The sequence below is a fragment of the Lactuca serriola genome, chromosome 9 (assembly GCF_051521515.1).
Source record: "Lactuca serriola cultivar US96UC23 chromosome 9, Lser_US96UC23_V15, whole genome shotgun sequence".
Taxonomy (NCBI): Eukaryota; Viridiplantae; Streptophyta; class Magnoliopsida; order Asterales; family Asteraceae; genus Lactuca; species Lactuca serriola.
Genome location: NC_136416.1, coordinates 169676904 through 169745218, shown reverse-complemented (window position 1 = coordinate 169745218; position 68315 = coordinate 169676904). Strand labels below are relative to the sequence as shown.

Here is a 68315-nt window from a genome sequence, read left to right as displayed (position 1 = left end):
ATCTCAGTCTCTGTGACTATAAAGCCTCGGCATCACAAAAGTTCAATGCATGTAAGGTTGGAATTGAATTACATTTTAGATAGTGACAAGAATTTGGAATTGTTAAATGAGCATCATTGGAATAATGTTCAGTCGATCTGTTCACAAAGGAATGACCATAGAGAGGCATATGCATGTTTATAACATGGCATGAATGAGGTTTAATTCAAGTGGTTAGTTGATTACTTGAAACATTATGCATTGAATAAAGTTGTAATTATTATGGTGATTAAATAATAGAAACTATTTATATTCAATAGGTTTGAGACCATAGTTAATTAGTTTATTAATGTGTTTCACTTTGTATATTTTACTTTCTGAATAATTTCGTTATTCAAACTCCATAGTCGCTCATACTTTTGGAAGTAAGTAGTGAATTAAGGCTGTCATGAATTGAATTGTAGATTGTTTATTGAGATAATACATTGCAGTGGTTGCAACGATGCTCATGAGTCACAGAGACTGAGATTATAGAATGTTCCATTGGATCTTTGTTACTAAAAACAATTCCATGGTGAAGGTTCAAATTCGAGGTACTCTTTTAACACTTCTCTTGCATTAAAGTTTCCAACTCACATGTAGATTTAATAATCAACACCCATTATGGAAACATTTCCATATTCCCAAATGAACATCAATTCCGATCAAGAATCATCTCAATTTAAAACATGTCACTATGGTCCGTCTAAATCAATATCATATTCCTAACTGTCCACAAGCAACCAGTCTTTTGGTATAACCTTAGAATGTTCTTAACAGTTGTTTAACAATTTTAGTCACACAAAAATTCTAATCCTTTTACTCTCAATGCTCAAGGCATATGGAAAAATCAGTATAATTGAATATATATATATATATATATATATATATATATATATATATATATATATATATATATATATATAGCATATATAATCGATCCTATATCTGAAGCATATGTGATTAGACTCATTATGTCTCACATAAGGATTTAATATACATTCAGTCTATTGATGTAATATTTTTGTAAATTGAATTTCCTATGTTGAACCATTTCAACATGATATTCACATATGTTTATGAGTAAGTTCTATTAAACTATACGATCTAATCCTTTAGATTAAAAGTGAAGTATGAGGGCCCTCTTCCTTAAGCCTACTATAGCGAAAGAAATTCTCAAACTTGCAATTTGCAATTTGGTGAGTAAAAGATACAAGAACACGAGTCAAATTTTATTTGTTCCTTTTGCCTTAATGGGAAAAGCGATATATTTGGGCCGCTCAATGATTTGATGTCAACATCTGAAGTGCTTGCACGAGCCTAGACTGAATTGATGTGTTCAATTAGTAGTTTGTTTTCAATCTTCAGAACTTAGGAAATCAGGAAACAAAATTTTGGACAATGAGATCTCCACACGATATCTTGTAGAACGAAGGAATATTTGATCACTTATCTTAGGACTATTGTCTAATTCGATCAGAGTCTAGAGTTGCTTTGGGAAGCATCCTTTGTTGTTTAATTTAAATGTTATACATGTAATTTAGTTTAAGACTTATCCAAGTGGGAGACTGTTGGATTAGGTGTATAAGACAATAATTAAATTAGTATGATATTGAATTATTAGCAAAGTATTTTCAGGTTGCCCTCAAACCTAGTAATCGAATAGGATGACTTTTAGAGAGAGAGAGAGAGAGAGTGAGAGAGAGAGAGAAAGAGATAGAGAGAGAGTGTGTGTGTGTGTGTGTGTGTGTGATAGATTTATTGATTTATTATATAATTAGTAAATAGCAATAAATGATTTTTTAATATATTATGAGAATAATATATTATCTAGAAATGATATATTTTAATTAAGAATTAACCAGAAAATAATTAGAATTAAATTTGGGATTAATTGGATTAAATAAAAGTAGGAGGACTGAAGGTGACAATGCTCAAAAGTTGAACATTGACCAATTCTAAAACCTCCTATAGAGGGGGGCGAATTCTAGATGGTTATTGGAGGTATTCTTATGCTCTAAGGAAGCCTAGATGCCTTAAGGAGGAAGCAAGAGGATTAAGGTTATCTAAAAGGAACCTGCCTTATCCACTACCTTTCTATCACCAATATAAACCCTTCTTCGGTTTGATTTTTGTTCTTCACTTTATTCCAAGAAGAGAAATCTGAAAATTCTTCTTCTACTACTCTTCCCCTCTTTCTCTTCAAGTCTCCTTGGTTGCTAGGGTTCGGCTGTGAACCATCAGACACACGACACTTGTGGCGCTAGGTTCCAAATCAAGGATGAAAGGATTCTTGATTGTTTACTACAACAATTAAAAGGTATGTAATGATGGGTTTTGATCATTAAATCAATCCTATGGTGCACATGCAAACCCTAAAACTTTGGATCTAGATTTTATCTAATTGTACATGCATATTATCCAACGTTTGCAAACCCTACTTCTAGCATACAATAAAACGAAAATTACATCTAATAAACAAGTTAGAATGTTACTTTTGATTGTATCTTGATAGCTTGAGATTTTGAGAACCTATCACCTCAAATGTGATGCCTCTAATAAATCACAAACACCAAAGCAATTGGAGAAGACAAGAGAGAGAGGGGAAAGGCTAAAATCGGCTCTAGGAAACCTTTTAGGGTTGTAGTAGCCGAAATTAGGGTGCATGGGGTTCCTTATATATCTGCAGAGTTAGAGTTTTAGTCAAATACCTAATTTGGTTGCTTAATCCCTAAGCAGCCCATTAGATTCTTCTAGAATCCCTAGCTTGGACGAAATCTAGTGGGTTTCCACAAGGATTTCGTCCATCCCTTTCCTAAGGGATCCACAACACATATTGCAACTATCATATAATTACAATATCAGCCCCCCAAGTTTAATTAATAGCTTTTGACCTTAACATTATTTCTAAATCAATTCTTGATCAGTATTAATTAAAAAATATGATTTCTCTTTTAATATATTATTCACATAATAAATTAATAAGCCACATTTATCCTCTTTCTCTATTATTCATCCAGTCAAGTTGCTTTGGTGAAGGCAACCCAAAAGGACCATGCTACAACCGGGTCAAGTACATACCATATATAGTTATGGGCTTAGACACCTAATCCAATAGTCTCCCACTTGGATAAGTCTAATAACGATAAATGCAAGTACAACTTCAGAATCCGATTAGCAATCGTAGCTCTCAAAAGCCGTTGTCAACTCTGATCTTATCAGCAACGCGTCCTTTAGATAAGGGATCATATATTGCTCCTTTCTAGATATCATATGAACTGAGACATGAATTATAACCATTCTCTATGTTCATGTGTTGTTTCCCGATTTCCGATTTATGACGACTAACAATCAGACTACAATTGAACACATCAACTTAGTCCAGTCTTGACCAAGCGCTTTAGGATGTCATCACCAAATCATCGAGGGGCCCATAAATATCACTTTTATCCCACATTGGGTAAAAGGAATGGATAAACTTTGACACATATGCTTGCTCTATTTATGCATCAAATCACACACAAGAATATGTTTTATAACACCAAGTTAATGGTGCTTTTACATATTATCAATGAGAAACCGACTCGTAAACTGCAACTATATATCTTCGTTTCAAGAATATAAGATATTATCGTCTCACAGTCACTCGTGATAAAATCCATGAAGTCATTCACGTAAGCATGGGTTTAATCCAATACTCAAATCTTATTTCAGGAGCACTCATGAATACTACAACAAACTTGTGCTATGTCTAAACACATAGAAAATTTACACTTGGATTCATGATTGTATTACCTCATTACCTACTTCCAAAGTATGATTGACTATGGATGTTTTAATAATCTTATTATTCGGGAAGTCAAAACATGCGAAGTGAAACACAAGAATAATTGAATCTAATATGGCCTCAACACTTTGAGTATAAATAAAACACCTTTTATTTAATCACCATATTAATTACACATTATTTATTGTATACTGTTTCGGATAACCAAATTAACACTTCAATTGAAAATATAGTCATCCCATACTCCAAGCATGCACACTATGTTTACCTATGGTCCTTACTTTGTGAAATAGATCAACTGAACTCATTTCCAATAATGCCCATTTCACAATTCCCAATCCTTATCACAAGTGTAATAATACTAAATTCTTGCTATGTGTTAGATTCTAACATTTTAACATTTTACGCAATGATCCTTTTGTAATGTCATAGCACCGAAGTCACAAAGACTTTGCCAATGATATTACCAAGCGCTCTATTGGAGATTGTTATAAGACAATTCCATTAACATGAATTCTCAAATTCAAAGTACATTCCTTTGAACATCCTTCTTGAATAAAATTTTCTAACCTACACATAGATTCTAATTATCCAACTCTTATTACGGAAACATTTCCATATTTGCCATATGACAACACATTCCAAATAGAATCCTATGTATTCATAATAATGTCAATATGGTCCATCCATTACTATACTTCCAACTACCCATAAGTGACCAATCCTTGGCGAACCTTATATTGTACTTGACAGTTGTTTAACTTACTTTAGTCATATCCTATTCTTTTCCTTTTCCCTCTTAACGCCCTAAGCATTTGGAATAGGCAGAACGGTCGAATCTTACAACATATGCAATTGATCATATACCCGAAGCGTATGGGATACGATTCATAATGTATTACATAAAGACATGATATTGTATCAGTCTCCTGCTATAATATTTCCATATATAAAATTTCTTTATGTTGAGTCTTTTCAACATAACATTCATATATGTCCTTTGACTAAATTTGGTTAAAATTTCTTGATCTAAGCTATTAGATTTGAAATGGAGTATAAATTTCTCTCCCTTAATTATAGCAAAACAACTTTTCAACCTCTGCAACTTTGTGACTTGAAACTTTTTGTTTTCTATATATTATATTGCTAACTCGCAACACTTAACATAATAATCATGCTCCCACTAACATGATAATTATGTCTTTGCCAAAATAACACTTATGCTCCCACTAGCTTTGACATGTATTCAGAAATCAGCTGGACTTCTAGAAATCAACGCTTATTGAATTTCTTAACCAAAGTTCATATTTATGATATGAGATGCTTCGATAAGACTTTACCTAAGCTTCTCAACCTCACACATCTTTCTTTAGATAACTCATATGTGTGTCTAAACAATTCTAGAACTTATAGCAATAAGTCCCAAATGTTCAGACCCTTTTGCCATTTCTCACAATTCGAACTATGAAGAGGGATGTTGTAATCATAATTGAATTCGAGAATGCAAATTACATAATGATATCTCCTTAAAATCTTCTTAGTGAAAGCGTTTCTTCTCAATCATTTTCATGAAGCGGAGAGAAACCTTGTCACTTAGATTTTATGGTGTATGTGTTCCTATCCATGTGAATTCGTCATAACCATCATCACAAGACAATTTTTGTGACAAAATCAAACTCATATGGACTGAACTGGTTTAATTTTAATTTCATGCCACTTGGCAGCACGAGGGCCTACCATGTCTTCCAAGTTGTTGAGTAGATCACCCTTCCTGATCAATGAACTTTCATTGATCAAGGTCCTTTTCCTTATGCATTCAAATGAGAACTCGTAGAACTCACATGTATAGTTAACTTGTCCCGAATGGGCACATAAATAAGAATATGTCAACATGATAGGTCACGAACCTCAAGTCGTGTGCTAGTTATAGAAGGTTTACTCTTGATTAGTTCTTGAAACCTTTCAAGATCATTAAGACTTCCAATGACCTCTTGACATATAAGATTCTCTTGTCAAGGAAAATTCCTTGAAAAACAAATATTCATGCGTTTGTGCGGATTCTTATCAAGACAAAATCATAACATACAATTGGTCTTAGTTGATATTTGTCTTATCCAAAAGATCACAACTTACCAATTTCAAATAAACAAGAGTAAGAACCTTTTCTACTCCACATTTGATAATGTATCATAAACTTACTGAAGACATTTCACTCAATACACAATTTTCGAGTACGACTCTAAGACTTGATTTTGGAATGAAGTATGTCTCATCTTCTTGATTTAACCATTTCAACAATTCCCGATTCATCTTCTTAGCCATACTATTGCACTAAGATGTCCTTAGAGGATTAATTGTGATATGGTTTTGTAATCACTAAGACAATCATAAGACATGATACTACAATACTCTCCCTTCTTTTCAGATTAGAGAAACTTTTATCTTTCTGCCTAATTGATTCTTCTTATTCGTTATGCTATTCATTAAAACTTTTCCATGATTTAGAATCACACTTAAACTTTTAAGGATAACCATATTTACTAAAATTTTAGTAAATCATAACGAATAGTCTTAATGCTCTTTGTGGTGGACCTGATTAGTGCACAACAATGTGTACTAGATCCTTAGTCCTTTACTTGACTCATATTCATATGTGAACAAGGAATTAGTCTCAATTTCCCAAAGATGAAGGTTCTCATTCATCATACGATGCAAGTCACATGATTCCAAGTTTCTATCCAATTGAAAGTTGGGTGATGAGAATATTTCCTTATTTGGTAAATTTCCAACACTACCACAAATAACATAACTAATAATCACATCCATTTCAATATTGCTAACAATAGAAATATACAAACATCAATTTTCACAAAAGTCATTGCAAGGATATATATATATATATATATATATATATATATATATATATACAAAATCAAAATTTATTTAATTTATAAAACATATAAAAACTTGTCCTTACAATGTAATATTAAATGAAAACTAAGTTACTAAATATTCCTAAGCAATCTATCCAAACTCTTAAACAACAGCTTGAAAATCCGATCATCGAACCATGAGATTGAAATCCATTTCTTCGCGATCAGACTCAGCTCACTCTTCTTTAAGCTTCCTTTCTTTTCTTCGATCCTACAAAACATCAAAATGCAATCTTATCACATCATGTATTAAGAATCTACAAATAGGAACTTAAGAGAGTTAGATAGTGAATTTACCTGAAGCAAAGTCATACATCTTGACTCTCCAATCCTTGCGATCTTTCAGGTAGATATGGCAGCTTCGCAACCAATGCCCCATCTCTTGGCAGTAGAAACATTTGGACTCTTTTAGAACGACACATGGGACAATCTCAGATCCAGCCTTTCTTTTTACCATCCGGTCAAACGGTTTGACATTGGCCGATCCCTTTCTATTGGGAAGAGAAGACTTTACTGGACTTCTAATGTTTCCATTGTCAATGTCCACGGAAGTTTGGGATCTTGATCTAGCAGTCAACTTTGCTTTACCAGTGCGCCAAATCATTGCTGATTCAGCAGCAATAAGCAAATAGGTAAGATCAATGAGGGTCACATCGTGGTCCTTCATATAGTGATCTTTAATGAACTCACTATATAATTCGGTAAGTGATTGAAGAACCAAGTCAACAACCAGCTTCTTTGAAACATCGACACCCAACATTCCAGCCTATCAATATGTAACTTTATCTCCAAGACGTGAGCACATATAGACTTTCCATCTTCGTGTTTGCTTGACAATAGGGCTTGAGTGACCTTGAACTTTTCAAGTCTTGGAACATGTGGGTTAGGGAGAGTTATTGGAGGAGGTAGAGGAAGTGAAAAATGATTTCTAATTCCACGATCCAATCATGGAACATCACCTTGAGTTGGAAAGCTTTTTCCAAAAGGTTTGGGTACACCATAGTTGTTAGAATTTGACATCTACAAAACGGGAGAAATTCAAGTTTAGTTGATTCAATCCTTAATATAACACCCAAATGAAATATTAAGGCTAGGACCCAACACAATATTCTACAATTCGGAAGAGGGATGCCATAATCCAATTGAAAAATATTTGAAGGTAGGTAAATCACGATTTACCAATTTCCACCATGAAAAACGAAAATGAAAATTAGGTTTTAAATGAATTGAAACTCCTATATCTTTTGAGATTCATTGACCTTTTCAATGGCATGTTTAATCTTGATTGTGCCCTTCATGTTTGTGACTGGGATACCGATGATCACAAACAAGGTATGAATAACCATGCAAATTAGCTTGGTACTCTCAAAGACGTTTCTAACCTAATCAATGTTCTAGTTAACCACACACACTCCATTGATCTATGATAATCTACAAGTTACCCATCGCCATCCTTCATTGGTCCCATATTAGTGTGCCGATTAACCACATACGCTCCACTAACTACCAACAAGGTGTAATGTTCAATTTCATGGATTAGCACCAAATTCACATTTTTGCTAAAGTAACTAAGATTTGGGAATTTATAGAAGTGTTTTGTTACTTTGTACTTCATTATACTTATAATTGAAGGTTGTGTCCTATCCTACCTATTTGGCTAACGACCCTCAACTAGTTAAGGGTGTGGTGGGTAAGAGTGGATACCCAATGACAAACATTTTACAGGTCGCTTCCTTAAACACCCCTTATAGACCAGCTTCTTGAATGATGACTACTAACGGTAAGACTCAGCTTTTACTTATACATATATAATATATTAGACCTTTAATTTTATATAGTATAAGGGTGTATTTTACAATTTTAAAATACTCGGTGGTTTAAACTATTAACAAATTAAACTCTTAATTTGATTAAACTTAAACCATATAATTATGGATTTATGAACTATCTCTTATAATTAAACTCTTAATCAATTTAATAAAACCAAAAGGGTGTAATTTGAACTATTCAAATACTAGGGTTTTAGAATTTAATATTTTAAAGTTAAAACTTTTAATCAAAATTTTAAATTCCAAAACTTGGGGGAAGCTTTGAAACTTTTCAAAACCATTAGATCAAATTTGAAAAATAATTAACTAATCATATTATTAATATTTATCACATAATTTGACCTAATCTATTTTCTTGATAAGATAATTCAAATAAAAAATACAAATAATTAATATTATCATATAAACTTGTAATTATCTTATTTATGACAATTATCTCCTATTTGGATTAGGATAATCATAGAAATATAATAAAACTTAGATTTTATTAGACAAAAACATTTTTGGTAATTATCCCAATCCAAAATAGGTCAAAATCCCGAAAAATCTACCATCTGACTCGCTGAGTCACAGACTGGACTCGTCGAGTTCATCTGGTGACTTGACGAGTTCATCAGTCAGGGGCAAGAATTTTCGACGTTTCAAGCAATGAATGATCAAACAAGGCATCAAATACAATAGAAAATAGCCTAGGCTCTGATACCACTGATGGGTTTTGAGCATTATATCAATCCTATGGTGGACATGCAAACCCTTAAACTTTAGATCTAGGTTTCTCTAATTGTACATGCATATTATCCAAAGCTTGCAAACCCTACTTCTAGCATACAATAAAACGAAAATTACATCTAATAAACATGTTAGAATGTTACATTTTATAAGAACCCGTTATTTCAAATCAGTGTATTAGTATAGATTAACTTGTAACTAGCTCTTTTTAAAGTAATAAAGAGAATTTTTTAAATACTATGTACATTTACATAATCGACCCTCAAAAATAAAATGTTAAATAAACTTTTCTGGGATGAATAAAGTGATAGAAATCATATCAAGGATTCCAAAAATATAAAGAACTTCCAAATCCAAGTTATAATGAAGGAGTTATGACCACTCGAAAATCTGCGACAAAATCGGCAAAACACTATAAGCGTAAAAATTATGTTTTCAATAACATATTTTCTAGCCTTAACTATCTAAATGAAATTTGTAGTGTACGTTAAACCGTGAATGTCTTTAAAAAGAACGTCCAAATCTGACTTCGTATGAAGAAGTTATGAGTTTTCTAAGAATCGACATAGCAGTACACAGCTAGAAATTCGAAATAAAAATCGAATAATATTTAGCCGACACAACCTAAACAAGAATCAAAGGTCTTGTCAATAGTAGTACAACGGTAAAAAGACAGACGAAAACAGACTTCGGATGAAGAAGTTATGAATTTTTAACGGATTTTCCTGCCCCAGTCTATTAAAAATAATAATATTAAAAATAAAATCAAAATTAGCTGACGAAGTCTAAACGAGAATTGTAGATTATATTCTCACCTACGTGTTCATATAAATAACGTCAAAAATGGAGATCGTATGCGTATGTTATGAATTTCAGAAGATTTAGGCACAAAAACCGAAAAATCCTAGAAAACCCGGAAATTTCACATGGTGTACAGCCGGCCACGTGACCTCGCATGCGAGACTGCCACGTGTCGCCTTGTATCCGCTTGCTGATTCGACCGAAGGCGTGGCCCACTCCTGTTCCGACGCGTGGCATCGTGCTGGCTTCTTCCGAGCTCGGCCTCGTGGCCCCCTGCGAGCCGAGACACGCGTCCCTTCTCCCCCCTCCCTTCGGATCCGAGGCTTCAACCATATATATATATATATATATATATATATATATATATATATATATATATATATATATATATATATATATATATATATACACACACACACACACACACACATATGCGAGATTTCTCGGTTCCCTCTCCACTTTTAGATCATTTTCACATCTATTTCAATATTTTCAACTCCACAAACCCACTTACAACCCCCCCCCCCCACCCCAAAGCCCCAGTATCATATCCAACAATCAAATAGCACCCCGCGACGCCAAAAGTCTGCCAAAATAGAGTCTTTTTGGTTTCTAAATCTGAACCCTCTCAAGACCCAGTTTTCAGAAATAAAACTTTTCTAGCAATGAAGTGCTACTCTTTTCTTCACTACTATCAAGTGAGTTTATACCCCTGTATTTTCACTATTTTTATAATGTTTTAAGGGGGAAAATACAGGTAAAATACAAAGACTTCTCGTATCAATAACAAAATTTGATTATCTAGTTTATGATTATTATAAACAAACTATTTTACCGGTTCAGATCTTATTATAACAACAAACATATATGTTATAATAGGTATAATTTATGGTTCATGCATATTTATCAATACACTTTATGGAACTACATATGTTTTCTAGATATTCAGAGTAACTATGAAAATAAACATATAAATTATAATAAGTATAATTTATGGTTCATGCATATTTATCAATACACTTTATGGAACTACATATGCTTGTTAGATATTCAGAGTAACTATGAAAATAACTATATAAATTATATTTAATATAATTTATGAGATATTTACAATATATCTACTTCAAAGATATTTATCATTACTTTACACATAACTATCAATATAGCTTTTGTGAGACACGCTTCAAGTACTTATTTAAGTGCTAAAACAAAAGTCCTGAAAGTTATAATCTGAGTCTCCTGGAGGGAGAGCGTGACACTTGTGTATAGATCTATACGGGACTGAAAATCCCACATCACGACTTTTAGCTACAGTCAAGTCGATAGGCTTGGGATGACAATTGTTGTACCATATTACAATGCCTAAAGAACGTTGTGTTTCAGGCGAGGCTTAGGTCATCAAGCATGGTTATGATAACTCACAATTTAATATTGAATAAAATAGTGTAAGAATAAATAAGCAACTTCATATAGTTTTAATAAATTAAAACTATAATACAATAATTACAATTACATACAAGTACACATATGGAATACTATTCTAGTAGAGAGAAACCATACTTTTCATAGTTTTATGGGAATTTAAAACTATGCTGTTTCAGAATAAAAATACATATACAACAAAAAATATAGGATTTTCTATGTGAACATATTTACATTTCAAAGAACAAATGACATAATATTTTCGTTATATACTTATGAACTCACCAACTTAATTGTTGACACTCTTTTCAAAACTACTTGTAAAGTTATATTTCATGAATGTAATGAATGTTGTACTATGATTACTATTGTGCTTTGTTGTGATATTAAACATGATGTCCTCTTTCTCCGAACGTTTCCGTTGTTCCGGTTTGGGGGTGTGACGCCTTTGATTGTAGCTTGATAACCTTCAGCTTTTGAGAACCTAGCACCTCCAATGTGATGACTCTAATAGATCACAAACACCAAAGCAATTGGAGAATACAAGAAAGATAGGGGAGAGGCTAAAATTGGCTCTAGGAAACCTTTTAGGGTTGTGGTAGCCGAAATTAGGGTGCATGGGGTTCCTTTTATATCTGCAGAGTTAAGGTTTCAGTCAAATACCTAATTTGGTTGCTTAATCCCTAAGCAACCCATTAGATTCTTCCAGAATCCTTAGCTTGGATGAAATCTAGTGGGATTCCATAAGGATTTCGTCCATCCCTTTCCTAAGGGATCCACAACCCATATTGAAACTATCTTATAATTACAATATCAGTCCTCCAAGTTTAATTAATATCTTTTGACCACAAAATTAATTCCAAATCAATTCTCGGTCAATATTAATTAAATAATACGATTTCTCTTTTAATATATTATTCACATAATATATTAATAAACCACATTTATCCTCTTTCTCTATTATTCATCCAGTCAAGTTGCTTTGGTGAAGGCAAGCCAAAAGGACCATGCTACAACCGGGTCACATACATATCATATATAGTTATGGGTTTAGACACTTAATCCAACATGTAATCCCTAACTTTTTCAATGATTTAGAAAATATCTAGGGTTCATAGGGTTCTTGTTATTTAATAGAATGTTACTTCAATAGTGTTATGACTAGATCTAATAGGTTACATGTACCCTTAAGTGTATAAGGATTTATGTCACACCCCCGAACCATCAGAAAGCAACGGCGGAATCGTCCGGGGGCGGGTGACGTCATGCGTAGCATCACAATAATCATATCATAGAAATCAACGTAAACACAACCATTATATTAAAATATGAATATTTACATATGTGTGGAAAACATAGTTTGTATACATCAGTATAAGTAAAAGATAAAGACGAGACTCCAAAATGCTCCCTCTTCTCCATAAGCTGGCAAAGGTACCTGTCTATCGTTGTCCTGAGAATACAAACGGTTTTAAAAATGTATCAGCATAAAGCTGGTGAGTTCATAAGCATGTTTTTGTATTGAAAACTAGTCACTGAATTTTACAAATGGTTTCTTTTCACTATAAGAAAAATGTCATTTGTATCAAAAACCATTGTTATCAAGTCCTGAATTATGTATGCATGCTTTCCAAGAAAATCCAATATTTTTTAACATGTTTGTTGATTACTGTACGGAAAGTATGTTTCGTTTCAAAACCCTGGCTACTACCAATATGTATAGTATGTTCTGTTCGAAAACCCTGGCTACCACCAGTATGTATAGTATGTTCTATTCGAAAACCCTGGCTACCACCAGTATGTAGTGTATGTTATGTTCGAAAACCCTGGCTACCATCAGTATGTATAGTAGTTTTATTACTTAAAATAAAACCAATGGTTATGTCCCTGGAATACCCTCCAGTAAGTAGATAGGTAGTTTTATTAATTAAAATAAAACTATAGAAGACAGAATTCCCATAAACAAAGGTTAGTTTATACTTATTGTGAGTCGTATAACCATGCTAAATGACTGATGACCTCCTTGAAGTTTCTTCAGGCTTCGTACGATTACAAAATTTATCACCCCAGGCGTGCCCGCCTAACTTTAGCTAACAGTTCAGGTGTGGGATTATCGGTCTCGAATAGATCTATTCACAAATTTCACGCTCTCCCTCCAAGAGACTCTTGTTATACTAAAGGAGAGGATTTACTGGTACCTTGAGGGGCCTAACAAAGATAGGTCTCACAATCCTGTATTAACTAGTTTACGTGTTGTTCTGTGACACTCGTGTTCGAAATCGTTTGTATATGGAGTAGAGTATAAATAATTATACACAAATTAATTATTTAGTAAGATACTCTAATATAGGATAAACTAAATTTGTCATAGTTTATATGTTTGACTTTGTACTTAGTTTGATTCTATAAAACCGGTAATGAAATCCCCAAACTATACATATTATAGTTTAACTGTTCTGTTATGTTTATGTACTGTTCTGGACACTATGCAATTTTGTTTAGAAAATGTCCCTTATGCTCCGCATAATACAGAAGGGATAAAGTATCTAAATGTTTGGTGTAAAACCGTTGTAATTGCATCGGTTTTTAATTTTTGAAAACCTTTATGTGTGGCTTGTATTCCCCCCCCCCCCCTGAAAACATGAAAACATGAAAAACTCGGAAAAAGCGTAGGGGTATGAACTCACTGTTCAAAGGAGGATTCAAGTGTACGATCGGTATGAGTGTTGAGAGTCAACTGATGTTTCGTATGCAAGTGGTCCCTATTAACATGTAGTAACACATATATGTATTAGATTAGGGTATTTCATGATTAAACATGACGGGAAGCCACCCTAAGGACTTAGAAATGCTTGTACTAAGTGTCGGAGCCATAAATGATCTAACGAGGGAGGTGTATGGCCACAAAATCAAGGGTTTTGTGTGTGTGGCCAGAGTGTGCGGCCAGGGTGTGTGTGCGGCTATACATAGGCATGCGCGGCCGTACACAGGGGTGTGCGACTATACACTCCTCATTTATGCTCAAAACGTCGATTTTCATGTGTTTTAAGGCCAATACTAAATCTAACTAGAAGTAGGGGGCCAAACTCTCACTTTGGAGGGTCTTAAAGGTGTGTACGGCCACCTTATGAAGGTGTTCGGCCGTACACCTTCAATGGATGATGAACACGAAGAACATGAAAAGTTTAGGCTTAGATCAAGGTGTTGTACCAGTATAACAAGCTAAATGATGGAGTACTTCACGTTTTTGAGGCCTTTGGAGTGTTCTTGGATGAAGATTCTAGAGAGAGAAACTAGATAGAGAAAGTAGAGTGCAGCAAAAAGAAAGGAATGAGTGAAGGGGGTCACCCTCTATATATAGGGTGAGTACGGTTGGAGGATGGGTGTGCGGTCGCACACGCATTTGTGGCGCCGTACACACCTCTCAGGAGGGTGTATAGCCTGGTTTTGTCCCTTTACGACTCGTTGACTCATTCTTAATCTCATTCCCGGCTGTAGTCAAGCTTTGAACACTTAAACGAACCCTTAAATGACGTTAAAAGGTGACAGAATTGAGTTTGATGTTGATAAAATTGAGCAATCGTACAAAATAAAAGTTTTGGGTTTTCACATCATCCCGCCATTAGAGGGAATTTTGTCCCGAAATTCAAGAATAAAGGTACTAATCATGAATTTGGAAAAAGATGGGGATACTTCTGTTTCATTGAATCCTTGTGCTCCCAAGTGAATTCAGGTCCCCGCTTGGCATTCCTGCGAACCTTCAGTATCGGGATGCGACTTTGCTTTGTTCGTTTGACCTCCCGGTCCATGATTTCAATTGGCTCTTCCACGAAGTTCAGGTTTTCGTTGATTTCAATCTCGTCGAGAGGAACCATAAGGATTTTGTTGGATAGGCATTTCTTAAGATTCGAAATGTGGAAGACATGATGAATGTTACTAAGCTCTTGAGGTAAACGGAGTTTGTATGCTATGGAATCGATCCTAGCAAGGATCTCGAATGGTCCTATGTATCTTGGATTTAGCTTTCCACGCTTTCCAAAGTGTATCATGCCTTTCCAGGGTGAGACATTCAGCAAAACATGGTCACCAACTTGGAACTCCAAAGGTTTCCGTCCTTTATCGGCGTAGCTCTTTTGTCTATCTCGTGAGGTTTTCAGTCGTTCTCAGATTTGTACGATATTTTCTGTGCTTTCGCGGATGATTTCTGAGCCTGTGAGGGTGCTTTCGGGGACTTGTCCCTTGGCCAGCTGTCTATCGCCCACTTCAGCCCAGCACAGAGGGGATCTGCACTTACGACCATAGAGGGCTTCGAAAGGTGCAGCCTTGATACTAGTGTGGTAGCTATTGTTGTAGGAGAATTCGACCAAGTGCAAATGGATATCCCACGACTTACCGAAATCGATGACACATGCTCTCAACATGTCTTCCAAGGTCTGGATGGTTCTCTCACTCTGTCCGTCTATCTGAGGGTGGTAAGTTGTACTCATATCTAGCTTACTTCCAAGAGCTTTCTGTAGGGACTGCCAAAATCTCGAGGTGAACCTGCTATCTCGATCGGAGATAATGGATATGGGCACACCATGCAGTCGAACTATTTATTGAATGTAGATTCTTGTGAGTCTCTCCATCTTGAAATTTTCTTTGATTGGCAGGAAGTGGACGGATTTAGTCAATCGATCGACTATTACCCAGATGGTGTCATACCCACTCGTGGATTTGGGTAATTTAGTAATGAAATCCATGGTAATCCTCTCCCACTTCCACTTAGGTGTCTCCGGCTGCTGAAGCAAACCTGTGGGCTTCTGATATTCGACCTTCACCTTGGTGCAAGTCAGACACTTGCCCACGAAGGTAGCAATCTCTGCTTTCATGTTTGGCCACCAATATAGTTTCTTGAGATAAGGGTACATCTAGTCCGATCCTTGGTGAACGTAGTATCTAGTCTTGTGAGCTTCATTCATGACAACCTCTCTATATCCACTGAACTTTGGGGTCCAGATCCGGTTCATGAAATAGTAGACTCTGTCTCCCTTGATCTCTAAGTTCTTCTCCATTCCTCTCAAGGTTTCATCAGCCACGTTCTCTAGTTTTAGGGCTTCCAGCTGAGCTTCTCTGATTTGTGCAGATAAGTGTGAATGGATAGTCATAGTAAGTGCTTTCACACTGCGACCTAAGTACTCTTTTTGGCTGAGGGCATCTGCTACCACATTGGCCTTGCCGGGATGGTAGCGTATTTCACACTCATAATCACATAGTAATTCTACCCATCACAGTTGTCTCATATTCAACTCCTTCTGGTCAAAGATGTGTTGCAGGCTTTTATGGTCAGTGAAGATCATGCACTTGGTTCCATAGAGGGAATGTCTCCATATTTTCAATGCGAAGACTACCACTCCCAATTCCAGGTCGTGAGTTGTATAATTGACTTCGTGTGCCTTTAGCTGCCTTGAGGCATAAGCAATAAGTTTTCCTCGCTGCATAAGCACACAGCCTAAGCCCTGATTGGATGCATCACAGTAGACAACGAAGTCCTCCATCCCTTAGGGCAGAGACATGATCGGTGTGCTGCATAGGGCCTGCTTCAACGTCTGGAACGCAGTTTCTTGTTTTTCACTCCAACAAAAGGGTACACCTTTCTGTGTCAGAGTGGTTAAGGGTTTGGCTATTCTAGAGAAATTCTGGATGAATCTGCGATAATAGCTTGCAAGACCCAAGAATTAACGGATTTCTGTGGGCGTCTTCGGTGCTGACCAGTTCTCTATCGCTTTGATTTTGGAAGGGTCCACGTGTATGCCTTCCTCGCTTACCACGTGACCTAGGAAAGTTACTTTTCGAATCCAGAATTTGCACTTGGAGAATTTAGCGTATAGCCTCTCTGTCCTTAGAGTTTCCAACACTAGTCTCAAGTGCTGATTGTGATCTTCCTCGCTTCTGGAATAGACAAGTATATCGTCAATGAACACGATAATGAACTTGTCTAGGAAAGGACGACACACCCGATTCATCAGGTCCATGAATACGGCAGGTGCGTTGGTTAGACCGAAGGGCATTACTACGAACTCGTAGTTACCATATCGAGTCTGGAATGTTGTTTTATAAACATCACTCTCATGGACTTGCAGCTGATGGTACCCTGATCTGAGGTCTATTTTGGAGAAATAGTTGGCTCCTTGAAGTTAATCGAAGAGGTCATCGATTCGAGGAAGAGGGTACTATTTTAGATGGTGAGTTTATTCAGTTTGCGGTAGTCAATGCACATCCTAAAAGATCCATCCTTCTTTTTCAAAAATAAAACCAGGGCTCCCTAGGGTGATGAACTCGGTCTGATGAATCCTTTGCTGAGCAGCTCATTGAGCTGACTAGATAACTCTTACATTTCTGCTGGCACTAGGCGATATGGGGATTTAGCTATGGGGTAGCTCCGGGGATTAAGTTGATGCGAAACTCGACTTGAAGCTCAGGAGGAATTCCCGGAAGTTCTTCAGGAAAGACATCGGGAAAGTTGCAAACTTCGGGGATGCTCTCAAGGTCTTTAACTTCTTGTTTCCCATTAACAACATGGGCTAGGAATGCATGACACTCCTTTCGCATAAGTTTTTGGGCTTTGATACACGAAATGATGCGAAGGTTTGAGCTGAGTTTATCACCATAGATCATAAGGGTTTCTCAAGAGGGAAGATTGAGACGGATAGCTTTTTCGTAACAAAGGATATCAGCACAATTGGGGCTTAACCAATCCATGCCAATGATAACATCGAAGCTTTTTATGGAAATTAGCATAAGTTCGATGGGAAAGGAATGATCGTTTAGGGTAAGGGTACAACCTACGAATATGTCGTTAGTGCTCTCTTTCTCATCATTAGCCATTTTGACAGGTAAACGTTTTGATTAAGGATTGGGGTTTATGTTTGAGAAAATGCTTGAATGCATGACTGACAAAACTTCTATCCGCACCAGAATCGAAAAGAATGCATGCATAAGAGTTGTCGAGGAGGAACGTACCAGTAACCACAATAGGGTCAGCAATGGCCTCCTCTTGCCCCATTGCTAGAACTCTCCCAGTGTTGCCAGTTATTGTTGCCTTGGGGCAGTTTCTTTTATAATGCCCAACCTCCGAACAGCCATACCAGACTTGTCCAACACCATCTCCGGAGGCCTGATTGGTTTGATGGGCTGGTGTTCTGCAGCTTCGAGCCGTGTGACCCTTCTTACCACAGTTGCTGCAGAGTATCTCGCGACACGGGCCGAGGATACGGTGATGATAATTGCACTTGCTACACCAAGGGAGGGTACCAGTATATCCACCGGTAGGTGCTTGAGTTGTAGGAGCGGCAGCAGGAGTAGTGCCAGCGTGGACTGTCACCGTATGTTGTTTCTTGGAAGGCTCCAGCGAAGACTGGCCATTTCGCTGCTTCCAATACTTTCTTTTCTCTCCATTCCCTTTCGCCGGTTCGGGAGCGGCTGTCACTTTATCTAGATCAACCCCGTGATCTATAAGAGTCTGCGCCAGGCACTTGGCAGTGTCAAAAGTGATTGGCCTGGCAGCCAAGACATTCCCTTGAGTTGGGGGCGTCAATCCCCAAATGTATCTCTCTATCTTCTTGCTTTCTGGGGTGACCATTCCCGGGCAAAGAAGTGCTAGGTCTTCAAACCTAGAAGTGTAGGCAGCAATGTCAGAACCCATCATTTTCTGGTTCCAGAGTTCGTGCTCTAGCTTCTGCATTTCTCCCAGTGGGCAATATTCAACAAGCATGAGCTCCTTCAAGCTCTCCTAACCCATAGCATTTGCTACTGGCAGGGTTAGGGATTTGACTCGACTATTCCACCAGGTCAACGCTCTGTTGGTGAAAGTGCAAGCGGAGAATTTCACCCTGTTGGTTTCCGAACAAGAGCAAATTTCGAAGATAGACTCAATCTTCTCAAACCATCGGGTCAAGGCAATAACACCTCCATTGCCGTCAAAAGATGTAGGTTTTGCATTCATGGAGTCCTTATAGGAGCACTCCTTCTGGTGACCTTGACTACCTTCATGATTTTAGGAATGAATACCACTCCCGGAACCACCAGAGCCGCCAGGGTTAATTTGTGAGAAAGCGGCAGTCATAGTGGCAGTAACAGCTGCCTGGAACATAGCGGGATCGAACTCAGGAGGTGGTGGTGGCATTGGATCTGTCGAGGAATTGTTGTTCTTTTTGTTGGGACTTTTCTTTGGGGCTATCTTGTTCTATATCAGGAAGAAGAAGATGATAAGTCCCTTTTTACTTTAGAATCAAGAGATATGAAACAAGGTGTATCTCTATAGGATAGATAAATTGTTCTACTAAGCGATAAACTGGAAAGAGTTACGAACGCAAGTAAACTATCGCTACGAAGGAATGAGTAGCAACACTTGTAATGAATTTCTACAATGTATTCGGCTTTGACTAAAATACTCCTATAGTATTTTATGTTGAATGCTTTGCTCTATCGATATCTTGAGGTAGGAATACTTGGTAAGTATTAGGCTTGCTGCAACACCACAGTCACTCCCAAGCGCATGTTGGTCATGCCTCGAATGAATATAGTTGATCAGGCTATATTGACCCTAGACATGATTATATAACTGCCCAGGTTTAACCGCAGTGTCCAACATCCAGATACTTTTTTTTGTTCTACTTATGATATTGTTTTCGGTATATAGGAATACTTGTATACTTTTTGTAATAATACCTATATTTTAATAGTATACTTTTAGTTCAGAGCGCTTCGGCCCCTTAGTATTTATAGCGTATACCATGTAAGGTTCGGTATACTTAGTTCACTATAAACAATAGCTCTGATACTAATTTGTCACACCCCCGAACCGTCAAAAAGCAACGGCGGAATCGTCCGGGGGCGGGTGACGTCATGTATAGCATCACAACAATCGTATCATAGCAATCAAAGTAAACACAACCATTACATTACAATATGCATATAAACATCTATTTGAAAAACATAGTTTGTATACATCAGTATAAGCAAAAGATAAAGACGAGACTCCAAAATGCTCCATCTTCTCCAAAAGTTAGCAAAGGTACCTATCTATCGTTGTCCTGAGAATACAAGCGGTTTTGAAAATGTATCAGCATAAAGTTGGTGAGTTCATAAGCATGTTTTTTTATTGAAACATAGTCACTGAATTTATACAAATGGTTTCTTTTCACTATAAGTAAAATGTCGTTTGTATTGAAAACCATTGTTATCAAGTCCTGAATTATGTATGCATGCTTTCCAAGAAAATCCAATATTTTCTAACATGTTTGTTGACTACTGTATGAAAAGTATGTTTCGTTTGAAAACCCTGACTACCACCATTATGTATAGTATGTTCTGTTCGAAAACCCTGGCTACCACCAGTATGTATAATATGTTCTGTTTGAAAACCCTGGCTACCACCAGTATGTAGTGTATGTTCTGTTCGAAAACCCTGGCTACCACCAGTAGTTACTTAAAATAAAACAAAACGTTGTGTCCCTAGAATACCCTCCAGTAAGTAGATAGGTAGTTTTATTAATTAAAATAAAACTATAGAAGACAGAAATCCCGTAAACAAAGGTTAGTTTATACTTATTGTGAGTCGTATAACCATGCTAAATGACTGATGACCTCCTTGACGTTTCTTTAGGTGTCGTACGATCACAAAATTTGTCACCCCAGGCGTGCCCGCCTAACTGTAGCTAACAGTTCAGGTGTGGGATTGTCAGTCCCGAATAGATCTATTCACAAATTTCACGCTCTCCCTCCAGGAGACTCTGGTTATATCAAAGGCGAGGATTTACTGGTACCCCGAGGGGCATAACGAAGATAGGTCTCACAATCTTGTATTAACTAGTTTACGTGTTGTTCTGTGATACTCGTGTTCGAAATACGTAAGTTTTGTGATACTCGTGTTCAAAATCGTTTGTATACGGCGTAGAGTATAAATAATTATACACAAATTCATTATTTAGTAAGATATTCTAATAATGGATAAACTAAATTTGTCATAGTTTATATGTTTGACTTTGTACTTAGTTTGATTTTGTAAAACCGGTAATGAAATCCCCAAACTAAACATATTATAGTGTGACTGTTTTGTTATGTTCATGTACTGTTCTGGAAACTATGCAATTTTGTTTAGAAAATATACCTTATGCTCCGCGTAATACAGAAGTGATAAAGTATCTAAATGTTTGATGTAAAACCGTTGTAATTGCATCAGTTTTTAATTTTTGAAAACCTTTATGTGTGGCTTGTATTCCCCCACTAAAAACAAGAAAAACTCGGAAAAAGCGTAGGGGTATGAACTCACTGTTTAAAGTGGGATTCGAGTGAGCAGTGTGAGTGTTGAGAGTCAACTGATGTTTCGTATGGAAGTGGTCCCTATTAACATAAAGTAACACATATATGTACTACATTAGGGTATTTCATGACTAAACATGAAGGTAAGCCACCCTAAGGACTTGAAATGCTTGTACTAAGTGTCGGAGCCATAAATGATCAAACGAGGGAGGTGTATGGCCACAAAATCAAGGGTTTTGTGTGTGTGTGTGTGCGGCCAAAGTGAGTGGCCAGGGTGTTTGTGCGGCTGTACAGAGGCGTGTGCGGCCATACAGAGGCGTGTGCGGCCGTACATAGGGGTGTGCGGATGTACACTCCTCATTTATGCTCAAAACGTCGATTTTCAGGTGTTTTAAGGCCAATACCAAGTCCAACTAGAAGATAGGGAGCCAAACTCTCACTTTGGAGGGTCTTAAATGTGTGTACGACCACCTTATGAAGGTGCGCGGTCGTACAACTTCAAGGGATGAAGAACACAAAGAACATGAAGAGTTTAGGCTTAGATCAAGGTGTCTTACCAGTATAACAAGCTAAATGATGGAGTACTTCACGTTTTTGAGGCCTTTGGAGTGTTCTTGGATGAAGATTATAGAGAGAGAAACTAGAGAGAGAAAGTAGAGTGTATCCAAAAGAAAGGAATGAGTGAAGGGGGTCACCCTCTATATATAGGGTGAGTGTGCGGCTGGAGGATGGGTGTGCGGCCGTACACACCTCTCAGGAGGGTGTATGGCCCGGTTTTGTCCCTTTACGACTTGTTGACTCATTCTTAATCTCATTCCCGGCTGTACTCAAGCTTAGAACACTTAAACGAACCCTTAAACGACATTAAAAGGTGACAGAATCGTGTTTAATGTTGATAAAGTTTACCAATCATACAGAATAAAAGTTTTGGGTTGTCACAATTTATCTGCGTTGTTGCATGTAAAACCCATCACCATGAATACAGCTGGAACATTGGTCAATCCAAAAGGCATAACTAGGAACTTGTAATGACCATACCAAGTCCTAAATGTTGTCTTTAGAACATCTTCTTCTGGCATCCTGAGCTGATGGTATACTGATCAAAGATCTGTCTTGGAGTAGTAGTTGGATCCTTGAAGCTGATCGAACATATCATCATCAGACTCAACATCACTATCAACGCCTTGAGGAGTCTTACACTCAGGATTGGCTTCTAGATAAATAATTTTTAGAGGCATAACTCATGACATGAAATCGATATCTAGAAAATGTTGATCATCACCAATATCAGGTTGATCATCAACATCTTCAAAATTATAAGCATTGTCAGCATGTACTACTATTTCTTTATCATTCTCCCCCTTTTTGGCATCATCGGCGTGTGGAGGAGACCCTGGAGGAGATCTTGAAGAAGTGTTGAGAGTTGGAGAGGGAATTGTAGGTGGAGGATTTGAAGGGTGATGTGGTTGAAATGGAGCTGGAGGATTGTTAACATTAGGCGAAGGTGGTGGTAGTAGTGGAGGTTGATCATTGTGATGACAATTGGAAGGAGAATCAAAAATATCTTTAGTGTCCTCCACCATAGAAACAATCCACTTTATGTGAGCCACATCAAATTTAAGATTACTCAGACATTGTCCTAACGACTCAGTCAAGTTGACCAACAACGTAAGCTTGGAGAGAACAGCTGACTGAAAATCAGATGAACTAGACTCCCCCTAAAATGTAGCAGAAGTTTGAAGGGGAGGAGGCCGTGTTAAAGTAGAACTAGTAGCACCAGCATGAAGTGGAGTCTCAAGTTATGGGATTGGTTCGGATGGAGATGTCAGTAAAATGGATGGGTCAGCTTGTAGAGGAGTTGATCCACATTGTGTCATGGGTTTAGGAATAGGAATAGGAGATGGAGAGTGGAAAAGAATATGTTTATTCAGTCTTGGAAGAGATGCCCTTGCTGACATCAGAGAGACAGATAACTGACCTTCAACTTCATCTTCATTCTCTCAAAGTGCAAACTGAATAGGTGAAGTAGCAACAACCTCTATTTCTTGGTTAGGCACAACAACCAATTCAGTATCTGTATTGTTGTAAGTTGAGGAGGCACGTAAGTCACTAGATGAATTGTTGGATTCTTCTTCATCATTTTCACCCTAGATGGAAGAATTTTTGGATTGTTCATCATTATCTTATTCATCTTCTACATCATCATAATTATACAGATGTTCTAGCCACAGAAGCATTCACTGAAATATGTGAATATCTCCTTCTTTAGGGTTTGCATTGATTATTTTTTAGGAAAGAATTAGAGTTGGAATAGATGCCCCATGATTAATGTTATAACCCATTCCAGTGTGTACCTCATGATGAGTTTAAAAACAACCTTTAATCTATGAAGATCGATTAGATCTTGAATAAGTATGTAAATATAAAACAGTAAGAACGCAAAAATAAGAACAAGACAAGATTGAATCAAATGAGTCGAATGATTAAACAAAATCCTCAGAAGAGCTCGATTAAGAACATCAACTGTAGAGGATTGGAAGATTACAAGAACGATTAAAGAAACCTTGAAATACTATCGTTAAGCTCTAGAATTATCGTATCAATCGTTAACCTAATATGCATGCAAGCATAAACTTATATACAAAACATAAAAGGCTCTCGGTTGGACAGGCCCAAACCAGAATACAAAATAACTTATACTATCGAGCCCAAAAGACGCAATCTTCAAAATAATCTTCAGCCCAACAATCTCCCCCTTTGCGTCAATTTGGAGCGAGACCTTCACTTGTTACTTGGGCCAGCAGCTGAAGCAAGTACCTTCTTCTTCACGGTGCTAAACAGACATTTGGTGATGGAGAGAATGGTCTGTCTAAACCGAATGTACCAATTGATCATGTCGTTGAAGTACTTGATGTCATCAGCCGAGTTCTCTTTACACCGTTTGATAATCGATAACACATGCTCCAAACAAGCTGTGGTGTAAAGGTTTTTGTCAGCTAAAGCGAAGAGACATTTCTGTCCTTCGGCTCTAGTGAACATAACCGAGTTGCGTCTCGGGTCGATCTTGCCCATTTTCATTTGGTTGAGATCACTGGCCGATCCCACAGGAGCTATCTTCGGTTTCTTCTTGAAGACTGTGGCAACCTCCTGATCCATTAGGGCAACCTCCATGATGTAGCAGGCTAACATCCTTTTGACATGGTCTATAATAGGACCATATTCGGCTTCATCAGTCAAAAGGATATTATACAGGACAATCCAATCATGAGGATTTAGGTTTGGTAGATCCGCCAGGGAGATAAGATGAGCAGTTCTAGCTGATTCTCGAATGAGCTTGAACTTAACGTTTGTGAATCTCCCTACGGCATAAGGCTTCAGCACCCGAACGTTCACAATCTTCTGGGCGCTCCATGTAAGGTATTGAGGACGAGCAGCCGCCAGATAGAAATCAATGAGCTCCCTGTCAAGCTCAGCGTTCGGATGTGGGACTTCAAATATGTTAGAGAAGGCGTGGAAGATGAACGCCTTTCGAGTCAGCGGCATATCAAACTGCGAGTCGACAGTATTGTTGCAGTCGAACGAGATAACCGGCTCGAGCCATAATATGTTGGGAGTTTCTATGGCCTCTTTGATCAAACGCTCCCTGGTCCAGGCAGGGAAGAGAGTCTTCCGGCTCTCAAGGAGATCGTGGGCTTCCTTTTGCTTGCGTTCGACTTCTTCAGCCTCTCGCGCCACACGACTGGCATCATCGTCAGCATTGCGACTGTTCTTTCATTTCAACATGTCAGCAATGGTCTCCCTGTCTTCATCTTCATCTTCTTCCTCAGCTATGTTTTTTCCCTTGTTCTTCACACCCGAACCCGAAGCATGACCAGTCGGAGGAGGTTCAGTTGTGTGAGTAGCTTTGGAGGAAGGAGGTGGTTTTGATCCTTTCTTCTCATCTCCCCCTTGTTTCGGAATGGACACGAAACTCGGTAGGCCTTCGATTTTGCTGAGAAGTTCCATGGTCGGAGAGAGTTTTTCAGCGAGGGTACGCCTCACCGAATGGTTTAGAATGGGATCGTGTGCTTCCAGGATGTTGGATAATGTTGTGTGGACATCCGAAACACACGTTTTGATCACCTCCCTTTCGGATCGAAGAGCTTCCAATTGTTGTTCGGAGTTGGAAAGTTGCGTGCTCTTGACCTTGAGGGCGGTTGTTTTGCTCGCCAGAACGTCCATCAAAGAATTTTCAGCTGCAAGATCCTCTTGTAGCTTAGCGAGGCGGGCATCGATGGAGGCACGAAGTGCCGAGTTGTCGTCGCTTATATTTTGGCGTAGGGTAGCGAACGAAGTCAACTTCGTTGAGACAAAGTTGGCCAATTGCTGAGCAATTGGTTCCAAAGTCGTCTTGGTGGCGTCGGCGCTTTCCTGCAAGGACTTCAGCAGGACGGAAGCGTCGGAGAATAGTATTTCAAGGTTTCTTTAATCGTTCTTGTAATCTTCCAATCCTCTACAGTTGATGTTCTTAATCGAGCTCTTCTGAGGATTTTGTTTAATCATTCGACTCATTTGATTCAATCTTGTCTTGTTCTTATTTTTGCGTTCTTACTGTTTTATATTTACATACTTGTTCAAGATCTAATCGATCTTCATAGATTAAAGGTTGTTTTTAAACTCATCACCTCAAGAAGAGGAATACGGTGTTGATATGGAACATATGTTGGATGCTTGTTCCCGCTGATACACTCCACCATCTGATCAAAGAAAAGTTGAGCAAAATCTAGGTTTCTGTTACAACCAATGGCGTATAGAATTCTTAACTCGAACAAATTCAACTGGTCCAAGCTGCGCATTTTCTACCCTAGATTCCCTGTAACCCCCATCAGATATTTCCATGCAACATTAAGACACTAACGAAGAACATATTTTATAGGGTCTCATTTTCCCTGAAGAGAAATATCATACCCAATTTGTGGAAGAATTGATCTGGATATGGCTTCAGAAGGTTTCTTGTCATATGCGTCTGAACGAGGGAGACGAAGGACTTGTTGAATGAGTGTTGTAGATATGTCAACCCTTGAATGACCATCTCTGATACTTCCATAGATTGTTTAAGCATATACATCACATGTACATGGGTAACAGAATTCACACACTTGCTTTAGGAAGAAGGGTTTTGGAATGTCACTTAGGGTATAGAGAAGAGGGAAACACTTCAAATATTCAACAGAGTCTTCAATGCATGAATTTTGATGTTATAGTGGAATCGCGTCTGAGAATGCGAAATTGTTGGCATGGATTACAATGGGGGTGTCGGGGGTATTTGGAGCCTTTACAATATCTATAGTAGGAACGAAAGCAAATAAAACTCTAGCCATTGATGATGTCTCTGAAGAATTTGAACTGAAGTAGCAAAACTTTTGGAGAATATGAAAATGATTAGAGTGGGATTTGAGATAGTTCGCTTGAAAAGGGAAATGGAGTGACCTAGGAGAAAGAAAACTCTTACTTATATTCAAAAATCCCCCCACCTTCGACATATCATCGTGGGAGAAAAGGTGTCGTAAAAATCTCTAATCCCAAGTTTACGGTTTGCATTCTTATCCTCGTATGAAAGTTACTATTAGAGAATTACCATTTTAAAACATCGTATTACATATTGACGCATAATGTATCAACATGTCACGAGTTGTAGCAAAAGGTATCGACATATCATGAGTTGCAGTGGAATGATGGATGGGTTAGTGATGTTTCCTGATAGCATGTTGTGATACTATAGATCATTGACATAGTATTGCGAAATCTTATCAGTGTATGGTTTTATACGCCGAATCATTGACTTATTTTATTAGGATAAAAAGGGAAAGAGTGGGTAGGTGCATGTAATATACATTGGAACAAGATATACCCATCGACATAGATTTTTCAAGCTCTCATCAGCGCCTAGCATCTTACACTGAATCATGAAATTTTTAAGAAGAAAAGTAGGATGATAAGGGGTTGTTGCTTGTGATAGACTGCGGTACATTGTATAAGCATCGTCATAGAGTTTTGAACTTTTATCAGTGTATGGTATTATATAGGGAATCTTCAAACTCTAGTTTAGAAGACTTGGAATAACCCATTGTCAATTAAGAACCTGACAAGTATCTCTTACACTGATGAAAATGCAATCATGGTAAATGAAGATTTTTATAGATCGGATACACTTCAAGTATGAATAAAAACGTAAAAATAATCTAAGAAAAATAATAAACAGATAGTAAATAACATAGAAGTTCTCAAATTGTTCTTTCACCAAGAAAGAGTTTTGTCTTCACCAAGAAGACGGGTTTGTCAGAAAGACGAGTGACACAAAGCCATGATAGGAACGCTAGGGTTTGACCTAATGTTGTATATATACTAATCCATACATGTATATCCCTTAATTGAAGGGATTGGCCTAATGTTGAAATCCCTTGATTGAAGGGATTTCATTCGTACTCTCAGGTGGAGCACGAGCCAAAAGCATTCGACTTATATACAAAGAAAGTTTAGTTTTGACATCATCAGATAGGGAGAGATTGTAAGGTCACACCTTATATAAAATATATTGCAATCAGATAACTAAACTGTAAGTTGACGTTGATAAGATTGATACGTTGGCGTTATAGATGTAGTAGACGCTAATGTTGATAGATCAACATGCTCGGTGTTTGACTCATCTGATCATAAGGTATGACCTTACAATCTCCCCTTATCTAATGATGTCAAAACTAAACTTCATTTGTATATAAGTGGAATGATTTTGGCTCGTGCTCCACCTGAGAGTAAGAATGAAATCTTAACTTTTGCAGTTTTAACAAATCCCCCCCCCCCCCGAGAAGATGAATGACTTATCAAAAATTTATGAATTGCAACAAATGAAAGATGAATAGATAATGAGCTTGAGTTGAGCTGAGAAAGTTGGCATCGGCTTGACTCAACTCCCCTTTAGAATGTGCTTTTCATTTTCTCCCCCTTTTTTGACATCAGCAGCTAAACTACCATTCACCGAAATAGTATTGTGAGATCTCATCAGCATGTGGTTTCATACGCTAAATCATAAATCTCTTTATTAGAAGAAAAATGGCAAGAATGGATAGGTACTTGTAATATATCATTGACAATGACATACCCATCGGCACAGATTTGTCGAGCTCTCATCAGCATATGGTACGTTATGTTGAATCATAAAACTTTAAAGAAGAATGTAAGGGCAAGAATGGATCAGTACGTGTGATAGCCTACGATACATAGAGTAACCATCAACACAGACTTTCAAAATTTTATCGGTGTATGGTTTTACACAGTGAATCATCAAGTTCTGTATTAGAAGACTTGTTGAGATAATAGATCGTTTTAGTCACACCGAGGTGAATTCAGTGTGAATCATTAACGGTTTAACCCATCAACAAGAAGTGGTTTAAGCTTCCGTATCATAGAGTAAGTTGCAATCTAGAATAAAATATTTGCTGTTAACTGATAATGGTACCATGTCATACCTCAAACCAGGAGGTCAGGGACATGAACAACTCTTTGTCATTTAAGGACCTGACAAGTATCTCTTACATTGATGACTATGCAAGTAGGGTAAGTTATTGGGTTATGCTCAATGTTTTAGTAGAACATGAGACTTGATGCATACGACAAACATGCTTCCAGGGACAGGGTTAGGTAAAGATCATTAAATTAAAAAAATAAACACCCAGCCTTTTTATCAATATTTTTTTTATTTGGACCAAACAATCTTACTTTGAGAATTTAGACAATGTTAGACAATCAGCTTGAGAGAGTGACTCAATGTTCTCATTAGATAGTCTCGCTGATGAGAAACTTAGAGAGATTTTGTCACATACAACAACATGCTTCTAGGGACGATGATGTGTCAAAAGTTTCATACTAGGTTAAAAATTACCATTGTCGGATTCCTTTGGAAAATGGTACAAAAGAATAAACAATATAAGAATACAAACAAAAGAGTTAGTCAAACAAGAAAATAGTTTAAACAACGAAATATGTGAAACTTTTTCAGAAAGGTGATAAAGACTTGTTCCATTGAATCTTTGGAATTGAATGGTCATTAATGCACTTCCATTTTTCGAGATATCTACCACTTGAAATTTCTGCTATAAAAGAGAACAAACAAAGATAAATACACCAAAACACAGTACATTTCACCATGAGTCAAGAGTGATGAAGCCATTTATCATTAAATAGTTTCACATCTGCTTCATATTTATCAAGAGCAAAAGAGAAATAGAGATATGTCGTTGTAATCAACGAGTTAACTGATTCAAATCCATGAAACCATTATGTCACCAAGATCAACATGAGGGAATTTTAGGTTTTATCGGATTATGAGTTAGCAGATGAAAACAAGACTTATTGCATCAACAGTTGCTCTTTGCATGCATAACAGTTAGTGGATGAGAAAACTGGTTTTCACAAGAATAAGAGTAGATGATTCCACTCCTTTTCGCAACACCAAGAGCATTGAGATCTTTCAAGAAAGCTCTAGTCCTTACAAATTCTAAAGCAATAAGATGCAGATAAATCTTAGATAGGATTGTAAATACTAAATGTAAGATTTTGCATTTATAGTAAATAAAGCACTTGTTTTTGAGTTTTTCATAAGACATAATACTATTAGAAAACCATTAAGACATTGAAAGCATGCCAAGATTTGCATTTAATTTGTTCAAAATCTTTTAGTCTAATGCCTTGGTGAAGATGTCAGCCAACTAATCAGTGGGTGGAATAGAACAATTCCACTTTTTCCTTTAAAACTATGTCCCTAATGAAATGATGACAGTTGTCGATGTGCTTGGTCTTGGAATGTTGCACTGAATTTTGTATCATCTGAATGGAACTGGTGTTTTCACAACAGATGGGTGTATTTGAGAAGTTTAGACCATAATCCAAGAGCTGATTTTAAATCCATAGAATCTAAGCACAACACCTTCCAAAGGCAACATATTCAGCCTCAACGGTAGAACAGTCCACTGATGTCTGCTTTTTACTGGACCAACTTACCAAGCTATTTCCAAGCATTTAAGCTCCTCTTGAAGTGCTTTTATGATCAATGCCACACCCACCATGACCGGAATCAGTGTATCTCACCAACTTGAACTCAAAGTCACGAGGATATCACAACCCAAGATTAGGTGTATGTTTTAAGTATCGGGAAATCCTTTTCACTACTAGAAAACAACCCTTTAATGACATGCGAACAATGACACACACTAATTTATGATACACTATTTTTGCGACTCCTAAAAACAATGTCATTTTTTCACAATTTGAAAGATAGAGGACACACATTTATGTGTGCCCTAAAATTAGAGTCCAACAAAAAAGAAATTACAAACACGGAAGGCATCAAAATTAAATGAGTGTCATGTAGAGACATCATTTTATAAATTTAATAAGGCACGCATGTCCCCCTATTTGATACAAAAAGGGAGAAACCAAACCTATAACATCTCGTTTATTAAATAAATAAAAGGATAAAGATTAATAAATGAATAGTAGCCCTAAATCCGTAATAAGTTACTAGTGTTAGTCATAAGGAGCTAAATGACATAATTTCTAGAAATTCGGGTCCTTATTGTAAATAAAGTTTTGGAAGCAAGGGTTAAAGAGTAAAATAGGGATTTAAATTGTAATGTTTAGAGAAGGAAGGGCTGAATATGTCATAAGTTAGATTTTTGGGGGCTAAGTGTAATTTACGGATTAATTTGTAAAGATTTTAGAAGTCAAGGAGTTTTTGTTAAATATTGGACTAAAATTTAAGCGATTTTGGAATGTTGAGGGATGAATAGTGATATATGGACTTAAGTTGAAACTATTTTGTAGAGGATGGGCTATTTAAGTAAATCTAGACTTAAATTGGAAGGAAAAGAGAGGGAGGGGATGAAAGTGTTAATATGGTCACAAGTTTGAGTTGGACGGATGCATATAACCCGTCCTCGTCCCATAACACTAACCCTAGTAGTATTCATCAGCCGCCAACCTTATGACCCCCACCACCGGCCACCGCCTCCTTGCCTGTTGAAGCCAGAAACCACCAAAGCCAACCCGCTGGAGAAGCTGCGGGCAGCAACGAAGGGCACCACATACACACCAGCAGTGGGCCACCACTATCATTCTCTGGTGAACGTGCGATCGTCTCTCCCGTCGTCTCCTTGCACCATCGAGATCCACTCTTGCTGTCACGTTACCGTTGAAGACGAAGGCTGCAATTGGGGCGTCGTGGCAGTAGGTAATCGGAAGAGCAGTCCGGGGGTGTTGTGTTGCTGTTTTCGGCGGGAGTCGCCCACCCTCTTCGCTTATTCTTCTTCTGTTGCATCGCCACCACCGCTTCAACGGCTGTTCCGCCGCTATCGTCCGCCGTCGCTAAAGTTGTTGTTGCCACCATTCTGAGTCGATGTTGTCGCCGTACGTCACCAGGTCGGTGGTTGTGTTCATTTTTCTGAGACAAAGATGTGTGCGTGTGTGCTTCTGCTACTAGAGTGCATGTCATATGTGTGGTTGCTTGGCCGTACTTCACAAGAAAAGCCACCGCCACCACCATGAGGTGGTGGCTATCAACTCTAACCACCGCCTGCTGCCACAAGAGCGGCTGTATGGGGGTGTGTGTGTGTGATATTGTGTGTTTATTTTAGATAAATGATTTACAATGTAATGTTTGGCTGGATTGTTCAAGGAAACAATCCGTCACCACCACCTTGAGGTTGTGATTGCCACCTTACGCCGCCATTTTGCCGCCAACTTGGTGGATGTGTGCATTTGTGTATGATTGTTATTTGGGATGCTTGGACATATTTAGTCTAAAATCATAACCACCACTACAAGGTGGTGGCCGCCGCTGTGAGCCGCCGTTGACCACCGCTACCCGAGGTGACTGTGAGTAGTGCCTGACTTAATTAACATTAATTAATCTAAAAATTTAACCATTTGTCTAATTGGCATGCGATTGGGTTGGAAACCCTAATCAGGGTTTAGAAAACCCTAATTTTGGAAATGTGAGTAGTGGAATTATCGGGACCTGCGTGTGGATCATTGGATTTGGAATTTTTAATTATGCCCGACCACATTGTATGTTTGGTCTAGTGGAGTGATGGACTTAATGGATTAAGTCCTTAATGGATTAATTAAGAACACTTAACCCTAATTGTCATTTTATGTGAAAAACACTAATTAGGTTTAGGTTCTTGTTGGGACATTTCTTCGAATAAGTTGTTGTGGGCCTTCGTGGGCCTAATGGGGAACATGTTTATGGACTAAGTAAATCATTGGGCGTTAGGATAAGGGCCAATGGAATGTCTTGGGACAAATTTGGAAAATAGGGCCAATGGGCTATAATTGGGCCTTGATGATTATGAGATATTGGACCATCGGAATGCCAAGTGTTGGACTAGAATAAATGGTTGGGACTTAAGGTAAAACCATGTGAAGGTTTGGGCCCAATTTGGAAAATTGGGCCATATGTTGGGCCTTGGATCATTGTTTGAATTTTGGGCCTTCAGAATGTATGCTTGGGCCTTGGGATTGAATCAAGCTAGGTTGGGGTAAAGTAGTCTTTTAGCCCAAGCATGGACTTATGGTTATTTATTGGAACCCAATTATTAATTGGGTGTTGTTTTAATGTTGACAGTTCGGGAATCTGTCACCCAACAACTAGAGTTTTATTCGTGGGACTTTAGCAGTGTGAGGTGGGTTACCTTCCCGGTATAAGTGGGTCGAAGGCACCAATGTCAGCCCACTAGTAGTTGTTTACAGTAGAGATGATTGTCTTTGTGATAATTGTCTGGATTGCCACTATTTGTTGAGATTTATCTGCCTGTATGCTATCTATTACGTGGTAGTGGTAGGGGGTGAAGTAGACCCCGTAATTGGTCGAAAGAGACCGAAGGGGTAGGCCAACACCTAGACAAGCTAGGTAGTATGTGATTTATGTGCTTATATCCTAGGATATTATATGGTAGTGATAGGGGTGAAATAGACCCCCTAACCGGTTGAAAGAGACCGAAGGGGTTGGCCAACACACATATATGCCAGGCAATTGTCGGTTGAAAGAGACCGAAGGAATAGGCCAACACCTTGATATGCCAGGCGGTGATCAGTTGAAAGAGACCGAAGGGGGTAGGCCAGCACCCTGATATGCTAGGCAGTACCGGCTGAAAGAGACCGAAGGGGTAGGCCAACACCTGGATATTCTAGGAAGTATGTTTATTGTATGGTATGTGGTATGATGGAGGAACTCACTAAGCTTCGTGGTTACGGTTTTCAGTTTTGGTTTCAGGTGCTTCTTCTTCAAAAGGAAAGGATCTGACATGATCGCAGCACATCACACTATGATTTCCGCATTATGAGATCATTGGGAGTTGTACTCTGATATTACTTTTCTATGACATGTTTTGGGTTATTTGAAATACTGGTTTTTGATTATGAAATGAGTTAACACTATTGATGTTTCATACTACTGGTTTTATAGTTACTTATTAACAAATGAAAATTTTGGCTCTAAATTTTGGGATGTTACAAAATCCCCCAAGGGTGCTTCTTGGAGACCTACTATGGTGGCGAATACGCTTCACGCGGCGACAATTTTGTTCAGAGAAGATGGCAATTGGGACTGGTTAATAAATCTCAATGCCTCTGATTATCCCTTCGTCACTCAAAATGGTGAATTTCTCTCTTTCTTTTTCTATTCAGTTAATGCAACATACTTCTTTTGCCAAAATTGGCTCTAAAGATTTTCGATTTTGTTTCAGATCTGCTTCATACATTCTCTTCGCTACCAAGAGATCTTAATTTTATTGATCATACAAGCATTATTGGATGGAAAGAATAAGAACTTTTTTAAATCTTAGATTTGAATTGTAAGATCCTTTCAACTTTATCAATTTAAAGGAACCTATGTTTTCTAGATTTTAAAGAGCAAAACCATTTTAGTTCATCTCTTTGCTTGGTAAATACATATTTGCATCTTTGTTTTTTTTTTTATATCTGTTAGTATTGATCATCCATTTTTGTTGCGTTTCTTGTTTGAATTGGTTATAAGTTTTCCTGTTTGAATACATATAGATGCAAGTAAGATATCCTAATCTAGATGCCATCCAGGTGTTTGTTGAAAGTCCCTAGTGAAAATTTTGGTTATTTTAGACATCCTATATTAGCTAAGTTCAATGGAAAATCTCTTTTATGGGGTAAGCTTGATGAATTTGTTGATGAAAGGTTTAGAGTTTGTTGATGTCATACCTAGACTAATTATGCTCCCTTACTCTTCGACTTTATGAGTTTATTTTTGGTTTCTTCTTTTCCTAGATCTTGACACCCAAAAGTGGATGACATTTGTAGTTTCTTTAAGGTTGTGGAAGCATTACTAGGATAGATTGTGTGAAGTTTCCCGAAACAATGAAGTTCAATGGGATTGCCATGACCACGACCACCACTAATGTTCTGCCTTCTCTGTTTTCTCCATTCACCTCTGAAGTATCCCTTATATCTGAAATTCAATTGTGATTTGTATTTGGGGAAGATTCTATAACTGTCATTTCCTGCCAAAGTTTTGCATTTTGATTCTTTTATTAAGGTTTTCTTCATGTGATTTTTGATTTAGGTTAAGAATAAAGTTACCATGCTTTACAAAATTTAAATATTTTGGTAAATAAATAGAAACAAATATTATCTCTTGGGCATTTGATAATCGGTGTTTATTGGGAAGCATAACATGTTTTTGATAAAATGCTTTGACAGATGAGCGCTTTTGAATTTCATCGTAAATATTTCCTCCTAAACAGTAAAAGGTCTTTCTAATTTATAACAAGTTCTGCAAAAAATAATTTAAGTTAATTTCTGCATAGTTTACTCCCAAGGGTTGATTTATAAAATGGAACATGTTTTCATATCCATGTTATATAAAATAAGGTAACTCAGTATTCTGTAGACTTTTAGTCTAAAGTTATATAAAATAAGGTAACTCAGTATTCTGTAGACTTTTTATGCCTTAAAGTACTGTTTCGTGCTAATGGGTTACTGTTTCACGGGCCTGTTTACTTTTTTGTGGCCCATTAGCCCAAAGTATATAAAAAAAAATTCAGATTAGGTCATTTTTCCTATTGTTTTCTTTGGTTTGGCTACTTTTTTCTCTCAATTGAGCATCAGAAGAACAACCAGGTTTGTCTATTTTTCATCAAAATTTTACCGTGTTTGTGATTAGGAGTAGATTTTGTATACGTGGTTAATTTTTTTTTTTGAAAAAAATCGAAAAAAAAATATATAAAACCGTAGGTTTCATACGAAACCTACGATGTACAAGTGCCCAAATGCACAGATTGTGCAGTGTCGACTTGTACACCTACGGTTTCGCATGAACCGTACGAATTTTTTTTTTTTCGTTTTTTTTTTAAATGGATTCAACTGCGTCAGAACTTTATTTATTTTGTAGTCGTATAATTTTTTTTTTAAAAAAAAAAAGGAAAAAAAAAAGGAAACCGTAGGTTTCCCAAAAAATACAGTTTGTTTTTTTTTTAATAAAAAAAATTTATAACGAATAAACATTTGTATCCCCTTGTATGTATTTATGTATTTTATGATTTTTTGTTGGGAAAAAAAATCGTAGGTTTCCAAAAAAAACCTATGGTTTTATAGATATTTTGTTCATTTTTCTTCAAAAAAAATATTTTTAAACGTATTTCTAAGGATTGTCCCTTTGTATGTATGTTATGATTCAATGTTTGCATGTTGTTAAAAATGATGTTATTTTCTATGTCTAAATTATAGCATACAATAGCAATGTACTATCGATTTGAAAATGTTTTTATGTTTATAATGTGTAGATACTTTGAAGTATACTATATTGATAAAATAACATAGTGTTTTGGTACTTTCAGGTTTGTTATAAAATATGTTATATTGTGTTTTGGTATACGAATAGTATAGAAAATACAAAAAAATGTAGTCAATTAATTTCATTTATTATTTTATACAAAGTAAATAGAGTATATGAAATGATTAAGTCTTATATTGTGTGCTTTCTCTAATTGTTTATCAGTTTTTTTCTTTTATAAAAATTTATTTAACCTTAATGTTTATTTAATTTTGTAGCTTCCAGACAAAACGATGATGGGTCACTTATCTGTCAAAGCTTCATGCCATAAATTGCATGAAGTTTTGGGTCGCTTGAACGGTCCCGTGCTTGATCTTTTTTCAACAACTACCTTCGGTTACTTGTTGGACCTATCAGCTCAGTCCGGAAACAGACTTCTTATTCATAGGCTGTTATTGCATATGTTGCGTCCTACTGCTGAAACGGACGCCGCTGAACATCTATATTTTTGGTTTTCTAGACGTACACTATCATTTAGGCCGGAGGAGTTTTGTCTTGTGACCGGACTTTACATGAGCCGGTGTCCTACATCAAGGATCGAATTTTCAGCCATGTACAAACACGGATATGGTGTAAATACATTTCGGTCCAGAGTCTTCCCATATCGCACGAACACTTCTTTTGTTGTAAAAGATTTAGAGCTCCTTATCTTGAATCAACGGTTCAATGACATATCGGCTCACGACGGTGTCCGTGCCATTTTGTTTTATATCCTTAATCAAGGTTTTTTGGGAAAGGAATTTAATGATAAAGTCACCAAGGAATTTTTGTGGGTGGTGGAGAATTTGGATCAATGGAATAGGTATTTGTCAATTTAATATTTATAATAAAATACTAATTTTTATACGTTTAACTAATACTTTTTTCTTATAATCTCAGTTCTCGTGGCGGAGTTATCTATGGACTAAAACATACCCTAGATTGCCGGGTATGTTTAAGAAATTTGAGGATCATATGTCCAACCATCCAACAAAAGCGATTGTATACACACTATCGGGTTTTGTTATTCCTTTGAAGATATATTTAAGTAATTAAAAAAATATATTTAATAATATATCGTTTTTTTTTTAAATTTTAGTTAGTGCTAACACTTATAAATTAACGTAAATTTATTACAAGATTTAGATATGAGAGATGTTCTCAATAATTCGGGGAAATGTTGCGATACGACGCAATTATTTATATCCTCGTATATTGCGTTGGTTTCATATTAGGAGGTGAACTTGGGCGAAAGTTTGCGATATTTTTGATGTTGATCAGGACGAGGCGCATCAACCAAAAAAAAAAGATGATTGCCTCAGATGTCGAGTACTCTACTTCACATTATTTGTCATATATTACTAGTCTGAATTGTGAATCGTCTGCCCTTCTTCTGTACGCTACAACTTTAGAAATGATGTAAGTAAATTTGTAAAAGCTGAATCTAGTATAATAAAAATTTTCAACTAGTATTAATATATGAAATAATTTATGTAGGGGGCATCTTCGTATCATACATCCTGTGGGAAACAGTCAATCTTCCAAGTCCACCGAGGGAACTCATACGGTGGGAATTAACAAAAAACCGCGCGAGAAATAATGGCAAGATTTGAATCTTTGGAGGAAGAAATCTGAGGATTGAAAAATAAATGTGGAACTCGAAACGGTGATGATTTGGAAGACTTTTTTAACGAAGCTTTTGAGGCATTACTATCAATTTAAATATATATGATGTATTATTTAATTTTTTAACGAAGCTTTTTATTAATTATTTTTTCTTTAAATGTGGGGAATGAGAATGTGGGTGGTAGTCTACAGAAATCAAATCGAGTAAATGAGGATGAAGATGTTGATAATCCACTATTGTTTGATTCTAGAAAACAAATAGAAATTGTGAAGGAGGTTATAATTTTTTGTTGTATATTAATCTTTTTATTTTATTATAGTATATTAAAAAAATTTGTAGAAGAAGAAGAAAAAGAAGGTTGTTACTAGCGATATTGTGGATGCGGAAAATCATATACCCAAGCCTCCAGTTGTGAAACAAAGTCGTCCGGTTAGGCAATTGAAACCTTCTCAATATCTTAGCTCTCCATACATTTCGGTAAGTCTGTTAAAAATCATATTTACTATAATTTTATTACTATATGGATAGTTATTGACTACGTATATAATGTAGGTTCAAAATTCCCCCCGATATCGTACATATAGGGTAATACACAACGAACCATCACCCCCCGTATTTGTCCGCGATCCCCCAAAACTTTTATTGGAGCCGTACGTCAATACGGGTTGTAACGCCCTTCTCTATACATGGGAAACAAACCAGCTGTTTTTTTGAAACATCGGTTATACAATGAAAAAATGGAAGCAAAGTTTTGGGATTTGCTTTTTTATGCAAGTGAGTTGGGATTTTTAGAAGAAGCGGTATGAAGACATTCATTTATATTTAAAATTTAAATAATTTATAAGCTACTTATGTTTAAATTAAATTTAAATGCAACATGTTGACGTATGAGGAAGGCTTTTGAATTAGCGGAGACCGAACAATGCTCGATGGACAATCATGCCATCGTCATTTTTTGGCGCATTTAAGATGTTCCAGTGGACAGGAAGTGCAATGGGAAATCCGTTTGACCTATTGGATGGATGTAAATATTGGCTAGAAGTTGACTGTGTAAGTAAAGAAATAATATATATATATATATATATATATATATATATATATATATATATATATATATATATATATATTATCAGTCACATTAATTGTCATACTACACTAATTAAACGATGTAACTAATTGCAACGGTTGTGTGTTAAAACAAGTTTATTTTCCAATATGCATCAACCCACATCATTAGGTACTTGGCGAGTTATGGATGGACACGTTGTCGTTGAATTTGTACGACAGCTTCCGATCATTTGACACCGTGAAGATTATTGATTTTGTGCGGTGTGAAGAGCTTATAGACCGTATTCTGCTGGAAATTGGCTATTGGAACCACATGGGTTTGCCTGTTCAGAAAGCATCCATCACTGTTACGGATGTTACGGACGTGCCCCAACAAGAAGGGATGTTTGGAGAGTGCGGTGTATTTATGCTGATGCTCATGGAGCAGCTTGTTTCAGGTCGACCGATTGGTATATCGATGGCACCTGTTGTTGCTGCTACTCAGTTTCGCTATAGGATGGCCATGATATATTATGGATCTTCTACACAGGCGATTTTTAGTTAGTCCGAGTTGTATGTTTTTAGTGACATTCAATGTGTACTGTTTCATGATGATTGGTTAGCAAAATGTCCCTTAATTATTAAACAAAAACAAACTAGCAAGAGAATAGTACATATTATATAGATTATTCATAATAAACAAGAAAATATAAAACTTATTACATATATAAACTCATAAATAATGCATAAACTTATTACTTGATTAATCAATAATTATTAAATTCAAACATCTGGAAAATCATCATTTGGAAATTTTGCTTTTTCTTGAATCACCCAGTCATAAATTTTTTGTATGTTTTTGAGATTCTTTTTCATTTTAACCTCTTCTTTGTTGGCATAGTTTATTGCATCTCGTACCCAAATCCTTGCAGTTTTTATGTCGCGTTCATTGTCTTGAACCGACCTCATTTTAGACCAAATATCGGTTTGTAAGTTATCCAACCGTTTCCTATCTTCTTCAACGCCTTTAATCTCGTTCTTGATCTCTTCTTCTTTTATTAACATTTGCAATCGCTTCTCTTGTGGCATCAACCACCATTTTTCTTGAGAGGTGGACATGATTATATGTGTATGAGGGTTATAGATTAACCACTAATATATGATTTGTAAATCTCAGACGCATACATTTATATCTCTATATATAATTAACAAAATAACTACTTTTTATAGGCTTTGACTACTATCAAATAACTTTTGACTACTATATTATGTGTTGTCATATCGTACCAAGACATTATTCTAATTTGACTACATTCTTATAGGATTTGACTACTGTCTACTAGTCATTGCCTACTACCTCATGTGTAGTCTTATCCTACAGTGAACATTCGACACATGATTGTTATTTGACTACTTTTTTATAGGTTTTGACTACTGTCTATTAGTGTTAGACTACTATTTTATTCGATTGACTATTTTTATAGGTTTTGACTACTATCTTATAGTCGTTGACTATTATCTAATGTCATATTTAATGTAAATTTGTTATCAATTTAGAAATCAAAGAAACAATAAAAAAAAAAATTGTAGTGTGAAAATGACAGAAAGATCAGAGGATATGAAAAGGATCCTAGCAAAATTTAATTGGCCATCTACGTCCAACAATAAGCCACTGTTGGAGTCAAATTCCAATAACGTTTCAACCAATCCCCCTCCCCACGTCGATCTTCCTATATTAGGGCAGAAGATGGATGAGGAAGTGAAAAAAGTGTTGTTACAAAGAGAAGCTAATGTGGATAAGGCTTTTGAAGATTATCGTTTCGAACGAAACCTTCTAGACAACTATTGGGATGATATTGACCGTAAAAGGAATTGGATTATATGTACTAGGCAAGAAATCCAATCTGCCGAGAGTTCGATCTGCTCTAGTGAAGAAATTTTTTGAAAGCTAAAGAGTGAATTAGAACTTCGTGAGTACTATTTGGAGGAAAAAAAGGAAGTCCTTGCTATGAAAAAAGAGTATCCTTACGAGTTTCCTATGTGGGAAGAAGAGGAGTAGTATTTTAATAATTTGCTTGTTTGTTGAATTAATTTAAAGGCAGAATATATGTCTATGTATGTCTTTTATTTGTAATTTTTAGGTAATATATCTGTATGTTTGCTTTTTATTAGTGGTTGGTTAGGAAAAAAATCTGTAAGAGTATTTAGTTTACCTATGTTTAGTAATCTAATTATGTTAATGTCAAATAATTGTATTTGAAAGAGTACTGTATTGTAAATTAGATACTTATGATGTGTTTAATGTCAACTAATTGTTACAAGTCAAACGAAATTAGAAAAAAAAATATTACAACTTGTAAACAACATGTGTTCTACAGTTAAACGAAATCAGAAAAAAATATATTACAACTTGTAAACAACATGTGTTCTACAGTTAAACGAAATCAGAAAAAAAATAAAATATATTACAACTTGTAAACAACATGTGTTCTACAGTTAAACGAAATCACAAAAAAAATATATTACAACTTGTAAACAACATGTGTTCTACAGTTAAACAAAATCAGAAAAAAAAATATATATATATATATATATATATATATATATATATATATATATATATATATATATATATATATTACAACTTCAAAAAAACAATATGAAAAGGATAGCACAAGAAGTTACCATAGATGGAAACATAAACCATTACAAACAATAACATATACATTACATTTTACATTTTACAACTTGTAGACAACAACACAAAAAAAATCCAACTACAAAGTAACGCTATCTTCAAGTGCAGTATTTTACTTTGAAGCTTCTTCTTCGATCGAGCTAAGTTAGAAATTATCAATGAATTATTGTCTTTTGCACCATCCACCCAACAAATAAACCCAGACTGTGGTGGCTGATAAATAAGTATCAAAAAAAATTATGTATATTGTGTAAATATTCACTAAAAGTTATAATATAAATAATTATAGGACAACCCAAAAACCTCTTTAGGACAAACGTAAAATAACCGTCCAGAGTTGTTGGTAGTTCTTGAGGCCCTTATAATACCTTGAGCCCCACAATTGCAAATTGTCATTTCTTTGGTTTATGAAAAGTAAATTTTTTTAGTGTTGACAGGTAAATATATCTTCAACTATATACTGCCATTAGACTACTATGTAATAGGTATTGACTATTGTCTACTAGAATTTGACTACTAGTTTATGTGTTGTCTTATCGTACAGTGAATTTCAGACACATGATTGTAATTTGAGTACTGTGTTATAGGTATTGACTACTGTCTACTAGCATTTGACTACTAGTTTATGTGTTGTCTTATCATATAGTGAATTTCAGACACATGATTGTAATTTGATTACTGTGTTATAGGTATTGACTACTGTTTACTAGCATTCGACTACTAGTTTATGTGTTGTCTTATCGTACAGTGAATTTCAAACACATGATTGTAATTTGACTACTATTTTATAAGTATTGACTAATGTCTACTAGCATTTGACTACTAGTTTATGTGTTGTCTTATCGTACAATGAATTTCAGACATATGATTGTAATTACCATTTATGCATTCCATTTGAAATGAAGTCCATTTATAGTGGACACCTTATTCATTGAACATATGAATAGGCAAAATGAGTGGATTCAATGAGGTATACAAAAATAAAATTTCGAACCTACCAATATTCTTTCATAATCTTGAAAGAACAAATCGTAACTCTTTCACAATCATTAAGAAAGATATGAGAGACCGGTTTCAATTTTGTTTTGTCGCATTAGGATGCGTAGTATTTCCTTCTCTATACTAAGTTATTATTTATTTCAAGTTCATATTTGCCTAATGTTGGTATCGTTTCTTACAGATTACTACCTTTCTCACATCCATGATACCAACAATATTTGTTGGTTATGTACCCCTTATTGGGGCCAACATAACGACAATGTATGTTGCTCTTGCTTTGGATGGTAATCATGAACCCCTGATCATAGCATTCACTTTGGGAAGCATAGACTGTGACGAGGCTTGGATTTAGTTCATGACAAGGTTAAAAGAATACTTAGGTGACACTATCGAAGTTGGTTTCATAAGCCATATGTTTGATTCCATAGACTACTCCATTCAGCGGGTATAACCAGATTCATAGCATGGGCATTGTTGTAAAAATATAGTCGATAAAGTTAAGGCTTCCACAGGAAGTACCATTGTGGAACAGTTGTTCTGGAAGACATGCAAAACTTATAATGTGTCTGAATTTTATGTTTGTTTGAACAAATTAGCAAATGATGTTAATAGGAATGATCTTCATTGGCTTGAAAATATTGCAATTGCAAAATGAGCTCGAGCCTTTTTTTCCTAATGTTCGTTTTAATGTTAAATATATCAACATTTTGATTGGATTGAATTGGCTAACAACAAACACGCATGATTTACCAATAACATCAATCATTGAAGTGGTCCATTAGTCGATACAAACAGTGTACGACTATCGAGCTGCATTTGGAGGTAATAAATATTTGTTATTGAACTTTTACCTTATTATACCCCTATTTGATTGTAACTCAAATAATTTCACAGAGGGAATGCATGGTCATCTTACCCCTTATGCACAACACGTGCTTGAAAGAAGAATGAACCAGTCTAATGGTTATGAGGTTACACATATTTGTAGTGACAAATTTGAAGTGAGTTTAAATTTAACCATAGAAACGGTGCAAGTTAAACGTGGTATTTGTACTTGCGTAAAATCGCAAAAATGCAGCATACCTTGTGAACATGGTATAGCATCGCTAAGAAGTCTTAAAATTGAAGAAACATAGAAATTGGTAAATTATAAGTTGACTTCTGCGGTGTATCGAAATGCATTCCAAGCTGAGGTGGTTAATCCTATTCTAATTCTTCTGCATTGGGAAATACCAGTTGAAAATATGGTCGTCTTACCACCATTTGCACGTTAGTAATATGTTAAGCTATCTTTATTATTAATGTTACGTTTATTTGTAATTCTGATTTCGTTTCAGTTTTTATGTTATCTTTATTATTAATGTTATGTTTATTTGTAACTCAAATATCCATTCAGTTTTATGTTATGTTTATTAGTAATGTTATGTTCACTTGTAATTCTAATTTCCTTTAAGTTTTATGTTATGTTTATTAGTAACATTATGTTTATTTGTAATTCTAATTTCTTTTCAAATCTGGATATTTTCTGATGAACAACTACGTACAAAGAATGTAACCAACATATAAAACATGAAAATCAGACTTAAAAACATACTTTTAGGGTAAGCTAAAAACGGCAACTTATGTTATTTAATGTCGTTTTTAACAGCACAAAGCATTCTTTGGAGGGTAAAACCAATGATGTACCGATATCGGATTTGAAATCCGAATATTTTCCGACGAACAACTATGTAAAAGCAACGAAACCAACATATAATACATGAAAATCACACTAAAAACATACTTTTATTATAAGCTAAAAATGGCATCTTATGTTATTTTATGTCGTTTTTAATAGCACGAACAAATTAATTAGGTTATGAAGGTAAACAGGCTAGTTGTAAAAGCTTTCTTCATGCTCACTATCAGAGAAACTCATTTTGAATAAGTTACAAGAGACAGTTACCAATTACTTAGTGTGCCTAAGGTTGTAGAGGTAAGGGGCTTACGACATGATTATAATTTGACTAATGTGTTACAGGCATTGACTACTGTCTACTAGCATTTGACTACTAGTTTATGTGTTGTCTTATCGTACAGTGAATTTCAGACATATGATTGTAATTTGAGTATTGTGTTATAGGTATGGACTACTGTCTACTAGCATTTGACTACTAGTTTATGTGTTGTCTTATCATACAGTGAATTTCGGACACATGATTGTAATTTGACTAATTTGTTACAATCATTGACTACTGTCTACTAGCATTTGAGTACCACTACTGTGTTATACCCGTTCACTACAGTTTACTAGCATTTTACTACTACTTTATTCCTTTTAATAGCTTTTGAAGTGAATTACAGAAAGACTTATCACTAAATTATTGTTTAAATCGTCAACATTAAAGATGAGTTTCTCATACAATGACCATGAAGAAAGCTTTACCAGCTCGCCTGTTTACCTCCACAACATTCAGCGTACAAATCCCCATAGTTACACTTTCATCAAAACCGATGTTTTGGATCGGTTTGAACTATGTTTTTTTGCTATTCAATGTGTGGTAATGTACTTTCGATTTGTTTATTTTTTGTGCTAAAAAGATTTAAATTAGTTTAAAAACTAATAATTGTGTTGTAATAACTATGAAATAGATCAACGCATTCTTAAGATGCATGCTTTCAGTCATCTTCATAGGCAGTGTTCGTATTCGAGGAGAGTATGTTAATTCAATGTTCGTAGCAGTTTCTATGGATGGAAACAACAACACTACGCCAATAGAATTTGGTATCGAAGTGGCAAATAATGTTAACTCCTACACTTGGTTCCTTATGAGGTTGAAGGATGCTATCGGAGAGGGTAGGGAAGTTGTGTTCATAACCAATATGGTGTTGGAATAGTGTCTAAGGCTGCAACTATATTAGGCAAGTATTTGACCCGGTTGTGCATGGTCCTTTTGGGTTGCCTTCACCATAGCAACTTGATAGGATGATTTATTAAGAGAGAATAAATATTATTAATATATTATGAGAATAATATAAAGAATAATAATATTGTTATTTGATTAATATAAGTCATAAATTAATTAGTATTAATTTGGTGACTTAAAGAGATTAATTAAATAAAAGGGTATAAACTGTCAATCGTTTGATAGTTAAACTTTAGACTGTAAATCCATATTGGATAGGGGTTGGACGAATTCTAGAAGCTAGGGATAGCTTAAAATCGTCCAAGGCTATCTAAGGAATGGATTTGGATTGCTTTAAGAGAAGATTATCCAACTAGGGTTTAAGCTGTAACCCTTAAGGAGTCTACAAGTATAAATAGACCCTATGGCAAAGGGAAATCGGCACTTCATCTAAAGTAGAGAACCCCTGGCCGAATTCCCTCCCCTCTCCTCTCTCCCAAATCATCCTCCTTGCTATTTGGTGTTTGTAAGCCATTAGAGGAGTGACAATTGTGACTCTAGAGCTCCAAGACAACAAGATCAAACAAGAGATTCAAAGGTATGATTCTAGATCTGATTTAGTATTGTTCATATTCCTAATTAGTCATTAGAAGTCTTGGATTCAAAGCATGTTTAATTAGAAAGCCTAGATCCAAGCATTAGGGTTTTGCATGCGCACATAGGAAAGTTCTTATGGCTAAAACCCATCAGTGGTATCAGAGCCTAGCTTGGTTTCTATTTAATTGTTGCTTGTTTGTTTGAAATTTAACTGCAAAATTCGATTTTTGTGTTTCTGAGTCATGGACTCGGCGAGTTCCATAGTGGACTCGGCGAGTTGGCTTGACTCGGCGAGTCCCTTGGTGCACTCGGCGAGTCCAAGCGTCAGGAATGGTCAGATTCGGGATTTCTTCATGATTATCTTATGGAAACTTACCTTAATCATATTAGATCAACCATAATCCGATTTTTTGATATATATGACTATAATCTTGATCTAATTACAGATATTTATCAACTAATAAAATATTTAATTTCCTTATATGATAATTAATTAATTATTTTGATTAATTTGGTAATTATCTTGCATGAAATCTTGAATAAATCAAATATAGATAATTAGGGAATTAATTGTTAATTAAAATTATTTGTTATTTGATCCTCCGTGTTTTAAATGTTTAAAACTTGTCCTCAAGTTTTGAAATTTATATTTTGTGATTAAAAGTTTTAATTTAGACAATTTAAATTTCAAACCCTAGATTTTAAAAGGTTTAAAATACAACCCTATACTAATATAATATTACAAGAATAATATATATGTATGACTAAATATGCCGATCTATAAGGTGGGTATAAGGTTGCGGCCTATAAAATGGCGCTTAATGGGTGTACACTCACACCCACCGCTTGCTTGATCAGTGGAGGGTCGTTAGCCGAACGGGTAGGATAAGGCAACCTCATTCTCTTATTAAAAGTATAATATGTAAAGTAACTGCACATTTTTAAAATTTCCCAGTCTTAGTTACTTTAGGAAAAGTGAATTGATGCAATCCCATGAAATTACACTTAGCACCCTTGCTAAGAAGTTAGTGGAGCGTGTGTGGTTTACCGGCACACTAATTGGTTCTAAGAAAAGGTGGCAAAGGGTGATTCATTGTTTATCATAGTTCGATGGAGCGTGTGTGGTTTACTGGCACATCGAATAGGTGATCGTTACAATGAAGGCACCATGTGAATTTGCATGGTAATTCACACCCGCTTTGTGATCCTCGGTATCCCAGTCACAAACAAGAGGGGCATATCGAGATTTAAACATGCCATTGAACAGTTTCAATGAATCTCATCCGAACCTAGGAATTCTCAATACATTTAGGACTTATAGTTAGTTTTTTGTGGTGGTGAATTAGTGAATCGTCATTCACTTACCTTCAATTTATTTGCATGTTGGATTACGACATCCCTTTTCTAATAAGTAAATATTGTTGTTAGATCCTAGCCCTAATTTTCTTATTGGGTGATAATTAGGGATTCATATTCTAATCTATCTTTGTCCTTTCTAATTGTAGATGTCGAACGCAAACAACGCTGCTGCTAGTTCCTTCACATTGATGAGCCTTTGCCAAAAGGTCACCTTCGATGGAACGAACTTTAGCGAATGGATAAGATACATTCGCACCATTGCTCGCTATGAGGATAAGGAGTATGTCCTCGATGAGAAGCTCGAGAAAATCAACCCTGAAATCGCTACTTCGGCGGAAATAACCGCTTTTGAAACTCATGAGCGCGATGCAACGAAGGTACATTGCATCATGATAGCCACCATGAACTCCGAATTCCAAAAGTCCTATGAGGACATGTACCCGTACGAAATGCATCAACACTTATTGGAGAGATACCACCAGAACGCGAGACAAGAGCGTTATGAGATTTTCACTAACATGATTTCCGCTAAGATGGGTCATGGAGAATCTCTTACCGTGCACCTGAAGAAGATGCAAAGGTATGTCGACCGCCTTCGCAAGTTAAATGTTGACTTCGGGGAAGACTTGGCGATCGACATGGTGCTTCACTCTTTGCCTCCGATGTACAATCAATTTAGGATGACCTACCACATGAACAAAGAGGAGGTCACTCTAAGCAAACTCCAAGGTCTATTGAGGGTCGCTGAGAGCAACTTCAAAGACAAGTCTGTTGCACCAACTCCCAATCCACCCGCTGCTCCTGTCTGGGCTATTGGTCAAGGAAAGGGAAAAAAGAGGAAGGCTTCGTCTAAGAACTATCGCAAGGTTAAAGCCCGAGATGGTGCCTCTTCTAGTGGGACCAAAGTTGATCCTGCTAAGCCCAGCCCTAAGGAGGCAGAGTGTCACCACTGCCATAAGATAGGACATTGGAAGAGAAGCTGCCCAGAGTACCTGCAAGCCATCAAGGAAGGAAAGATCAAGCTGTCTTTCGCAGGTATATACACAATTAAATCTAACGATTCTAATCATGCTATTTCTTGGGTTCTTGACACCGGTTGTGGTTATCACATTTGTTCTAATGTGCAGGGACTAAGAAGAAGTAGGGATGTGGAGCAAGGAAGGATCAATCTAATCATGGGGAACAGAAGATCATCGCCTGTGACCAAGATTGGAGTGTATTCTTTAGTGCTTAGGAATAATTTATGTTTAGATTTGAACAATTGTTGCTATTCGCCAGAAATGGCTAGAAACATCATTTCATTTCATGGTTTATATAGACAAGGTTTTAGATTTTCTTTTAATAATGAGAATGGTTCTCTTTTTGGGGGTATGCCTTAGAGACTGCCGCCCATATCCTTAACCGAGTCCCTACTAAGAAGGTTGCCAAAACACCTCACGAAATGTGGACAAGGAAAGCTCCCTCGTTGGCACATATCAAGGTTTGGGGTTGCGAGGCTTTCGTAAGACGAGATACTCATGACAAGCTCGAACCTCGAAGTGAGCGATGTATTTTCATCGGCTACCCGCAAAAATCCTTTGGATATCTCTTCTATAGACCGAAGGACAATGTTGTCTTTGTTGCGAGGAGAGGAGTTTTCCGAGAGCGAGAACTCATAGGCCAAGGAGACAGTGGGAGGCAAATCGAGCTTGAACAGATTCAAGAGTCGATAGATGAAGGAACCTCTACCGCTGGCACTCAACCCGAGGAGGAAACTCCGGTTAAACCGATTGACGAGTCCTTACCTCTTAGACGTTCCGATAGAGTTAGAGTTCAACCCCAGTTTTATGGTTTTCATATTACTACCGAAGGGGACAAGTATATTAGTGATGGTACACTAATAAACCTTGATGAACCTAATAGCTATAAGGAAGCCATGGCAGGCCCGGAGTTTGCAAAATGGAAAGAGGCAATGGATAGCGAGATCCAATCCATGTACGATAACCAAGTTTGGAATTTGGTTGATAATGTGCCCGGACGTAAGACCGTTGGGTGCAAATGGATCTTCAAGAAGAAGACCGACGTGGATGGAAACGTACACACATATAAAGCGCGATTAGTTGCGAAGGGCTTTACTTAAACTCCTGGAGTTGACTATGATGAGACCTTCTCACCGGTTGCGAAGATAAAATCTATTAGAGTGATGCTAGCGATTGCTGCATTTCATGATTATGAGATTCGGCAAATGGATGTCAAGACCGCTTTCCTTAACGGAAAGTTGGCTGAGGATGTTTACATGGCTCAGCCAGAGGGGTTTGTGGATCCGAAGCATCCGAATAGAGTGTGTAAGCTTGAGAAGTCCATTTATGGACTTAAGCAAGCGTCTCGCAGATGGAATCTTTGCTTCGATGAGAAAGTCAAAGAGTTTGGATTTGTACGAAGCGAAGATGAATCATGTGTATATGTCAAAGCCAGTGGGAGTATAGTTAGCTTCCTCGTTCTATATGTAGATGACATATTACTCATAGGAAACGACATTCCAACTCTGCAGGAAGTTAAGTCCTGGCTCGGGAAGTGCTTCGCTATGAAGGACCTTGGAGAGGCTTCTTATATTTTGGGAATAAGGATAGTAAGAGAAAGAAGTAAGAGACTAATAGGACTTAGTCAGAACACTTACTTAGAGAAGGTACTAAAACGTTTTAATATGGAAAACTCAAAGAAGGGAGAATTACCGATACAAAGTAATGCCAAGTTGAGTAAGACTCAAAGTCCGAGTACCGATGCTGAAATAGCAGAAATGAGCCGAGTACCATACGCTTCCGCAGTTGGCTCAATCATGTACGCTATGACTTGTACTCTCCCTGATGTAGCCTTCGCTTTGAGCATGGTTAGCAGATATCAAGGGAATCCTGGCAGAGCCCATTGGATTGCGGTGAAGAATATCCTTAAGTACCTTCGGAGGACGAAGGAATGGTTCTTAGTCCTCGGAGGGAGTAATGACTTGAAGGTGTGAGGGTATAGTGACGCCAGCTTTCAGACCGACAGGGACAACTACCGTTCGCAGTCGGGCTGGGTCTTTACCCTGAATGGAGGAGCAGTGACATGGAAGAGTTCCAAGCAAGAAACCGTAGCTGATTCAACGTGCGAATCATAGTACATTGCAGCGAGCGAAGCGTCGAAGGAGGCAATATGGATGAAGAACTTCATCAGTGATCTTGGAGTCATACCTGCCATAAAGGAGCCCATGGAGATTTTCTATGATAATGAAGGAACGGTTGCCTTGACCAAGGAACCGAGGGATCATGGTAGATCACGACATATCGATAGAAAATATCATTTCATTAGACATCGTGTAGAAGAAGGACAACTCGTACTGAAGAGGATATCATCAGAAGATAACCCTGCAGATCCGCTTACGAAAAGACTGAGTAGGGTTAAGCACTTGCAGCATGCTAGGAGTATTGGGTTGAACGATGATATTAGCATAGATTAGATAGTATTAGAAACGTGTAATAGATAAATATAATTAACATTTGATGATTAAATAAAGGAGTTTTATTTATGAGTAATGTTACTATCTTATGTTAATTGTTTAACTATTGCTTCATTTTGCATGTTTTGACTTCCAGAATAATTGAGTTAATTAAGAATAATCGAATTATTCAAATTGTCCACGATCGTTCATATGTTGGAAGTAGATATGAATGAAGATTGTCATGAATTTGTGTGTAGATTGCCTAAATGGTGTTAGACATAGCAAAAGATTGCTGCAACATTCATGCGTGCTTATAAATAGTTTTGAGCATTGGAACAAACCCGTGCTTGCTGGAATCACCTTATGGAATATGATATAAAATGGTGATCGCAAGACGATAATATCATATAGTCTTAAAACCTAGATATATGGTTTGTTATTTATTAATTGATTGTACATTGATAATGCAAAAACGCATCAGTAACTCGGTGTTATAAAACACATTGTTGTGTAAAGTTGGTTAATGAATAAGTAAATGCATATGAGTCAAAGTTTATCTGTAACTTTTATCCTAAGAAGGTAAAAGCGATATCTCGGCCGCTCGATGATTTGATTTGACTTATGTGCCGGGCTCGGTCAGAAATGAATTGATGTGTTCGATTAAGTTCTATGTCGAATAAATCAGAGATCGAGAAACCTAAATGCTAGACTAATCATTCCATAGAATTGTCAGCATGATATCTAACAGAGGACTATACAATCCCTTATCTAAAGGACAAGATTGATTAGATCAGAGTTTGACAGCGTCTTTGAGAGCTACGATTACAAATCGAATTGTACTTGTGCATATAGTTACTAGACTTATCCAAGTGGGAGACTGTTGGAATAGTGTCTAAGGCTGCAACTATATTAGGCAAGCATTTGACCCGGTTGTGCATGGTCCTTTTGGGTTGCCTTCACCATAGCAACTTGATAGGATGATTTATTAAGAGAGAATAAATATTATTAATATATTATGAGAATAATATAAAGAATAATAATATTGTTATTTGATTAATATAAGTCATAAATTAATTAGTATTAATTTGGTGACTTAAAGAGATTAATTAAATAAAAGGGTATAAACTGTCAATTATTTGATAGTTAAACTTTAGACTATAAATCCATATTGGATAAGGGTTGGATGAATTCTAGAAGCTAGGGATAGCTTAAAATCGTCCAAGGCTATCTAAGGAATGGATTTGGATTGCTTTAAGAGAAGATTATCCAACTAGGGTTTAAGTTGTAACCCTTAAGGAGTCTACAAGTATAAATAGACCCTATGGTAAAGGGAAATCGGCACTTCATCTAAAGTAGAGAACCCCTGGCCGAATTCCTTCTCCTCACCTCTCTCCCAAATCATCCTCCTTGCTATTTGGTGTTTGTAAGCCATTAGAGGAGTGACAATTGTGACTCTAGAGCTCCAAGACAACAAGATCAAACAAGAGATTCAAAGGTATGATTCTAGATCTGATTTAGTATTGTTCATATTCCTAATTAGTCATTAGAAGTCTTGGATTCAAAGCATGTTTAATTAGAAAGCCTAGATCCAAGCATTAGGGTTTTGCATGCGCACATAGGAAAGTTCTTATGGCTAAAACCCATCATATGGACGATACCATTTCTTCTTTTGTGGGTCAGGTATTCCCTGAGGCTTATCATGGTTATTCGTCTATGAGTGTTGTGATTTACTGTCACTTAAGAATTGGTCAAAGCACAAATTTAGACTACTTATTCTTCCTTGCATGCAAAGCATATACCACGCAAGATTTTGAAAAATCATTTTCAAAGTTAAGTCATGCAGCACATGAGGTTCTTGCCAACATCGGCAAAACGAAATGGACACGGGCCTATTTCCCTAATATACGTTGGAATGTACTAAACATTAATATTCTAGAATTCCTATTGGTATTATCGGTTACTCAACACAATGTACCGATAATAACGCTAATTGATGTAATTGTCTAGTACATCCAACAGACGTTTGCAGAACGCAGTGTCGTGGGAGGTAATTTAGAAAATTTTATAAACCATTAAATTATCAATAATTGACTATCATTTTACTTTTCATGGATGTTGAACATCGTATTCACTCCTTACGCAGAGATGGTCCTTCACAGGAGGATGCAAAAGTGTCTACGATGGAAAGCAACAAAAATTCCACCTGAGATCCCATCTCCGTTCCCCTCTGATATTTTCCAAGTTTTTGATCTAAAAAGAAGGTGTGTTTTAGATCTTAATCAACACACATGTTCTTGTGGGAAATGGCGCAGTCTGGGTATAGCATGTGGTCATGCTATTGTTGCAGCACGTTATACAAAAAACACGGAATTAACCGATATGGTTCAAATATATTATCTTGTTGATGTGTTTGGAACTACATACCAGACTAGAAATGTGAAAGTTGTTCCCCCTGCATCTGAATGGGAAATACCAGAGCCGTTGATGGTCATTTTAATCCCTATGTAGTCCTATTTTGCTTTTAATTGCTTATAGTTTTCTGTTTAAATCGATGTGGAGTAACCTGAGATTGTGGTTTTAATAAATGATGCAAGCGTATAATATTCGATGTGGAGTAACCTGAGATAATGGTAATGAACATTTCCATTTTACAAAACCATATTGTTTATGTTACATTGATCTTTTAGAGCCAACTCTTGTGCGTAAATATTTATGGACGCTCGTACAAGTGTAACCATGATAAGAATCAGTGAAAACATTATCTACTCAAGAGCCAACGACATCGTACATATTGGATATGAACGCTACTTCCTTAACCTCTCCGAGACATTCTTTTAACCTCATTAGGAACCACGTAGAAGATACCACATTATTTTTAACTGCCATACCAGATGCTATAGGGATAGTCAGATTGTTCCCATCTTTAGCAAGCGCTACAAACATTGTTTTTAGGTAGTCCCTCTAAGACAGACACTACCTATGTAGAGGACAAGCAAGAAACAATTTACGAATGCATAGACCTGTATTTTTTAAGAGTGCAAACCAATTAGTTTAAATGTACAAATATTAACAAATATAAAGAAACAAAAGAAATTTGGAAAAGAAATATACCATCCATCCAATAGGTAGAAAACAAGATTGGAAACGATCCATTAAATCCGTTTTGATGTGAGTGTGAGTATGCGGGTTGGTTCGCCTTAGGTTATAAAGGTAAACAGGCAAGTTGTTAAAACTTTCTTCATGGACACTGTCAAGGAAACTCATTTTGAATCACTTGTAAGAGATAAATACCAATTACTTAGTGTGCCTAAGGTTGTGGAGGTAAGGGCCTTACCACACGCGGACACATATGTATGTAGGAGCTGTAAAGGCAAGGTCCATAATGTATTGTCTTTTCGAACAATATATTTATCGTTTCAAATAGTATCTCTGTGTAAGGTATCTGACCATTGGATACTCTTTGACATTATTTGAATACGGTTTCATAGACTTTGACTACTACTTCGTAGCCTGCATAATGTATTGTCTTTTCGAACAGTATATTTGACGTTTCAAACAGTATCTCCATGTAAGGTATCTGACAATTAGACTACTCTTTGACAATTATTTGACTACGATTTTAGAGACTTTGACTACTACTTTGTAGCTTGCATAATGTAGTTTCAAACAGTACTCATGGGAATCCACCTAGTTGTTTATCAGTCTTGTTTCTTATTTAAGTGCTCCTATAAAATTAAAACACACTAACAAACAAATTTAAAATATGGCCTCCAATCAAACAACTTCTTCATATGCAGCTGCTCCGTCCAATAATCCACATCCATGGACGATAAGAGAAGTAATGGTGGTAACACGATGTTGGATGAACGTTTACGAGGATGTAACAACCATGGTTAACCCTGACTGCTTTGAAGGTGAGGAATGGACCCGCATAACAACTATGTTTAACCTCTCATTAAGAGAAGGAAAACACAGAACATAAGAAGCTATTGTTGGTAAGTGGATGGATTTAAAGGAAAAAATCATATGGTTCAATCGATGATATCATCATCTTAAAAATAGGTATCGTTAAATAAAAAACGACGAAGATCTTTTAGAATTGGTTAAAGACTGTTACATCTTGGAGCACGAGGGAAGTGACTTCGAGTATGAGGATGCATGGATTCTAGTTAAAAATTACAAATATTTCATGTAGAAGACTCTTATATGTGAAATGTCTTATGTAATGTTTGCTACTGATGTATCTCGTTTTCTATAATGTTTTATGTTTGTGTTTTATTTTTCATGGAATAAAGTAAAGAATAAGTGGGGTCTAGATTTAATTAATAATGTCAGAAGTGCAGTTTAATACAAACAATACAGATTACAAATACGGGAATTCATTGCTTTCGTACATTAATCTAAGGACAATTTAAATCAAATGTGTTGTTCAAATCAAAAGTAAGGTACACGCTTTCATTCAGTGACCTGTTTCTGGATGCGATTTCATCAGTCATTATGCCCTTTGGTGTCAATTTTTTCTTCCCCCTAGATCCGCTCCCTGATCCCCTACCCGTACAATCATTCATCGTGTGTCCAAAATGACCACATGTAGAACATTCTTGTCATATGGGACGCTCACCTTGCGATGGAATACGGCCAGTGTTTCTTGGTCTACTTGGTTGATGTCTCTCCATTATGGGTGGCTTCACAATCATCAAATCATCGGGAATCTCCCATTCAGATGGACTTGGTAAAGGGTTCAGAGACTCCTCAGAAGTTTTCCTCAATGTCTCTGTAAAGTAAAATTTTAAAGCAAATTCTGAACAATCTTCGTAACGGTTCATTGTGAGCACTTTTATGACATGGCCACAAGGTAAGCCATCTATTTGCCATCGCCTACATGTACAGGTTCTTTGTTGGAAATCAACAATGAAATTTTTGTGAGTAGAGCTTTTCACTTCAAATCTACTATTTGAGATAGGATACACCATCCAATTATTACAAGCATTCTTATTTCCTTCAATAATCGTTTCAACCCATGGGGTGAGTGTTGTTTTTGCTTCAGCTAAAAAAATATACATAATTTCATAAGATCATATAAGTAGTAAAAAAACATTTCAAGTACTATTATATATAAAATGTTAGTACCTGAAACATTACGTTTATGAAAACTCCATTGTTGCATTGTTGCACGGAAATACTCAATCAACATCAATATTGGCATCTTTCTTGCAAATCTTGACAATGAATTTATCGACTCTGCACTATTTGATGTCATAAGAAAATAACGATTCCCAGCAAAATGTGCCCTAGCCCAGCTTTCTGGATTGATATTTTGTAGGTATTCCCATACACGAGCATTTACCTTTTTAATTTTTTTTCATCCCATTATCGATTTTTTTAATAGTATAGGCCTTGCATGTCTCCCAAAATAATGTGTGTATTGTATCGTTGCTTCCAAATTTTGCTGAAATGTTGAAATACAAATGGATACCACATATTCCATGATGGGCGTGAGGAAATATATTTGCAATTGACGTCGCTATGGATGGAGCCCTATCAGATATGAATGTAAGATCTTCCACGTTGCCTATACATTCACGTAGTTTTCAAAGGAACCAGGACCATGTCTCCATACATTCACTTTTGCATATGGCATAAGCAACAGGCATGATTTGGTTTTGACCGTCCATTGTCACTGCAAGCAACATCGTGCCCTTGAATTCACCCTTTAGGTGACCACCATCAATTATTAGGGTCGGCCTACAATATTTGATGAACGCTTGTACCTACAATTATTTTTTATGGCATTAACAAATACCAATTAGGATTCATATGTTATATTTGTTATAAAAAATTATCACTGCTTACCGAGCAACCCAACGCGATATACACGAACTCAAACCGATCATCATCATTTGTTCTTATCTGAGTAACATTTCCTGAATTATGCTTGACCAAGTTGTGCAGATACGCTGGTAGTTTGGTGAATGAATCCTCTTTGATACCTCTTAACATCAACAATGCATATTGTTTTGCCCGCCATGCCTGTTGGTATGAAATATTGATTGTAAATTTCGAATTGATGTCCCTCACAATTTCATTACCCCGATAAACTTTATTATAATCTCCGGCCAATACTTCAGCGATAAAGTGGCCCAGTACCTTTTTCTTTGATTGTCGATGATTAGACTCCAAGTTTGTTGCCCAACAAGTGTGTTGGTCAACAACTTTTGTGACTTGGAAAGTAGTAGTCGATTTGATTCCCCTTGCCCTAACCATCCAAGAACAATTTTCTACCAAACAAACCACCTCGAACTTCTTTTTGCTCGATCTGGTAGTCTTATACTGCTTACCTTGTTCCATGCATTCTCTTCCAATTGCAAGCTTGAGTAACTCTTTGTCATTAAAAATCTCTAGAACCTTAATCTCTTCATTTATATCCACCCTCTGACATGGAATGTTCACATCATCGTTTACAGGACACGAAGGCAATGGGGGCATACCATGAAACATGGTATCTGAATAAATAAGTTTAGGTTCATCATCAAATTCTTCTCTGTTAGAATCACTCTCTAGGTCGGATATATCCAACTTGTCACAATCCGCAAACTCGCCATATCCTTTTAGTTCACCATCATGCAAAAATGGAACTTCTTGTTTTCCAGATTCATTACCAACCTTATCCACCATGTCTAGTGCTTTTTTTGGTTAAATTAATGATTTACACCAACATCATTAACATATGTACCAACATCATTAACACCGATATACTTATAATTCTCCGGTGTAACATACATAATCAGTTCTGGGACTACAGGCACTACATTTACATTTTCAGCGACACTATGATATTGACTTTTACTTGGATTTTCAAAATTACCTTATTGGGTTGTTGCTCCCTTTCCCACTTGATAAATTAGCTACAGATGCCTTTCCTCTATCATCTACTTCGTTACACGATACACCTTCTTCAACCACCACATAGACAGACACATATTTATCTCCAACGGTGTTTATTACCTTGATCAGCTTTCTAATATCACGATCATCAACAATACCACAATAATAGAGTTGTTCTGGATATTGATAAGACAGACTGACTTTTGATTCTTCAGGAAGACCCATCTTGCACTTCACCAAATAAACAAATTCGATGTACGTGGTGGTTTGGTAAAATTCAACACAGAAATAAAACATTCTCGGATTGTATTCGGGTGGCCAAACATATGATAATTGAGAATTAACAAACTCCCATCTTCCATCCGTAATGAACAATACAAAATAATCGTTACAACACATTATGTTAATATTGAGAATAAAAAAGCTAGAGAGAAGTGCAGTTTTCAAAATACGAAATAATTTCAAAAATATGAAATACTTAATATATATATATATGGTAGGTTCAAAATAGCAGTTCACTTTGACAAAAAAGTAGTCAAGTTTAGCAAAACAGTAGTCCACTTTGATAAAAAAGTAGTCAAGTTTCACAAACTAGTTTTTATATTTTACAAAAAATATTTTTTAACAAAATAATTGTCAAAAAACAACTCTACATTTTATAAACAATATAATTGTTAAAATAATTATACATCTTATAAACAATCTTTTCAATACTCTATATCACAAAAAGAATACAATTTTTTTTAAAGGCTAATGTTTTGAATTCTCAAAAAAATTTAACAAAATAATTGTTAAAATAATTCTACATCTTATAAAAAAATTAAAAAAAAATTAAAACCGTAGGTTTTTTTTTTACAAAACAGTAGACGAAACACCAAAAACAGTAGATTAAAAAAAACGTATTTTTCCCCAAAACTGTAGGCTATGGTTTGGGATACCGTACCTTAATTGAGAGGAAACCGTAGGATTCCCAAAACCTACGGTTTTGTAGCTTACAAATGAAAAAAAAAATTATACAAAACACGAAATAGTAGATGATATGGCGAAACAATAGACGATTTTAGAAACTTACGGTTTCGTGGGCTATATTTGGACATTTATAAATTTTTGGCTAAAAATTGATAACCATTTACTTAATTTGGCTAGATTAGTAATTACCCCAAACATAAATGTTTATTGAACATCTTTTCTTATTTAAATCTCTGAAAAAGAAAACTTAAACATGTTGAAATTTCTTTAAAATGATTATATTGGAAGTACATAAGTGAAAGAACATGATTGAGCTAATAGAGAAAAACGATGTCATTGAGGGCAATGGTCACCAAAAGTTTTTGTAATTGTGAGTTGTGAGATTATGAAAATATGAGGTACTAAAGATGATGAATTTTTTTAAATCATTGAGATGAAAGTTATGTTAGAAATATGGTTTAGTGGCACTTGGAAATCTGAGAATCGTGATAATCACTTTCAAATCGAAGTATTTGGGTGGTACTCCCAAATCCTCAATTGGATAAGACTCAGATAAAATCAAAGAGAAAGAAAGAGAGAATGAGATGGTGTAATTTTCGTGAGTACCTGAAAACTGACTAAAAAATTGGTTATATACATTCCTTGTCTGAAAAACTGTCAAAACTGTCATATAACAGTTTTTCTCAACAATCAAAACTGTTATAAATCCGGGTTTGGTATAAGGATTAATGCAAAGTCAAAACCGGGTCAAATATTCAAAATTTGGATTTTCTGATGCATTTTTAATACAGCAATATAACCCAAAGAAAAAAAATTCGCGCTGACCTGGAGCAGCTAGTTCTTGTTCTGCATACAGAATCTAATCGCGAAATGTTATCCTTTCAGCTTTTGCAGCAGGTGAAAGTCACTCTTAAAATAAGGCTATAAATATAAATTATCAAAGACATGGTAATGAATAATAACCAATATCATACTCATAATGCTAGCTACTTACATCACCCACTTCTTTCCGCAAACAATCACTAAGATGAATAATAACCAACATATTCAAGTATTTACTAGATTCAAGATGAATAAGAACCAATGAGTTAACTTTTTTGAATAAAATGATAATCATATAAATCTTAAAATCCTACCCACCAAAACACTCATAGCACCGACTTTCTAATGATATTGATGCTTGGAACTTTTCACTCTTGATGCATATCACATGGATATGGTTATTTGGATTCCTTTCTCTGTTCTATGATATAATCTACAACAATTACCAAATAATATCAATGAAATATATAACTTTTTATATAAACCTAAAGCTTGTGACATACATATAGATTAATATTTCCAACTAAGATTTTAGTCTTGAAACCAAGCTAATTCTCTAATTTTACATCTCATGTGCAGTAAGATTAAAAAACTCATTTTAGCCTCAAAATAATCTTTAATTCCTTCCATAAAACTTCTACCTTGAATTCCAAACTTGTCATGATGTGAGGTTAAAATGTTTACTAGAAATATGAAACATAAAAGAACTGAAGATGATTTTTTACCTTCTCGGGTGCTATTTCTTTATTTGATTCTTTTGGGGTGTAGGAAGAACTTGACCCAACATCACAATACCTTTCTCTTTGATAATTTCTTTGAAGATGACTATTGTTTAGGGCTATTAGCAACACCGTTGTCTCTGCTACCACTCTGTAATAAACAAAGGATCGTTGAAGGCCCTTCATTATCTTGCATTGCCCTTACTTCCCCCAGTGACAATTTCAAACTCGAAGAGGAGAGGCAATGAGTCGCCAAATAGAAACCCTAAACCACATATCTTTACAGTTGTACGCGAGTGATGGACCTATGTATACATGAAGACACTGGTGAAGGATGTAGAAGTTGGCAGGTAGGAAATTGGGGATTTTTGGAGAGACGTTTTCAATCGCATCCTAGGAGTCGTCTATAGAGTCGAAATTATGTTTCACCCTGTTGGTTTGACTTTTTCTTTGTAAGATCCCACCTCGTAAATGAAACCCAACCATCGCTGCCATCTTCCTTCCTTAAAGCCACCATCGTGGCGTTTTCCTTCTTTGGAGCCATTGTCTCCGCCCTCTTCCTTCCCTTAAGTCACCATTTGGAACCTTTGAGATAGAGCAATTTAGAAATGGAGATAGATGTGTAAAAAGCCCTAGTCTTGATTTTGTGTTCAAGGATTTATGTATGCACGTTTTGTTAAAAAAAAATATAAAACGACATGTGTACATGACACGGGTATTATGATGGGTGTCCTCCGTGTTTATAACTTTTTTGGACACTAGTTTTAGGGTAAGAACAAATATGTGTCCTCTATCCTTCAAATTTTAGAAAGCTGACATTATTTTCAGGACACATAAAATGTGTATCGTAAATCAGTGTGTGTTATTACTCGTGTGTCATTAAAGGGTTGTTTTCTAGTAGTGAGGGTTTCCAGAAGCCTCCTGGTTGCATAAAAGGAAAATGTTTTATAGTAAGTCATTCTTAAAAGAATCTTCATTCTATAAGAATACAATGTCATTCATGAAAGAGTCTCCATTCTTATTCATGTTCACTGTTTTAGTAGCTTGTACAGTATGGTGGATCTCAATTGTCATGAAATTGTCTATAAATTTCCACCCACCATTGTAGTTCTAAGAAACTTTGCTACATTTTGAGTGGGCCTAAAACATAACACATATGGTAATAATGAAGTTCAAGAATATAAATACATACAACTCTCAACAAATAAGATTTAGAAATATCAGACCTTCTCTGCACAGATTATATAAGGAAGAACAAAAATAGTCATTTCTTGTTGGTAATACTTGTGGTAACATCAAGATTTATGCAACAAAACTTTTCCCACCACTATGAAATAACATCAATTAGAATGACATAAATATTAGCATGAATTATCAGAAGAATAGTTGATCACTTCTCATAGGGCCAATAGCTAATTTGAATCAACGTTTGACAGTGGTTTTGGAAAACACCTTTTGCTGTTTAATTAAAGGTTTATACTATAACATCCCAAAAACATAGTATGAAAATTTCGTTTAATTTAATAATAAAAACCATAGTCAATAATGTGACATCCCCATTTTCACGGCCATAAAAGACCGATTTTGTTTATGAAGTATAAAAATCAGAGTACCTCTTTTAATAAAAATGCGTTATCAAGGCATTTCCGAAGAAAAATATTTTTATTCATTTTAAAACATTTGGGATGTCATCGTCAATACAGAAACATAAGCATAAACATAACTTACATTCATTATCACTACTGATTTATATCTCCTTAATCTCTCAGTGTAATGTGACTTCATATTAGCACCTGTGATATAAATAAACTGAGTGGGTCAGGTTGGGAAACCTGGTGAGTACATAAGGTTTTCAACCCACAATAATATAATTATTATGTTTAATCATCAAACATTTAACCCAATTACCCATCCAAATTATCTTTTTTACTCTTAAGGATCTACCCTAAGAATCAACTATTTCTCATTCATTCATTCCTAAGGATTATCCTAAGGAATAGGTACGAAGTCCATCGTTGTCAATGACACATCTGTCAAGCACAGCTACTAGTTCTATCACTTAGGCGCAGCTGCCATAATTGTGACATTCTATGTGAGGCGCGACTGCGAGTATTGTCCTTTGAGCACAGCTGCTAGGGTTATCTCGTTTATTGACAGTATCGTTTTCGAGAGTCCACTCTCAATACATGTCAATGGGGTTTTTAGAGTACACCGGTGAACACATCGTTCACAACACCTATAGGTTGCGAGCCTGCTAGTGTTCCACTGGACTGTTTAGAATAGTCCATGGTTGTCATCCATACTCTGCTAGATGACGGGGCCAGCTTTTAGGAACAAGGCTTCTCACATCGTCCACCTCTCACCCTTACCTCATGGTCTATATCACCTCTCAACTCATCATCCAACTCATATTTCATCTACCCATGTTTTACCCAACATATTAAGTATATATAAATACATATACAGTTTAAATCATATAAAACTTGTATAAAATCGTTTATCCAGCATAGATAGCAAGTATACAGATAATATGCACACGTAGCACGTAGTTTATATAAAACACATCATATCTATGTGTAAGATGAAAGGGACCATGCACTCACTTGAAAATGTGGTGATTCCGAACTCAGACAGCGCTTCGTTTCTTAAAAATAATTTCCTTCGACGAAATTTAGTATTATTACCACTAGAGTTTAGTATATTATTCGTAGAGACTAATTAATATTATAGCTATTATTACTATTATATAAGCGTTAAATAATACTTATATAACCCATAATAATATCCCAAGTACTTATTATAAGTTCCTAATAACGTTACTATAATTAAATAAAAGCTATATTAAAAATAGCGTAGGCGTAGCTCACTTACAGCGGGTTTTATAGAAAACCAGGCTTTGCTTGGAGCAGCGTTCCCGAGCCGAAAAGCTATTCTTCTTGGAGCCGTCGTGCACTCCGGATCTTCCCCCTCGTGCTAGGGAGGTTCCCTAGGCTTTTCGGGGGGTTTCGGGGCTAGAGAGAGGTTCTAGAGAGAGAGTAAAGAAAAGAAAGAATGGGAAAGGTGTGAAGAAAATGAGGGTGGGAGAGGTTCTATTTATAGGGTGAAAATGGCTGAACTTGGTGCCACATGTCACCATCTAGTGGCAAGACTTGGGGAGAAAGCAATGGCCAGGATTGTGCCACATCACCCATTTTCGCACAGCACACTTCCGACTTCTAAAATCCGTAACTTTCACATACGACCTCCGTTTTTGACGTTCTTTATATCCACGCGTAGATAAAAATAAGACCTACAACTTTAATTTTGACTTTGTCAGCTAATTCTCGACCGATCTTAAATTTAACAGTACGAGGATATTATACTGTTAAATGTCCGCGTAAAATTCATAACTTCTACTTACGGACTTTGTTTTCATCTGTCTTTTTACCGTTGATTTCCTATTAATGAGATCTTCAATTCTCATTTAGGTCGCGTAGGCCAAAAACTGCTCGAACTAAAATTCGAGTTTCGAGTCGTGCACTGCTATGCCAAATCTTAGAAAATTCATAACTTCCTCATACGAAGTCAGATTTGGGCGTTCTTTTTTTTTTGTATGTTCTCGGTTTAATGTATACTAAAAATCTTATTTATATCACTAATACTAAAAAGTACTTTATCAAAAATTCACTATTTACGTCTCCCGGTGTCGTGCCGGTTTTGCCGTAAAACTTCGACGGGCCATAACTTCTTCGTTATAACTCGGATTTCGGCGTTTTTTATATGTACGGAACCCATGAAACATATTCTACAACTTGGTTAAGATTATTTATTCTAAATAATCTTTTGTATTATCTCTAAATTGACTAGCCCAGATCTACGGGCGTTATAATTATCTCCTCCTTAGGATGATTGCATCCCGGAATCATCAACGAAACAGGGCTCACATGATGAATCCATAAGTTATCTCTTCATCCTAAGTAATAACCGTAACTTTGATGTTTATTCGAACGAGTATCTAACTCTAAGACTTCCTGATTGCAAGCGGGGCTCGATCTTACACTTGCTCCCTATCTCACGTTAGACTCCAAATTATGACCTTCAAGTCACAATCCTAATCCTTACTGGAGACTGCTTCTTCTTCTTAACAAATTTAAGATAAGTTATTTTATTACTACAATGGACCGATGTGTCATATTCTAATAACTTATCACCGTATGTTCCCACGCATAGACTCAGGTCTCTTAGAGTCTTCCAGAATAGACTATACATTTCTTCATGTTCTAATCACATCTTAAAAGGTAGCATTTCTAGCTACAAGCAACTATCGCGATACCTCTACCGATCGCTTTGATTATCTTTTATTTCAATCTTCCGGCTTAAGTCAGATGTTATATCAAACTTGGTTCGCTGAACCACGTAACGTACTTGTTGTAGTCGGACTCAATTCGATATGACCACTAGAGTCGGAATAACAATCATCTTCTTAGTCATTACCGAAATGATGGTAATGACATATTTGAATAAAACGGAATCAATTATTGGCTTCTTGGTAACCTTGTGACTTTCCCTGATCCAAGTGTGAGTCATGTGCTTCCGGTAGTATAGGTCTCTACTACCTTTCACACCTACTCATACTTGTCCCAAGTATTGTCTCATAGTTTATCCAAGTCACCATGCAAGAAAATCACACAATCATTCAACACATCAGATAACAAAACGAAGGTTTTATATTATTTCTTGAAACGATTACATGGGTGTTCAAGTTCACCCTAGACTATGCCTCTAATAGGCTACCCCTACGATACTATGGCTACTTCATAACCCGATCTTTGGATATCAAGCCTTCACTCCTAAAACCTTGCATTGTCAATAGCTTCGCCAAGGATCCTCTGGAATGCTCTTTCCTTCGGCTTTGGCGGCACATTTGGTGTTGCTGCTTCATTTTTCTTCGGGCAGTCCCTAGACATGTGCCCCTTGTCTCTGCATCTGTAACATACTTTATCCCTATGTGTACAGTCCTTGGAAAAGTGACCGATTCTTCCACACCTGTAAGAAGTCACTTCTTTGTCGCATCCCTCATAGTGCTTCAGCGGTACATCTGGCGTTGTAGCCCTTATCGGACAATCTCTCTTGAAGTGTCCCTTTCCACTACACTTAAGGCAAACTTCCTCCTTGGTTGAGCACTTGGGGGCATAGTGACTAGTATTCTCGCATTTGAAGCAAGTCACTTCCTTATAGCATCCCCCGTTGTGTTTCCTTCCATGCTCGTAACACCATTTTGTTTCACCTCTTCCTCCTCCAGACTGTGAGAACATGTTGTTCTTGTTGGACCTTGAAGTTCCCTCAAATTTCCTCTTCTTGCCAACCTCAACCCAGATGGCTGCCTCAAGAGTAGGTGCCTGGCGTACTGGCACAGTAAGTTCGTTTTTACTTTGTTGAAGTAAACGCCTTGTTTCTTCCATTTGTTAATCCAACATCACCCGCACCATTGCATGTACTCCTGCCATCGTGATTGTCTCAGGAGTGGCTACTACAACAGGTATTTGCTCAATCAATGGGGGTTGATTTCTGTTTCCGTTCGCGTTCCCAACTCCACTTTGGGTTCTTGTCATCTCGTTCTATACACCAAATCGGACGTTCGGGGCGAAACAACGAGAATTAAGATAGGTAAGATTTTATTTACGATCGACATGTAAATCTCCCTATTACTTTGAAAAGTTACATGCCAGTTCTAATACCGTAATTAAACGTTTAGAAATCTGAACACATAAAATTTCCAGATCTGGTCGGTAACAGACCATAGATCCAATCAAACGACAACATAAAGCATCACAAATCATTTAGCACATAAAAGCATTTTAGGCATTTTCCCTAATTAAGCTAGTGCTTGTGTCTATTCTAGTGTACTTCCTAAAATATATTAGACACACTCCTCATGATCATCGCTTAACATTCTAAGTTTAAGTCTAGAAATAAATCATTATTCCTAGTTCGCTTAAACTAATGCTCTGATACCAACTGTGACATCCCCATTTTCATGCCCAGAAAAAGACCGATTTTGTTTATGATTTATAAAAATCAGAGTACCTCTTTTAATAAAAATGTTGCGGAATTTCTTCCCAGTAAAACATGATAAATACGTTATCAAGGCATTTTCAAAGAAAAGTATTTTTATTCATTTTAAAACATTTGGGATGTCATCGTCAATACAGAAACATAAGCATAAACAGAACTTACATTCATTATCACTACTGATTTATATCTCCTTAATCTCTCAGTGTAATGTGATTTCTGTTGGATTAATGTCTAAGTCCATAACTATAATTGGTAAGACTTGACCCGACCCGGCATGGTCCATTTGGGTTGCATGGCATCATGCACTTGGATAGACTATAATGAGAGAAATAAGACACTTATGGTTATTAATATATTATAAGTTCTAGTATATTAATAATAAGAATAATGAGATTATTTAATTAGTATTGATCAAGAATTAATCTAGGATTAATTAAGTGATCAAAAGAAGACTAATTAAATATATGGGTTGATTGTGTAAATCATCCATACTTGTATAGTGGGCTAATGCTCCATGGATAATCAAGTTGGGCTAAAACCCATAGGATGGTCCATGGATGCTCCATGGTGTATTTGAACCCATGGATCCAATGAAATGGAAATTCATGACAATTAGGGTTTACCCTAATTGTAACACTATATAAAGATCTTATTCTTGACAAAATTGGCCACTAGAGAGAGTAAGAAAGGGCTAGCCGATTTTCATGAAGTGTAGAATTCTCTCAAGTTAATCCATTTGTATTTGGTGTTGTGTGAACCATTTGAGGTGTCACACTTGGGGCACTAGGCACTCAAGCTTCATGAAGACTTTCTACATCAAAGAGGTATGTATTCTATCTTGTTACATTCATTGTTTTGTATGCTAGATTAGGATAATACCTTGGATGTTCTTATTTGCATGTATAATAGAGAAAACATAGATCCAAGGTATTTAGGGTTGCATGTACACTTAGGAGTGTTAGAATGCTCAAAACCCAACAGTGGTATCAGAGCCTAGGCTTGTTTTCTTGTTATACCTGCAATAGAAGCTGAAAAAACGAATTTGTTGCTGTCTGATCATCAGACTCGGCGAGTCCATCAGGAGACTCGAAGAGTCCATGACTAAAATGTGGTCAATTCGATCCAACTCGCCGAGTTGGTTCATGCACTCGACGAGTTGGACCCCCAGACAGCATATTTTCGAGTTTTTTTGGCTAGAAATGGACTAGGAACATTACCCTAAGTTGTTTTGAACTTATAAACTAGTTTTTTGATGTGGTAATGTTCATGCTAATCCATTTTCAAAGATAATTGTCAATAGATTCATGTTTTGTATTAGTTTAAGGTTTAGACTAATTACATGAAAAAGTTTGATTTGAATTATCTTGTACTTATGAGTTGCTTAGATTAACAGAAAAGTTAATTGAAATAGTTGTTTTCAATCCATTTTAATCTAAGAGTTGAGTATAAAATGTGTTTGTGTAACTTGTCCTCAAGTTACATGAAGAGTCACATTAAAGACTCA

General features: G+C 36.3%; 1 protein-coding gene across 1 annotated transcript; it reads right to left on the bottom strand.

Annotated features, from left to right (window-relative positions):
* Window positions 1-55966: 55966 nt before the first annotated feature.
* Window positions 55967-58037, bottom strand: LOC145076286 (uncharacterized). The gene is made up of 4 exons (XM_079022218.1): window positions 57216-58037; window positions 57011-57133; window positions 56493-56709; window positions 55967-56409 (listed from the first exon to the last, which is right to left on the bottom strand). Exons 1-4 carry the CDS (start codon window positions 58035-58037, stop codon window positions 55967-55969), a joined length of 1605 nt encoding a protein of 534 aa, XP_078878344.1.
* Window positions 58038-68315: the final 10278 nt, after the last annotated feature.

Coding starts and splice junctions, on each gene's coding strand:
- LOC145076286 (XM_079022218.1), bottom strand. CDS start 58,037: ATGGTGGATAAGGTTGGTAATGAATCTGGAAAACAAGAAGTTCCATTT. Junction 56,710..57,010: donor GTCAAAACCAAATCATGCCT/GTTGCTTATGCC, acceptor AAAATTAAAAAG/GTAAATGCTCGTGTATGGGA. Junction 56,410..56,492: donor TCATAAACGTAATGTTTCAG/GTACTAACATTT, acceptor ATATTTTTTTAG/CTGAAGCAAAAACAACACTC.